This window comes from Tympanuchus pallidicinctus, unplaced genomic scaffold (assembly GCF_026119805.1).
Source record: "Tympanuchus pallidicinctus isolate F22 unplaced genomic scaffold, pur_lepc_1.0 scaffold6, whole genome shotgun sequence".
Taxonomy (NCBI): Eukaryota; Metazoa; Chordata; class Aves; order Galliformes; family Phasianidae; genus Tympanuchus; species Tympanuchus pallidicinctus.
The window spans coordinates 28902807-28963754 of NW_026294780.1; the positions used below are offsets into that span (position 1 = coordinate 28902807).

Genomic DNA, 60948 nt, shown 5'->3' on the forward strand with positions numbered 1-60948 from the left:
TGCAAACACAAAGTGAAGATTATGTGCTAATGTTGGCAGGATTTGAGACCTTACAGCTTGTGAAACTATCTGAATTTGGTCTCTTTGGCTGGGCAGGGCAAGTGTATTCTGTAACACACCTTCCTTTCATAATTGTTCAGATCCAGGGATATTTTCAGAGCTCTCTGCAACCCCCTTCCTTTGTACGGAAACCAGCGCACCAGAAGATGGGATACAGAGCAGAATTAGGAGCTGGGAGGCACTCTTAAATCTTGCAGGATGGAAATTAAATATTAACATACATCTCCTGCTACCTGCCTGGAATTCACACAGTTACAGCATTTTAACTTATCAAGCAGTAAAGAAGGCAGGTTTGAGATTCTGAGTAGTGGCAGACTCTCCTGTTCCCTAGTGCCTGCAACTAAATACTCCAAGTCCTTCTGGTTATTGCACTGCATTTTGAATCACTTCTCATTTCATAAGAGACTGAGACATTCAGACAACCCCTATATTCTGCTTAAGTTGCAGCAGTATGAAACAGTTCACCAGAGCTGAAAGAACCTACGCAATTCCTTCAAGAGTATAGAGGCTTGTTCCAAATTTATCTGATGGAGCTCACAGCTAAGTAACTTTGCATCATAATGGATATAGGTTTTAAGGTTACATCCACATTGCTAAATGAGAATTGAACACTGAATGCAAGCAATGGGGCCCTGATCTTCTGCACTGTTGAGCTATTAGATCATTTTCTGGCGCTACTTTGGACTGCTGTAACTAGGCTCTCTCCCCATGACCGAACTTGGATGCAGTTCTGTCAAGAAACTGTATTCCAGAAGCAGTTCCCAAAAGGCAGCATGGCTAAGACTGCACCAGGTTTGACTCTCTTTCCTCTCCTACTCTGTAAGTCCTTGGAAAATAATACTCCTGACTTAAGACCCAACAACAGCCAAGGCCAAGTATTGTGGATGTATGCAGCATGGATGCAGCCAACAGACTTGGAGCAGGCAAAGTTGCAAATGTGTAGATGGACGCCAGTCCACACAATTGGCCTGGGGACCAAGGAGTATCTTCTGCTCTGGTAGAGATGTTGGTATTTTTGTGAGGAGGATTCAAGAGTCAAGCAAGACCACAGGGCTCAGAGTGCTTGGATGAACACTTGATATCTCAAAATCCATCCCAAGTAGCAATTAATCTAGAAATAATAAAGACCATTCATAAGGTAAGTAAACATGCTGGGAACATGACAAATTTTGACTAGCAACTCATTGTCTGTCACTCTTAACACCTCGCCAGCTTTACTGTAAAAACATACAGCCCCAGAAACCATACCAAAAAGGTGTATAGCAATGGGAAGTTATTTCTCTGGTCTTTGTAAAGAACGTAGTCACTCTCGTCACCACAATACTGGGGAAAGGAGTCCCACAGCTAAATGGCATGTTTAGTGAAAAAATTCAACATCTCTGCATACTTGCTTCATATTATGTTCCCTCAGTTCTTGGATGAGAAGAGAGCAAACAGCTGATCCTTATTTGTTTGTGAAACAAAGTCAGTAGGAAAACAGGATTTCATAAAGCCCAAACCATTTCATTAAGAACACCACAGATTGAAGCTTACTGCCAAATATGAGGCAGGATCCTGGAGGAACCTAGAGAATTGGTGACTCTGGAAGTTATGGTATCCTCAGACACAGGACAGATGTGCCTGAAGGGCAGGAACACTGGGAGCTGGAGTAAAATTGCTTAACAGAATTCCAAAGACAAAAAGTCAGTTTCCTATAAATGAGAAACTATTCAACAAGTTTCATTGTGACCAAAAGCTATTGTTTTCTTATGAATGTGCTGGGCTCATTTTTTCTAAAAGGTATCAAAAGGTACAGTTTGCAGTTCGAGTACTTTTCAACACTGATTCAGTTGACCCCATTTGGGACATGCATCTTTCGCATCATTTTGAGATGATGACACTCTTTAGATGACTACAAAGTAATCCCTGGTGGTCTAGCTTAGACTAGATGATTGAATATTTAGGTAAATGAAATTAGAAGTTCTGAATCCCACTCCAAGCAATTTAGATACCTCAACTTGGAGTTATTCTACAGTAGGACTCACAGATTACCTAATGTCATGTATGGAGGAAGAGGCCTCCTGGAAGTGACAGTCTTAAAAATTTACAGCATCCAGTGCTCTGAGGATCAAGATCCTTGAAGAAGCCAACAGTGGAAATAGAGGAAGAAGGCCTGTCATCCCTTATTCAGTGTTGGAAATGTCAGCAATTCATTAGAGACCGGATGCTCTTCTTCCCTCTCAACACTTGACAGCTGAGCAGTCTGCATGACTGCATAGGCACTAAGACATCGCTCTTCAAGCCTCAAAGGATTTGCCTGTCAGGAAATCACTCAGGGCTTCGGGTACTATGGAAGGAGCCACTGATTGTCTCTTTCATAGAAACTAGGTCAATGATGATCATGAGTGAGGATAACAAAGCACTAGAACAAGCTCTCCAAAGATCATGTGGAATCGTTGCTCTCTGGGGTTTTCAAAATCCTAAGCAATATGGTCCAAATTCAGCACTAGCCCAGCTTTGAATGAGAGCTTGTACTAGGATACCTCCCGTGCTTCCCTCCAACAACGACTGACCCTGAAGTGAGTGTGGAAACTTGGTCCCAAAGGAAAGCAAATAAGAGAACATCTAACTCTTTAATGTGCTGAGTTGTTACACTCAGAAAGGAGCTGGGATAGTCAGGGAATTCGATTTTCCATTACACAAAGAATAGACATGATCCTGAGAGCAATAACTCAGCTCCTACCCATCAAACACCTGAGCAATACACCAGAAAACACATTAATAAAGGAACTTGTTACAGGTATCAGCTTGATATGCACTTCGCAGTACTATGAAAAGAAGGTCTAGTTAACATAGATAAGATGTGCTAAAGAGCACCATGGTGATGCTCAGAGTGGCAAAAAAGGTCTAAGCCTGAGCTTGATCAAATAAGGATCAGGCTGGCTTCAAAGTGAAATTTCTGCAGCACTTCCCACTAGTCCAGGTACCAAACATACAGCACAGGAAATCTAACACGGCTCTGAATGCAGCCAGCTCAACTTCAGAGGATATATCTGCTCGGGGTTTGTGACACATAATGGCAGCAATAACACTTCTAAACTCAAACCTAAATCAGGACTCACAAGCAGTATTGTTGCCGTGACTAAACTGATGAGTGCAGAGCTGGCAGCCAAACAAAACCACTGCAGGTGTCGGTCAATGGCATTCATCGATTCATAATGCAGATAAACTACCTCTGGATAATTGAGACTTAGCTGTATGGCATTTTTCATTTGAAGGCAAAACAATTCTGTACTAATTAGGAGCACAAATACTATGGATTGCATTTTATGCATTTCACAAGCCCAAAATCTGGAATAAATCATACACACTGGCTGTTTAATCACTTTTATAACACAAATGATGTATAATGAGAAGCTCTAAAAAGATGTGGAGCAGGACTGTGCTCAGCACTCCACAACAATTAGGCTTCAAAAAACAGAACAGAGAAAGTCCAAGAAAATTGAGATGCAGAAATCACCATTTTCTCTGCACTAAGGGCAGAAATGAAGGAGTAGAAAACTGAAAATCCCAAAGCAAACCTCACCACATTTATTTTATTCTTTAAACACACACTATCTTGTTTCTTAACATCATCACAGATTAAATGCATACTACTGTATGTCTATAAAATGCAATAAGTCACCCTGGGTATAGACCACAGATATAGATCAAATTCTACATATAATGTATATGTGGTCCAGTTACCATCATGAGAAAGATTTATAAAAGCTACAGGGAAATAAGCACACAAAAAAATGTCTTGCAATAACATTTACTGACAGCAGACTAATAAGGAATTACTTCTAAGTTCACTGATTTTGAAAGCAACAACATATCTTCTCATATTCTAAAATTATTAATTTGGTACTAAAGACAATAAAACTGAAGGACCGTGTTGAATTATGTATCTTCACGAGAACTGATGGAGGCAAGAACTATGCATCTTGCACCACACACTTGTCAAGAGTTCCCCAGTTACTTCACACTATTCCTATCAAGAGCATGATCATGAAAAACAGGTGGTGAAAAGACATTTCTAAGTGGACAAATTTCAAGATAGATATCTCTCGTGATTTACAAAATGTGGTGTTTGTTTTTTCTGGGGGGTTTTTATATAATGGAATCATGAATTATATTAGATCTTATTAGTAGAGCAACAACTGTTCTAGGTAATGTTCCTCCTACAGCTGTTGCTGTAACTGGATCGACAATATTTCTAGTAAGCAGTAGTTTGTCTTACAAAATGAACATTTTGAGTAAAATGGTAATTCCTAAGAAGTCAGTCATGAATCACAGTACTCTCTTTGTATCAGGCAATTACAGAAAGTTCCACTCAAGATGAGGAGCAAACTTTCAGGTATATTGCACCAACCTAGAAAATCATCAAAAATATGTTGGAAAGAGACCTTTTTCTACTGTCTCAACAGAACCTTGTGTTACTACCACACTCAGTGTGACAGAAGAAAGCTGCACATCATCCCAAGATTTGTGCCAAAATATAAAAGTTGACAACACTAATTTCTTTGTTAACGTAAATCTCAATACTGCAAGAGATGAGAAAGCTGCATATGCCATGCAGATTATACAATCAAAACTAAGGCTGAAGATTACATTCTTACTGCCAAGGCAGGTAGACAATCTGCCAACTGTAGAAGTATTGCACATGGGGCAGCTAACACAACTGTTGTCCAAGTGTCTTCAAGGACAGTGAGCTGGGACTCTCCATCTGCCCAAGTGCAGGATTGCTATTCCAGTTGTCTCCAGGAAGATAAGAAAACTTAAGGACTACTTTCACAAATTACATACGTACGCAAAGTGGCCTAGGAACTGGTCAAGTGGGAAAGAAAGAGGGCAATGATTGCAAACAAATATATTCACATCACATTGTCAGAAACACCAGCTAAATTAGGTACTGCAAATATATAGTTGAAGGTCTGCACACTCCCTTGTCAGTAAATGTGCTTAATGAGCAAGAAGAGAGTAATTAGCAACCTCAATTTGAAAACACAGCATATCTAGAGCATGCTGCAGAGCAATACTTGCACCTGATGAGGAGAGATCAGGCACAGACCTGAGCCAAGCCACATGTAATCCACTGAGTCCAATGCAAACGTCAGTTTACAGTCACAATTCAAAAACATTTAAATCTTTTGAATATGTACACTTTTTTATTTAACCAGGAGATTATGCTTTATTTCTTGCATTCAACACACATCTATCTTACAGTGGTATCAGCAAATCCAGAATGAGTGTTATGACTTTCCCACTTTTTTTTTTTTTTTTTTCCTTTTACCAAGAGAGTGGTGAGGCCGGAACAGGCTGCCCAGAGAGGTTGTGGATGCCCCATGGTTGGTGTTCAAGGCCAGGTTGAATGGAGACCTGGACAGCCTGGTCTAGTATTAAATGTTGAGCTTGGTGGCCATGCCTGCGGCAGGGGGGAGTTGGAGCTTGGTGGTCCTTGAGGTCCCTTCCAACTGAAGCCACTCTATGATCCTACAATTCTATTATTCTACTTAAAAAAAAAAAAAACCACCCACAAAGTACGATGCCTCACTGACTCCTCATCAGAAAATTAGCAATATTTCAGAAATCAAAATAACACCTGAACAACTGTAACAACTGAATGCTGATAATTATTTACAATACAAATCACTGCCTTCATAAAGTGTCAGACTATCCTCAAAGTAATAGATTTTATGTTGGATTTGATTTCCATTTCTGGTAAAAATAGTAGGGTTTGTCTCATCAGTTTCTTCTGCAAAAGTGATCCTCATGGAACAAAGACTTTCTATTAAAGTTACAAGGAAAGCTGTTTAATTAGTTGAGTAGAGATCACTTACAGATGCGAGGAAGAACAGACTTCATACTACAGTTATAGATCTATTAGCATCAGCTTTAATCTATATAGGTTGCTCCAAAAGTAATGTCTCTTATTTCCATAGAAACTACAATAGACACAAAGTGCAAAATAACACTATTTGATAGAGCAAATGCTCAGCTACAAAATGCTATTTTTCAACAAAGCCACCATCACCAGCTATGCGTTTTCACCCGCAATCAATGAGAGTCTGCATGCTGTGCTCATAAAGATCTGCACCAGTAGAGATGACCTCTTTTGCTGTTGCTATTGCTTAAGTGTACCACCTATCACCTCATTGTGCTTACATCCACTGTTTGGTCTCTATAAACATTCAGCAAACATCAGTGAATGTCAGTAGGTGTCATTTTTTTCTTCAAGGAGGAATTCAATGATGCACTTTTGCTTCATATGCACTTCCATGTCAGATGTCATTTTGTCAGATTGCCCCTCTGCTGCCTTCTCTTGCACAGCAACAAAACAATGAAATATTGGTGGGAAGGTTCAGTGTCTACTGCCATACCATCTCCATCCACCTCAGACATCATGGGTCAACATCACAAAACAGGAGGCATTATTTTCGGAGTAGCCTTCATAGTAACACTTTCCACAAGACCAGCAGACTTTATTGGAACAACTGGCCACTACTAATGGGAAAATACACTTAAAACTTCACAGTGCAGGAGTAATCATCACAGTGCTCATCAGCTACGTACAGTAGAAGTGGATGGATATTGTTCCTCAAAGAAGTAGAGGATCTACGGAAACCGGCAATGCTACTGCAATACTAATTTAATGAACATGTGCAAGTGAGGCATGCTTTACTGTTAAATTATACCAGGAGGCATCTGTTCCACACAGCTGGGCATTTGGAAGTCAGGGTACTACAGCAATCTAGAAAATTAAGGTTAGACATTTGTGTAAGATGTGCATAATGATGAAACAATGAAACATTTCCTGCATTACACTGAGGGTACCTTCACACACACACATAGTTTTTCTTTCATCACAAGAAAATTTAAGAGTGAAGATGCAAAAACATAAGTATAACTGCAACAACATGCCAAGTGGAGAAGATGCAGACAGTAAAAGTATCCTTGGAACAGAGGAAAATCATGCTAAGGGTCTTGGGATAATGGGAAAAAAAAGCAACATACATCAAACTGGATAGCAGTGTGTACATGCTAATCCAGTTTTAGGATGATTAGAAACATTTTCCTTACTGAGAGATATCTATCTTCATATCAGATGTTAGTCACTTTTCAGAAGTCCAGAAAGCAGTGGTAACTTCACAAGTTGAATATTTTGTTCAAGTGAGCAAAGAAAACAAACACAGAAGAAGGATTGATGCAGAGTATTTAGTGAAGAACATTCTCAAAAATGAGATTAAAGAAAATAAATTAAAAGCTTTGTGATGATACAATATGTTAATAAAATCTCTTTTCCTCACCTGTTGCCATCATTCAAAGAGAAGCAGACTCAGAAGGAGTAGGGCACAATATATTCCTTCCAGGATACACTGGAGCTGAGACAGCAAAGTGAAAGCTTAAAGGTAACCTTCATCCTCCCTCCCCAAAACTATAATTTCAGAGTCATCTGCTTTGGAAGCGTTAGTGATGGATCATTTCCCAAGCGTGAGCTGCAAGCTACTTGAATAACATTCATGATATCCATCTCCCTGTGGTGTTCACATCAATAAAAGTAGATGATAAAAACTAAATGCATTACATTCAGACAGTTGAATAAAATGAAATTTTCTCTTCTCCACACCAACTGGTTTTGCCCCAAACTTTCAAAGCCTTATTTACATTCATACAAAATCTGTTTACAGTCAACTTCACTGTTGAGTTCGTGATATTTTTTTTCATAACCAACTTAGACACAAAGCAAAGCTAGCCAGGTGTCTCTAAACCACAGAGCCAGCTGTTCCTAACCAAGCTCACAGGAAATAGCAAGGAAAATATGCAGTATTTAAAACATCTGGAATAGATTGCAGAGTCTTTGAAAATTGTGCTCCAATTCCCTTCCTCCTGCTGATGAGATTTCAGGCTACCAAACTGCTGCATCAACTATAGAGGATTAGATAACCCTATGTAACATTTGTCTGAAAGAGAACTTTTCTGAGCTAATGCAGTAAAAAACAAACAAACAAACAACAAAATACATGAAAAGCCAACAAGAATCTGTAGGAAACCTTCTGTAGAATGCATTGTAGCAAACCAAAATAAATCTGTCAGATGACTGCTATTTAATTGAAGGAAATTGACACAGATGGAAAACTGTACTAGTTAACAGCGGCAAACACAGAAAAAAGAAATCAATACTGCATGCTTTGCACAGTTACATTAACTCATTACAAAGAAATGCTGCTACAGTATGTTGCCATAAAACATGAGAAAAGTAAGAGACGATAGACTGATCTCTTCTGTCAACTAACTTCCTTGTAATTCCACAAATACTGGAGTGTGCGGTTTTCAATATATAAAATAAAAATAAAATTAAAAAAACAAGCCTAAGTCTTAATTAGCAAAACAAAGCACTGTTTTATTATCTGTTTCTTATTTCATAAGGACAATGGATGCAAAAGAACAGAGAAACCAACAGCTAAGTTTAGAAGGAACTTCTACTTAATTTTACTTTCCATAAAAAGCGGGGAAGTGAAGGTGCCCCTAAGGTTTTAATCACTTTCAGTATCTCTGAAAGATTAAGAAAACTAATAATGTAACCAGTTTACATATGCATATTTTAAACATTCATTACAGATACAAAATTGAATACAGCACTAACTCAAAACATAAATCTCATTTTTAATGTTAGTAATAAAAAGGCAGAATCCTAATATAAAAACTGGAGGAAAGTATTTGTAATTTTTTTCCCCAAAGGTGCAACCAACAACCAATGTATTTTGCAACTGAGATTCCAGTTGTACAAAGGACTGAGAGATGCATTCTCCTTCTTAGGTAGAAGTATAAATGATAAACATTAAAGGAAATCAAATGTGCATTAACACTTAGAGTAACCCCCAAAGAGATGATATTTAATAGCAAAGTAATGGTATAACTTAAATGAACACTGAGAGAAGTGCAACACACTTTTTCCAATTTCAGAGCTTTAAAAGTAAGATTTCTTTTCCTTCATAGATTATTTCCAAAGTTATCTTGCATTTAGTTTATTCTTATGAAATGGCAGATAATTTTTTTCCTCTTTTTCTTGAGAATATCCTAAATAGATGTTGAGTTTATATCAAACTCAAGAATTTTTAAACAGAGTCAGTGTTATAAATCAGGGAATACATTTGCAATACACTGTTTCAGGAACAAAGGTGCATACACAAGGATCCAACTGCACAATCCAGGACTACAGGTGCAAGGCTGTCCATCCCTGCTAACATGAGCTCCATCAAGTAATGGGATCATTCTCACATACATAAGAATGAGGGCTTTTCGACTCAAGCCCTTTCCTGCTAAAATCCATGTGAGGAAAGCTGTGATAACCAATTCAATGCCTTTACCTCAAAAATTACATCTAATAGTAATTATACCCAAATAGTCAAATTAACAAAAAAATGCATATAGCTCTTATGAAGATTAAACAATTTGGAGAATATACTGTTACAAAATATATTTTGACACAGTTCCTAAGAAGCAATTTAAATAGTAATCTAAGCAGAATTATTTACAGGGGACTCAACGTGGGTATCATCCGTAAGTAAACCAGTATTCTGGTGTGAATTCAATAAAATATTGATGAATGCAAGTTTGTGACACCAAGGAAATTTTGAGTTTTAGTAAATAGCAAAGTTGTTCTACATAATCATTAGATGAATCTAAATTATAGAAAAAATCGTCTGAACTGGTTAATCTAAATCATTTAATGCATTTCATTTTACTCAAACTTCAGATCAACAAGTCAGTGGTACAGACATTTTGTGAAACAAGTTACCACTTACACGTGTCAGGTAAAACAAGCACAGATTAACCAAATCTGACTGTACCTAATCAATACTAATAGATGGTTTGTTCTTACTTCAGCACTACCGTTTTTTTAGTAAGCATGTATGCAGATGTGCTGAAACAAAAGGCAGCAATTATAAATATTTATTAGAATGACTACAACTGGCACTTGAGCGTAAGCCATCCTGTCATTCTATTTTGAAGCAGTATCTTCACTTATTTGTCTTCTGTTTTTAGTAGTCTTCTATCCTATTAACTTGCAGGATTAGGGATCATCTGGAAATTTCACACTGGTACAAGAAAGGAATGTCTGTTTGATGCAGTCTGGAGATAAAGAAAGAATTGCATTTCAGTTCACTGGAGAGACTACATGGAAGCAACACTGCTAAATGACATGAAATGCAGCAGCAGCAAAGAACAGCCTTCCCTCCACCCATGTCTGGATGGTACAAATTATTGACAACTTACTATTCTGTAAAAGCAATGTTTTTTACTAAAGGTTACAAAGCTATATTTTATCAAAGGCTACATTATTTCTTAATTAAAACTAATAGCCATTATACATGAAGTTACCTGTCTACAGAAGAATAAGGCTGTTTGAAGTGTGATAGCAATTAATTTGAACTTCTTGTTTCAATACTTACAACACTTAAACAAATAGCATCTAGGTGTTCATTTCTCTACGGAAATTTCAAACCCCTTATCAACTCATACATCCCAGTGGTTGAATATGCTTATAGCTAAAGGAAGCCACCAAAGTCAAACAGGACAACTCATTAACATCACTCAATGCTGAGTAAGGTATCAGTCTTTTGTCCAAATGCAGAATTTTAGGCAGGGATAACAAAGAATCACAGACCACATTATCCTACACTCTTATTCTCTTCAAGGTATTTTCAAATACCGTTTAGTCCTAGTGATAATTTTTAAAACAGTATTTTTATACTTCATTACAATGAAAACCAATAGGTACAGGTTTTCACAGTCTCCTTTGTATGAATTTTAATATTCTAAAAACTTAAGAAAGTGAGAAACATGCTACTCTTGTAAAAAGGTAATTCTGCCATGCAGATGCCACTTCAGATCAATAAATAATGATATACAACATTTTAGTAAATTTTAATTTACTGCAGTTTCACAAAATGTCAGAGCAAAGCTTACACATCATAGATGTTAAGAGGTTCATTTCATGATCAAGAACTGTATATCACATGGCACAATTATTTATTAGTGTTATTAACCATATATCACTGTTTCGCATAAAAGGAATAATCTTTTCCAGGCAATTCCATTTTTTCCCCCCCTTCAGATTTCAAAAATATGTGTTGTTATTTTCTCCATAGTAATACTGCTGCCAATTTCAAAAAAAAGTTAGTCTGCTTTATCACATCAAAAGCTGCTACACGGTTAAAATGCTTAAACACCGTGCTTTGACTCAAGTAAACTGCAGAGTAAAGGAGATGCCACAGTACTTATTTCTGGATTTAGATTTATCTCATCATGCAGTTCAGGTAAAAAGTTAAAGCAAAAATCTCCATTTGTGTTTAATTTACATAATGAAGTCCAATAGGTCCACCTAATGGATAAAAAGCATTAAGAGTGGATATGTGGCAGACTGTGTGTCAGCTACCTGAAGGATACACAGAACATATTGTTGCATACACAATCATCATCCTTGTATGTCACTGTCTTAGGCCAGTCATGTAAAGAGGAGCAACACTTACCTATTTCTATTTTCTGAACATGCATGTCACTCATGTCAATCAGATTTATTATGCAGGCAGCTTAGTGCTTCCTAGCTTGCTAACACAAGGTTGACAACTAAAGCCAGTTTTCCTACACAAAGGACAGTATCTCGATGGGCAGCAAATACTACATCTAGCACATAATAAACTACTAGTTCTATTTAGTTTTTGTTTTTGTTGCTGAATATTGGTTCCAGGGAGGACTGGGGGTAGCAATGAGTATACATTGTTTATTTTCAAATTTAATAATTTCAAGAGACTTAAAATATTCCCAAGTACATGTAGAATAGAGGCAACATTCATGACAGATGTTCAAAAATCATGCAACAGCAAGATGTTCTTGCTGTGTGACTGAAGGTTGTTTGTTTTTAAATGCAAATATTTCATCCATCTCATCTCAACCTATAAACTGCTTACCTTTAATACAAGAAAAAGAATCTTGTTCTGTGAGCAGCTGCCATGCTTTCAGACATGTTTCTGACTTTAAGATAATTGACAAAGCCTCGAAAGAACAGGAGGAGTCCTGAAGGTGTAGAAAATGAACAAAATGAAGTATATCAACCTGAAATATCCCACTTAAGATTATTCTTAAAAATTCATGGTATACAAAAAAAAGAGGCCTTTATGCATCATTTACAAATTTAACAAGCAAGTCCTCTACTTTTACTTTGTATTACATAAGAATATATCATTATGGAATGTTTTTTTACACTTATTCTGAGTTAATTTATCATCTGCTAAGAGACTACATGAAAAGCACTAAAAAGAGAATACGTATTCCACATGTATTCAGATAAAACTCTCTAAAGAGCTTACAAGTACAAAATTTACTTTGGATGTATTTAAGGAGTCAAAATAAAGAGAACACAGTACAAATTGTTCTTAGAAGACAATAATAAACATAAATAAATAAATATATAATAATATATTAATATATATTATTTATATATTAATATTATATATATAATAAATATTAATAAATAATAAAAAGGACATTATGGCTCAAGATTAAACCTTCTAGAAACCTAGGAAAATGCACTAGCCAAAGATGAAGGAAAATATGAAAAGCAGTCAGTTCAAAGTAAGCTACTCATTGTGTGTAACAATTTAATTTGAATCGTGGAGTTGACAAAAAGTATTTAATTTTTTTAAAATTCAGACACCCAGAAAAGCACTACTGTACAGTGAAAATCCACAAAGATGTAGAGCTCTTAAGTGCATTTTCCTCTGATACATTAACTTCAACTGATTTTTTTAGCTCTGTTGGATTCTCCTTGACTCAACAGATCAATTCACCCCCAAAGACTTGGAGTTTGAAATCTGACAGACAGCAGAGAGAAGCAGAAATTCAGAGCAATTCATTGCACAACAGGATGTACTATCTAAGTAGATCTGTGTTCTTTTTTCCCCACTCATAGGCAAGAAAAAACCCCACTTGCCTGCGGTTCAGACACAGAAAACCAAATTGTAAATAATCAAGGAAGAGCAGAAATGCCATGTTATCCATTTGGGAGCTCATTTATCATTTTGACAAGCATCAACAAAATACAGCAAGTATTAGTAAATATTTTCAAAGTCTATGGAGACAACACAAACCCCTAACGCTACAAACCCCTAACACTTGATTTTTTTTTTTTACTTCATCTAAGACTGATATGTCGGCACATTTAATCTTTGTATTCCTATGCTGTATCTGCTACTTGCCAGAGCAGCAAAATACACACTCAGCAAGATCAATCTGAGTAGGATCCTAAGTTTAGATTAAATATACATGTTAGCATTTAAAAGGCAAGATGACCACAGTCAGAAAATTAAGTTTACCATATATACTTTAGGTAGACAACTGAATTCTAAGGGTAGCTCTCAGTATACAGGGATTGGGTTCATTTTGTGTTTTTCAAGAACATGTAGAAACCTTGAAAATATATACCTGTGTTTATATATTCGCATAAACACATTCCAAAGATTCAAATAAAAATTCAAACAAAGATTAACAAATTCAGCAAAGGATTTCATTCTGTTCTCTTATATCTTAATAATGATCTACAGTTACACAGATGTTTTGATATTTGATGCACTTTTTCTTTTTGCTCTCCCTGTTGAAATATTGTTTTGTATGCTCATTTCTATTGTAAAAGTTTGTTTTCCAATTTTTATTTTACTTCTCTTTTGCATCTTCAAATTCAACTTCCTTAAGACATACACAGACCAATAACAAAGAAAGGAAAGAAAAGAAAACAACCCTAGAGAATAATATACTGACTACTGGAACCTTGACCTAAGGTTATTTCTATGATTAAGGTGAATTCTGGATGGAAAATCCAGAGTAGTAAGAGCAGTAAGATCTAGATCAAAAATCAGTCTATTAGAAAAGCTGCTACACAGTGCAGACTACACGTTACACTAGACTTACTACACTCTGTGTCTAGTGTAGACTTACTACACTAGACACAGAGCTGCTACACGTCACCAGAGATAGTCCCATACTCAGCTCAAATCAGCTAAAACAGCAAAAGGTGGTTAAGGAAGATTTTAAGGTGTCTGAAAACATGTCTCCTGCATTACAAGCTGGAAAAACAGTCCATGTTCAACTGATATTTTATATTTCTATTTTTAGAGAAGAAAGAAAAAGCAAGATAATACAGCTTCCATTGTGTTCCTTAGAAAGACACCTTGGCTAACATTTAAATTTAAATATAAAAATTGTCTCTCTCCCCCAGTTTGTTAGCAACGCATGAGAAGTCTTTGGAAACAGACCATTTCACTTTTCCAAGATTTTTCCAGTCTTTAGAAGAAGTGAGGGGAGTATGAACAGATGGGTGAACACTAGAAGAGAAAGGCAGCAAAATGTGGGCTTCAAAAAAAAAAAAAAAAAGAAAAAAAGAAAAAAAAACAGAATGGAAGAGTCAGATTCTATTTACTCACTTTTAAAGAGAAACAGGATATACTACTTAGCACATTCTGATTGGAAAGTTACCTGAAACCATGACAGACAGACCTAGCTGGCAGAATCTCCATAATTTGATAATACTCCTTCATTTGCTATTAAGAAGGTATATAGGAGTAAATCCATGTATAGTATTCTAGTAATTTCAGTTTAAGCCATCTTATCAGTTTAAACACACTGTTGGCTTATGTCATGTAAAACATTTATAAGACAAAGGAATGCTAATGCTGGATGTAAACTGCATGGATCACAGTGCCTTGGAATAAAAGGTGAGTAAAGCTCAGGCTGAAAATAAGGCTTTCGAAAATCAAAGTGGGCTGACTTCTGAATAGGACAAGTAATATAAAAGAACAGAAAAAAAAAATAAAAGCACCACAAAGGTTTGCTTTAGAAGTTTATCTGGAGATATTTGAACATGGAAATAATTGTTCCACTTGCTACTTAAACACAATCACCTAAAACAAAATATGGAAGTATTGTGGAATGTTACATCTGCAGTTTCTGTATGTCTCTAGTAACAAAGAGGTACATAGAGCACAACAGTAGAGGAAGCTATTAAGAAGCCTAGTGAACATCCTCAAACTTTATTAAGAGGAAGATATATAAAATACAGAAAAAAATAACTTAATGTTTTAGGCTTTTCTTCTGTGTGATAAATAAATCAAAAGCAATAAGGTCTCTCACTCTCAAAAAAAAATTATTTAACATTTTACTAAGATGTGCTGTTAGACTCAAAGGGAAGAGTGCCACCTACTGAACCAGCAGTTTACCATGCTTCCAGAGCTAGAAAATAAAATGGATAGTAGCACTCATCCTGTAAAAGCAAATCACTCCAAATTTCACATTCAAATCACAAAATCCACATTAGGAAAAGGGGTAAAATGCTTGAGGTTTGGTATATCATCACTAAAACTGTACTCATCAAGCTTGGTCTTCTGCCTAAAACTTTGAGAACAAGCAGACAGACTTCAGAAAAAGCTGATGTCACGGAAGCACTGTGATCAGAAAGCATGAAGCCATTCTCTTGTTCGACTGAGTAACTACTGAGGCAGTATGCATTTCAAAAGACTAGAAACGGACATTTTATAACATATGTGCAAGGTACCTGACTCCACCTTCCTAAGGTCAGTCATATTTCTTAAAATGCTAAGGCTTGACATACAAATCGTATATAAGTACTTGCTATCACTCACTTTCACTACATTCTCTGCATAAAACCTAGAAACATTATGCAATTCTGCACCCTTACATCAGCATGAGCAAATTAAAAAGCACGAGTTACAAGTCTCAGGTACATACACAATTACACTTGTAGAACAGAATTTTCACATGAATGTAAATTAAATAGTCTGCAGTTCACTCAGTAACATAACGTGGTAGCAACCTAGGGAACACTACAGAAATAAGAACAGCATATGAAACTATCAACAGAAAAATAGAAGTATACAGATGAGCATGTTTTAAAACGCTACTCACAAGGGCATGATGTATTTCAACAAAACAGAAATATTTGCCTTTGTCACTTACCAAGTACCAGAAATATCCACCAAAGCCAGTACTGTCCATTGAAATATCCAGTAAAGTAATCTGAAAACTGCAATTTATACACAAGGCTTAGTAAGACAAATGACTAAGACACATTTAATGCTTCAGGCAAATACTGGGAACAGAGAAAAAAGTAAATTCGAGTTAAAATAATGTATTCTCCTAAAATGCAAAACCACTATTTGTGCAGTAGTTTAATATGCAAGAAAAGCTGTCAAAGTCAACATGATACTGGTAAAGTTACTTCAAATCTTTAAAGAGATATTATATGTGTGTGTGTGTGTGTGTGTGTGTGTGTGTAGCATGCATATATATATATATATGGCAAGTAATACTTGCTAAAATCATCTGACATTTTCTATCAGGATGAATCACCACTGACAATTTTTTTTCCTGCCATCCCAAACACATTACTGCAGCCTGCTGCTTCAGATATTAACACCAAAAGCCACATTAGTTTAATCTTATCAGATGGGGATGTTCTGCTGACCCCTCAAAAGAAGAGCTTTTGACCTTCTGTATACCCCCTACTGTTAATCGCTGCCAAGAATACCAGCCCCATAAAGACCTCCAACTCATTAAAGTCTTTTCATTTTCAAACTAGCATTCAGTTCCCAGCAGTGAGCTGAACGCAACTAAATGAACCTTGAAGAGGCATTTCAACTGTTCCTGTTAGTGACCATGGTAGACAGTTTTGTCCTCTCTGATGTGGGAGGCAGCTGGAGGGCAGGGTGTGATGATGTTGGAGACAGGTATCTTTGCCTTTAGCAGACTCCAGACTGCATGCTTCACTGATAAAAAAAAAAGTCTAATCAAATGTCTCCAAAGCATACATAAGAAATAGAACAAGGAGATGTGTGAAAAGTTGCTTAAAGGAACTAAAAAACCTTTTTAGTAGCTTTGCATATTTCTCATACACCTCCATTCCTTCATTCAGTACATTTATTGTATCCTGTCCCAGTAGACCACATTTTCATTTCTAGGGCACTTCAGTAGTTATCAACCAAGAAATCATGCAACTCAGGCATCATTTACTCTATAAAAAAAAAAGATGCTGAAAGAACTGTAGATATAGCTGTTGGGTTTTGTTCCCCACAAGTGACTGCAGTGAAATTGAAATGTTTTCTTCAAAATATAGCCACCTCCTCTGAAATCTTTAAAGGCTTAATACTGTACTGTATTCATTTCTAATGATAATCCAAGAAAAAAAATAATCTAGAAATAGAATTGCTGAGCTGAATTAAAAGAACAAGTACATAATTTACATACATAATATAAGTACATAATATATAATAAGTACATAATATAAATACTACAGTTTCTATTATTCAGCAGTAAGCATGATGCTTTTCGTAAGTTCATTAAAATATCAAATGAATACCCAATTTCCAGAAGGACTACAGCATTATTAACCCAGCTTTACCTGTTTCTCTAAGCACATATCCTTTAAAAAAAGAAACAAAACTTACAAAATATCTTAAAATCACTGATCAGTCAAGTACTGGCCTATATGCACTACTCCTGCTATTTTTCAAGCAAAAGAAATCATTGTTGCAGAACTTACTGAACAATAAAACCAATTCTATTTGTTTTCTATATATATATTTTTTTTAAGTTAGACATGTAAAATAGGACTAGTTAGGCAATTTTTTTTTTCTTACTACTGAATGAAGAAGTGCAACACAAACCATTTGAGGAGATTGAAATAATGTAATATTTTTGTGCATATGTACACATGTGCATCACCATTAAAACAAAATTGTCAGCATATATCCTATTTGCTTCTGTTATTTTCTCTAGAAAGGGATACAGCACAGGAAGATAACCTCCTCTGTAAAAAAGAAGCCTTGAGGTCCTGGAACTGATCAGATCTAGTGTTTCCAAATTAGTAACAGATTATACAAAAGATTTAAAATACAGGCTACAACTTAGTAATTATTTAAAGAAGTTTAGCATGTGTTCATTTTAGTGTTATGAGCATATTTTCAAGTAGACAAGAACAATAAAACCTGCAACAATCAAGTTCTGCCTTCTGTTTTGTATACCTGAACTAAAGTTTAAAGGAGCTACAATGGATACATAGTTAAAAAATTCACATCTTGTCCATTAAGACAAATTCCATTCCAAACCTGAATCCACTTAAATATACCAGAATCCCATCTAGTCTGGTAGCATTCCTCTGTCTTGGGGAAGAAAATACCTTTCAGATGTAAGAAGGATGAAGGACATGTGCCACCCAAGGCCCCATGTAATCTCTCCTCACTACAAGCCTTGCACTATTGTGCAAAGAGTAAATGAAGTTATATTAGTTGCATGTACAGGAGAAAAAAAAATAATAATCAGTGTTGGCAGCACATAAAAGACTACTATTAATCCAAGATCTTCTCCTTCAATAGGCAGGATGAGATTTTAACGGTGTACCAGAGACACATGTAATTCAAGTTCAGAATTATTAAGTTTCATCTAGTATTTTCTCAGAGAAATTGCCTCCGTTTAGTTAGCATAACTTTCTGAAAGTATTTAAGCTGGTAAAAACATGACTAACTTCAAACTTGATTTTGACTCAACACTGTATGTATGTACCTGGTTTTCTTTTCCCTGTGAGATATAAGAAAGCAGTGTTTTTTTGTTTTGTTTTCCTTTGGTAGCCTGACACACCACTTGTAAATTTTTCTTTTAGGAAACTTTCTGAATAATAAAAATGATATTTTTATATTTGCTCCACTTATGCATGCCTTTAAATATTTGTTCAAAGAATGAGTCAATCTACATTTATTTTAAAGGAAACGCCACGTAAATGGTAAATCAGATAAAAATAGATTAAGTTTCATTGTTACTAAGTACGTATGAACATATAGCAAGTAAATTCCCTACTAAAGTGCAAGTTAGAAAAAGTTCTAGGCACTAAGTGCTGGAAATACTTGTTTATAATGCCAATACTGTATGCTTGGATTAAGTATTATGGGTTGGTTCTACAAGTAGAATCAAAAAACATACCCGTACAATGAGAATCCATTTGATCAGAGACAGACCAAATCCACAGATTGCACCATACCTTCCAGCTATGGTATTGGTTATACAGAAGGATAAACAAAATCCAATCCAGTTGAAAATAAATGCCACTATAAAATAAAAGAAATAGTAGCTTATGTTAATCTGTATAGCTAAGTAAACAGACTTCACATTAATTTCACTTAATAACTAAAAAGGACATGCTTACAGAGTCTGCAGTTCCCTTTTGGTAATTCAAGCTGTCAGATTACTTTGAATCCAGACATTCTCAATGGTATATAGTCACTTAATAATAAAGTAAATGGTAAACAGGATCTGACCTAATACTTTAAACAAGAGAACGTTCCAACATGAAAAAAAGTAATACTTTGCTACAGAAATCTGAGCAGACAACAGTAGACAAGTAGGGTGAATGCAAATAAAGGACTTGAGCATACAATATTTGGATTCAAACAGAAAATAAACTAGTTACAATTTTGTGATCTAGTTATACGCACACGTGTGCGCAGCAAGGTTGCATATTCAGCTTTATTCAGTTTGAATAGAACACAGCAAAATCATCTGATCTTGCTCTGTAAACACAGTGTATGAAGTTGAAAAGTTGGTTTCTCTTCTAGGTCTATATCCAAGCATCCTTTACATAGAAACTTAAAAAAATGAAGCAACAAAAACAACATTGAGCATGAGTACTATTGCTACTTCTGTTAATTTGATACAGCTCTCAGTAGAAACACAATTACATGTTTCATGTCTACTGCTCATCCAGTTGACACACAACAATGTCATACGTACAGACTTCAGTCTGAGTGCATTGGGTCAAAGTGGGGTAATCCCAATTAGGCAGTATACCAGCCTTGGGAATGAGGGAGCTAAAGAAAAGGCATAGATCAGAACAGCTGAGAGCACTAAAGGAAGATGACAACTCCCAGAAAGGACCAGACAATGTACATGAAGGAAATTAAGCCCACAGTAAACCCAGAAGACATCATAGAGGCAGGGAAGAATGGATGTAGGACAGAGGAGAGAACTCCTGCACACAAATTCTGAATGGTCTAAGACCCAATACTTGGGGGCAGAGCATTACATCATACAGGAAACGTCTGTCTTGGCAGTAAAAATCTGAACACACAGTAAAACTTTAGGAACAGAAAAACTGTTTCTAGGTAACCCTTTCAAGAGATTTCTTATTTATTTCTTTGCAATTTAAAACCCCGCTACAACTCCTCCAATAACCATATTGAGTCGTGATGATTTTTCCTCAAAAGCAGAAATGGAATGGTTTGTAACACTGAATTTCCATTCACTTAAAGAACTGAAGTTTCAAGAGAAATTTTGAAAGACTTCGCATCATCATCACAGTCATTTTGTACAAGTGAGAAAACATCTTGCCTCTGATGATGATGAGAAAGTTTACTTTTATGTTAATTACTAATAAAAAACCCTCAAAACTTTAAATACACACTGATCCAACCCAGTATATGCAGAAAAGAAATAAACAAATAGTATTTTATTACATATCAGTTGCAGAACAACATGTTAGCAATCCTGACATTTACATAGCTTTCCAAAACAAATAGCATTTACATTTGAGAAAGCTTGGACAAATTGCTCTAGAAGCAGGAATTCCCATTTTTAAGCATGCTTTTCAAATTCACCATACTTTCAACAGTAACATTTGCAGAAGTTAGTTCTTCAGCATGTCTGTTCCTGCCCCATACACAACTACAGGCTGGGCTTGTTCAGCCTGGAGAAAAGAAGGCTGCAGGGTGACCTCATTGCAGCCTTTCAGCACAAACAGGAGGGGAATCAACTCTCTGAAAGGATAGATAACAGCAGGACAAGGGAAAGATTTTAAGTTGAGGGAGGAAAGATTTAGGTTGGATGTCAGGGGGAAGTTCTTACAGAGGGAGTGGTGAGGTGCTGGAACAGGCTGCCCAGAGAGGTTGTGGATGCCAGGTTGGATGGGGCCCTGGGCAGCCTGGTCTGGTATTAAATGGGGAGGCTGTTGGCCCTGCATGTGGCAGGGGGGTTGGGGATCCTTGATGTCCCTTCCAACCCTGGCCATTCTGTGATAACTAGTTACTGCTCTTCCCCTTCTCCTCATGCTACTGATTGTGACTGACTTGTGGCTCTGACAGGCAAGCCATTAAGGAGAAAGACAACAGACAAGTATATAATGGACTAAGCATAGTACTTACCACTTTTAATGGTTATATATAAAGGCAAGGATTTATAGCACCTACATTTCGTATATATTGTAAAAAGAATAATTTACCCAAGTATACTAAGGGAATTAAGTTCTTAGAGTCAAATTTTTAAACACCACTGTATTTTCTTTTCAAATTATCCTAAGCAAAAAATTCGAAATAAGATCCTCAGTCACTGAGTATCAGGAAGATATTTAACACTGAGTTATTTGCATAACTCCTGAAAGACAAGGCATCAATGTTTTCCAGTATTGCTCAAACTTTATTCCCTTTGCTTTACTCAGTGTGTTGTTCCACCAAGTTAGCATCAGATAACAAAAATGGGAAAGAAAAACCATAGACTTTCTAGCAGCTGTAAATTATGCAAGTTTAGTTTTATTAGGATGCATGAACTAAGTAGTGAGATTTGCCTTCTGCATACGCTTCTACTTATTTCAAAGTCAGAGAGAGATTGACAAAACAAAGCATCTCTGTCTACAGCTCAGAAATCACTGAATTGTGCAAACTTCTTGCTGCAACAAATGCAACCCTCTGCATTATGCAACAAGAACTGTTTCCCATTCCAAGGATCATATTCATATCTTAGCCTAACTCTCAGCTACTGTCCTCTTCTCTTTAATAAATTTAAGATATTTAGATTAAACTTTCACTGTCTACACTAAAGCCATGACTTCAGTCTCTCTTTTTACTACTCTAACAACACACAAGAAGTAGGACTGTTAAATGTTTAGGTTTTTATTTTTAATACACTCTTGAAGTGACAACAAGAAGAGTAAGCATATATGAATATATTTCAAATTACATTTTAAAAAAATCAGCCATTAGAGTTATTTCGTGACAACAGAACTCATACTGAGCAACAGGTAAGAAGCTGCTTTCCAAAAACTGCAATAGGTTAAAATTTCTGTGTTTTTTGTTGGCCTTCAGAGCTGCAAGAACACACTGCAGCTTCACGTCCAGGCTATTCATTCATCAGGCCCTCCCATCCCCTTCCCAAGTCTTTCTCCACAGGTCAGCTCTCAATGAATTCTTCTTCTAGTACATACCTGGGATTACTTTACTCCAATCCAAGTGCAACATCTTGCACTTGACCTTGTTGATCCTCATTAGGTTCATGTTGGCCCACTTCTCAAGTTTGTCCAGGTCTCTTTGAATGGCATCTCTTACGTTCTATCAACTGCACCACTCAGCTTAGTACTACCTGTGAACGTGCTGAGGATGCCCGTGATCCCACTGTCTCTGTCAGTGATTAACATGTTACAGGACCAATGCCAATACTGACACATATTTTATTCCCACAATTTACAGTCAATGCAGAAAATGTAGTTTTTCCATTTCTAATCTTATTACATTAAAAAATCCAACAATAGCAACAAGCATAGTAGAACATATCTATTTCTTCCTCCTCACGTTCTTTCACTCCACTTGCTGATCTTTTCACCTTAGCTTTCTACACCTTCATATTAATTACTCATCTTAAGTTTACTAGCATCTTTTCCATGACACTAAATATAAAACTGGTCTGAAGATATACTTTGGTTCCAAATTTAACCCACAGCTTAAGTCTGTAATGAGATTGTAATGGCAACTACATATACAAAATGCAGCCATACACAACTATTTCCTTTATTCCCTGAGTTGTCTGTACAATGAATTTGTTATGGTCTTTTTTTGTTGGTGGCTAAGCCAACCTAATCTTTACAATACCTCTCAATTCATGCCTGCTTGCAACCTCCACAGGTAGATTTCCTAGCTCGTGTGCAGTTTATTGACTGAAGCATTTACTAGCTTTAAAAATTCAACATTAGCTTATGAAGGAATGGGTATTAATTGTTCCAACATAGCACCTGGAACAAAATTTAAATTTCTCTGTATTGAGACTTCTCTGATGTTGAGTTGTAGATGCGTTTAAATTGCCCAGAAATTATTCAAATACAAATCACATGTCATCAAGATAAGAACTTGAAATTCAGCTGTTTGATCCATTTGCCACGGAGACTAGCTTCTGAGCAGATAAGTCTGCATTGGCAAGGGATCTGGAGTAAAAAGGCCAACCAAAAAGCTCTTTCTAAGGCTTTTTTGAGGCTAGCATCAGCACCACGCTTGTGCTAGGAGCTGGCAGCTTATGGGTGGGCTCCTGAGTCACCAGGGGTAGAGCTGGCACATTAGCAGCACAGTTTAAACACCCATCCTTAACCTTCACACCTGATAATAAGCTTTAAATAGCTTCCATTACACAAAACCCATCAGGTGAGAAACCATTGTTTCTGCTCACTGAGAAAGGGGAGGTTCAGTAAGTGAGCACAGCCTTCATTTCCCATAGGGTGCTACATCTGTGCATGTGGGAGGTGGGTCTAGTGGTGAGAATTGTAAACTTTGGTCCCTCCTTGCTCAAGAGACCAGCTTTTCTTGGCAGTCCCTTGGCAGGCCGAAACACAGTCTCCATTACACAGCAGGCTTGTTCTAAGAAGACCATGGCAACCCAGATAGAGAAATGTCACTGTTCAGGTCTATGGCTGCAGGGAGTGCCTGAGCCTGTTGTTGCCTAGGGAGAGTAGCAGGGACTCCACCTGTGTGAGGTGTGAGCAGGTGGATGAGCTACTTAGTTAGGTGGAACTTAAAGATGAGGTGCAGAGACTTAGGGCCATCAGGGAGTGTGAGTGGGAGATCGACTGGTGGAGTGACTCGCTGGCTTACCAGAGGGAAAGGTTCTGGGAAAATACCCCCAGAAAGGTGGTGGACCCTACAACCCTGCCCTGTCACAGCTGAATAGACCTGACTGATGAGGAAGGCTGGAAGAGAGTCCCAACTCGGTGTCACAGGACACCCCCACCTGCCTAGCCCAGTTCCCCAGCTCCCTCTAAGCAACAGGTTCCAGTTGCTGGAAGTTGAAGGAGAGGTGAGTGAAGAGGTGATGGACGATCTGCCTAGGAGAAAGCCTAGGGCGAGGCGGTCACCCCCATGCCTTGAGACTGCCTCCAACAGGAAAGAAAGAAGGGTGGTTGTAGTGGGTGACTCCCTTCTCAGAAGAACAGAGGGCCCCATATGCAGACCTGACCTGGGCTACCAGGAAGTGTGCTGCCTTCCTGGGGCTCGGGTCAGAGACATAATGAGGAAACTCACTAAGCTGGTTAGGTCATCTGACTACTTTCCATTACTTGTAGTTCAGGTGGGCAGTGATGAAATTGCTCAGATAAGCCTACAAACTATGAGAAAAGATTTCAGGGGTTTAAAGCGTTTAGTTCAAGAATCAGGAGCTCAAGTGATCTTCTGCCCTATACCTTCAGGGCCAGTAAGGGACACTGAGTGGGATTGGAAAGCACAGGCAATGAATAATTGGCTTGGAGGCTGGTGTCGAGCAAGAAATTTGGGGTTCTTTGATCGTGGGAAAGTTTAGTCAGCCCCTGGCCTATTGTCTGTCCGTGGAACCCACCTATCTCAAATGGGGCAACGAATACTAGCGCAGGAGCTAGCAGGGCTTATTGAAAGAGCTTTAAACTATCTACAAAGGGGGAAGGGGACAAAACAGGCCTCACAAGAGATGAACCTAGGGGAACGATGCTTACGCTGGGAGTGAGGCAGTCTACTCGACTGAAGTGCATTCATACCAGTGCACGCAGCATGAGCAACAAGCAGGAAGAGTTGGAAGCGATTGTGAGTCAGGCTAATTACGACCTTGTTGCTATTACCAAAACATGGTGGGACCACTCCCATGACTGGAGTGCTGTGATAGATGGCTACAAGCTCTTCAGAAGGGATAGACGAGGTGGTGGTGTGGCCCTTTATATTAAAGACTGTTTTGATATTGAAGAGCTCAGGATTGGGAATGACAGAGTTGAATGTCTATGGGTAAGGATCAGGGGGAAGGCCTGTAATGGTGACATCTTGTTGGGGGTCTGTTATAGACCACCTAATCAGGATGAAGAGATGGATGAGGTGTTCTATGAGCAGCTTGCGGAAGTCGCGCGATCGCCAGTGCTTGTTCTCATGGGAGACTTCAACTTTCCTGATATATATTGGAAATATAACACAGGACAGAGGAAGCAGTCCAGGAGGTTTCTAGACTGCTTGAAAGATAGCTTCCTTATGCAACTGACAGGAGAGCCTACCAGGGGTGGTGCCCTGCTAGACCTGGCCTTTGCTAACAGAGAAAGGCTGGTGGGAGAAGTGAAGGATGGGGACTATCTTGGGCAGAGCGACCATGGAATTGTAGAATTCTCCATTCTTGGAGATGTCAAAAGAGTGACCAGAAAACTACCTTCTTGAACTTCCAGAGGGCAGACTTTGATATGTTCAAGGTTCTTGTTGCACGAGTCCCTTGGGAGTCGCTTCTCAAGGGCAAAGGGGCCCAGGAAGCCTGGATGCTCCTCAAGACGGAAATCTTAAAGGCACAAGAACAGGCTGTCCCTGAGTGCTGTAAGGCGAGCCGTACAGGCAGATGACTGGTGTGGATGAGCTGGGAACTACTGTTGAGACTCAGGGAGAAAAAGAGAGTCTACATCCTCTGGAAGAAGGGACAGGCTGCTTGGGGAGATTACAAAGAAGTAGCTAAGTATGCAGGGAGGAAGTTAGGAAGGTGAGAGCCCAACCTGAACTCAGATTGACCACTGCAATAAAAGAGAATAAAAATTCCATTTACAAATATATATCAACGGCAAAAGAAGAACCAAAGATAGTTTTCATCCTATACTTGATGCAGCAGGGAACGTGGCCACTGAGGACAAGGAAAGTGATGAGGTCCTCAATGCCTTCTTTACATCTGCCTCTAGTAGCCAGACCAGTTATCCTCTAGGCATTCTATGCCCTGATCTGAAAGTCTGGGATGCTGCTCAGAATATACCCCCAGCGATTCAGGTGGAGGCAGTCAGAGAGCTCCTCCTCCATCTGGACTGTCACAAGTCCACAGGACTGGATGAGCTGCACCCTAGGGTGCTGAGGGAGCTGGCAGGGGTGATTGCCGAGCTCCTCTCGGCCATCTATCAGCGCTCCTGATTAACGGGAGAGGTCCCAGAGGATTGGAGACTTGCTGATGCAACTCCCATCTTCAAGAAGGGCCATAAGGAGGATCCAGGGAACTACAGGCCTGTCAGCATGACCTCAGTACCAGTGAAAGTAATGGAGCAAATCATTTTGGGAGAGATCAAATGGCACATGCATGGTGTCCAGGGGATCAGGCCCTGCCAGCATGAGTTTGTCAAAGGCAGGTCGTGCCTGACCAACCTCATCTCCTTCTATGACTGGGTGACCAGCCTAGTAGATGAGGGAAGGGCTGTTGATATAGTCTACCTAGACTTCAGCAAAGCCTTTGACACGGTCTCTCACAGGTTTCTTCTGCGGAAACTGGCTGCCCGTGGTCTGGACAGGTATACGTTCCTTTGGGTAAGGAACTGACTAGAGGGCCATGCCCAATGGGTAGTGGTTAATGGAATCAAGTCCAGCTGGTGACCCATTTCAAGTGGTGCCCCCCAGGGGTCAGTACTGGAGCCCATCTTGTTTAATATCCTTATTGATGACCTAGATGACAGGATTGAGTGCACCCTCACCTCAATATGTTTGCAGATGACATCAAGCTGGGAGGTAGAGTTGATCTGCCTAAGAGTAGGGAGGCCCTTCAGAGGGATCTGGATAAGCTGGATCTCTGGGCTGAGGTTCAACAAGGCTAACTGTCAGGTCCTGCACTTTGGCCACAACAACCCCATGCAGTGCTACAGGCTTGGGGATGAGTGGCTGGATAAGTGTGAAGAAGAGAAGGACCTGGGGGTGTTGGTTGATGCTTGGCTGAACATGAGAGGTGGCCAAGAGGGCCAACAGCGTCCTGGCCTGCAGTAGAAACAGTGTGGCCAGCAGGAACAGGGAGGTGATCATCCCCCTCTACTCAGCACTGGTAAGGCTGCACCTTGAGTACTGTGTTCAGTTTTAACCCCTCACTATAGGAAGGACACTGAGGCCCTGGAGCATGTCCAAAGAAAGGCAATGAAACTGGTGAGGGGTCTGGAGCACAAGTCTTATGAGGAGCAGCTGAGGGAGCCGGGATTGTTTCTCCTGGAGAAGAGAGGCTCAGAGGAGACCTCATTGCACACTACAACTTCCTGAAGGGAGGTTAAGAGGAGTTTGGCCTCTTCACCCAGGCAATGAGCAGGACAAGGAGAAATGGCCGCAAGTTGTATCTGAGGAGGTTTAGGTTAGACATGAAGAAAAACTTTTTCTTTCAGAGAGTGGTCAGGCACTGGAATAGCCTGTCCAAGGAGGTGGTGGAGTCACCATCCCTGGCACTGGTTAAGTGGTGTTTGGATGAGGAGCTGCAAGATATGATTTCGTAGCTTGTGGCAGCAATGGTAATGAGAAGACGGTTGGACTAGATGATCTTATAGGTAGTTTCCAACCTTGTGATTCTATGATTCTATGATCTTTCTTCTTTCCTTTCTTTATCAACTCATCTATGGGCTCTAATTCATATTTTTTTTTTTTTCCCCCTAGGGTTCAAGGACACCTGCGGAGAAGAACTTGGGAGGCTCTGATGGACAAAAAAGATGAACAGGAACCAGCAGTGTGCTCTTGCAGCTCAGAAGGCCAACAGTACCCTGCACTGCATCAAGAGAGGGACAACCAGCACAGAGAGGGAGGTGATTGTCCCTCTCTACTCTGACCTTGTGAGTCTCTCCATCTGGAGTACTGTGTTCGAGCCTGGGGCCCTCAGTAGAAAACGAGAGCAGAGCTGTTGAAGTGGGTCCAGCAGAGGGCCACAAAGATTATTAAAGGGCTGGAGTCTCTCTCCCATGAACAAAGGTTGAGGGAGTTGAGCTTGTTCAGCTTGGAGAAGAGAAGGCACCAGCAAGACCTCATCATACTCTCCCAGTACTTACTTACAAGCACTAGGGAGATTGACTTTCTACGTTCTGATGATCATAGGACAAGGAATGGCTTTAAATTAAAACAGGGGAGATTTAAGTTTGATATCAGGAAAATTTATTCTTCTCAGAGGGTGGTAAGGTGCTGGAACAGGTTGCCCAGAGAAGTTATGGACGGATCTTTGGAGGTGTTCAAGGGCCAGGCTGGACTGGATCCTGGGCAACTTGATCTAGTGGATGGCAACTCTGCCCATGGCAGGGAGGTTGGATCTAGATGATCTTTAAGATCCCCTCCAACCTAAACCATTCTATGACAGAAACTGATAGAAATCCAGCCCTGATCACTAGAGAGCACATTTTTTGCTCACCACCATAATCACAAGCTCCAAAAGTTTCTTAAACCATATGATTTTATTCCTTAAAGATAAAATAGGTTGGTTTCCAAATTTTTCCCCCTAAGTTTCTGAAACAAGTGCTAAATCAAAAGAAAAAAACAAAAAACAAACAAAAAAAAAAAAAAACAAAAAAAAACACCACAAAACCTTAAGTCATTTTGAAAACAAAGCAACATGTTGATGTAAAAGACTTAGACTATATTGTCTCCTTTTCTTTCGTTAAGCAAAACACAACAGTATTTTTCAAGTTAGATGACAAAGAGGTTTTTAACTTGTACATACCAAGCTGCCACAAAAGAAATATCTGACCACTAGATGGCCTGAAGACAAATATTTTTGCAGGTTCTGCAACTACCACTAGATGGTACCTACACATCACTGGTAGATGTCAATCATCAGGCAGGAACATTAAAAAAAGAACAAAAAATATGCATTTGATTATGCTTCATTGAATAAAATGAAGTAACAAAAGCTAATTTCTGTTTTACACTTAAAATTAAGGCAACCATCTCCCAAGATCTTCGTACAAGTGCTGTACGTAACAGTCACAGAAAGAATCTGAATGAGCTCATCAAGAACAAGTTGTTCTTTCTGTGATCCTCTCACTGTAACAAAGTTCCTGATACCGTTTTCCTGCATTTTAACTACATGAGGAAACTTATTCCAGGTTCTCACTGATCTGCCACCTCTGCTTCCAGGATTTAAACATAACCCATGTAGGAAAAAAAAAAAAAAAAAAAATAGAGCTGTTCTGGAAATTTTAACTCCTGCACCCCTGAGTTTACTGTGGAACATCAATAACCAAAAATCATAAAACCATGGCATGTCATACATCAAATTTATGGTCCTTAAAAGAAGAGGAATACATCCCACACACTGTTTGAGATCTATTCCCTCTGAGTTATTTAGTTCCTTTTTCATCTAATTCTTCAATTCCCCACTCCCACAAAAAAAAAACCCACACTGAAAATGAGATCTATGTATTCAGTGAGTTGTTAACTCCTCATATAATGAACATAAATACCAAATAAACTACATAAATTCTCATACGTGAATACCACATATAATAGTCAAAATTATTTGCTTCTAGTGCAGCTTCTGCACAGCGTGATTTTAACTACCACACTCCTAGGTGCAAACTAATGTGCTTTCACTAATGATATAATAGACTTAAAACATTTTGGAGCCATCAATTCATCCACTTGACTTCCAATCGCAGTGCTAATGAGGGCCTGAATCAGGACTTGAAAGCAAGAGCAAGTTCATACAATACACAGAACCTAAACAGGTTAAATACAAATGGTTACAGAACACAGGGCAGGTGAAGAAAGGGAAAAAGAAATTGAAGATATCCCTTCACCCCTCAAGATTGGACCCTTTTTATGGTCCAATTACAGAAACCGATTAGGATACAAAAGTCATTTTGTCACCAAACAAATATCTGTATATTTGCTATGTGAGATAGACCAATTATTCTCCTTCGAAGACACAATCCCCAAGCTGTGCATTATATATGAGCAAGAACAAATTTTGAAGTTCTATAACCTGCATCTCCAGTCATGAAATCGGTAACTAAGATAGACATAAAAGGGACGTGAACTAAAATGAAATTCAGGTTGAAAGGCACGAAGAGGATTTTAATGAATGATCAGCTTTCATCCTGATGACTGCTAGGAAGAATGGCTGCATCCCCCACCCCAAACTTTTACACAGGTTCATTTCAGAACAGGGAAATAGCCTTAAAATTAGAAATAATCATGTAATTAGTGAAACTGAAGCAACTTTCTTCTGCAATTAACTTCCAGTGGCTAAATCTAAATTTACTCAACACAGCAGGTAAAGTACAAGGCAAAGAATGCACAGCATACAGAGACAGTGCCTGAATAACTGGTGAAGTAGTGCTGGCTGTAACCAGAGACTATCTGAAAACTCTACATATTTATGCACTAGCAGGTAGTTCAATCTGAAGTTAAGCATAGCTGCAATTGTTCCACAAGGCCACATGCAGCTACTTAATTCACTCTACTAATACAGGCAACTTTTATACAGCACACTCTTTCTCAAATTTCTTCTACCTTAAAGTTGCCAGGTCTCTGTGATTCAGCCTTTAGAGCTGGTTGTCCAACTGGAAGACAACAGAACTACTCAACTTATAATAAAACAGTACAGTCTTTATGTACCTCAGAACAGTGATTATTTTTGTCCCCTAATATGCAAAAGGTGTCACAAGAAAAAAAGCAAAACACTGGCTACATCTAAAACAGGATGTACTTATATCTGCATACAGGTAAAAAAAAATAAATACAGTACATTAACGCAGTTTTATCACAGTTACTTTTTATATTCCATAGAAATAAGGTACAATTAAGAGATACCTCTATAGGTCTGGGATACAAGATAACTTACTGAAAAATGCCAACATGAAGATGCCATCATTGCCCACTCTAAGCTGATCTGCATCACTGAAATCATCCCGTGGTGGATACTCTTCTTCCTGGATTTACAGGTTAGTGATAATTTAGTGAAAAGTTTATTTTAGAATAACTAACTGTAGGATTACAGTATTAATCATGTTTCTAAATCTAGAAAAGAACTGACATTTCTGTAACACGTCCACATCAAGGAACTTGAAAGAAAAATATCTGTAAACAAGGCTTATGTTACTTATGTTGACAGAGCACGGATTTAACAGTTTCTGTAGAAGATACTGTCTATACATCTTAACTACAAATTGTTTCCAGTGACTACTTTGACAATCTAGACCAATAAAATCCTCTCTTATTATATTTATTTTAATACGCAGCCAAGTTGTTACTAATAATTTTTTTCCAAAAGTTTGTGTTTTATTTTTTTCTCTAACAGAATAATCTTTGAATGCTTTGAGTTAAAGAAAAAGGATTTAGAATAAGGTTAGACTCTTAAAAATGCTGATGCAAAAGCACAGCACTAATCCATTTACACATTATCCTACAAACCACTTTAAAATATATGCAAAGGGAACAACACCTGTAGAGACACTAGAGGGCGTGAGCACATTAAAATTGCTTAAATATCTGAACTCAGAAAATACCTAAGTTAAACAGAAGTAAATGGATGACAGTCAAAACAGTGCAGAAATTTATCTGATCATGTCAAAATACTAAATCTTAACACACTGAAAGTATATGTCTGTACTGTTTCTCAATATCTTCAACAGGACTTGGAAGATCTAATTCACGTACAGCTGTGTGGGCTAGGAAACCTAAGTTTCCATCGCAACAGATTTTTAAAGAGTCTAATGAAAACTGCAGAAAACAGCTAAACATTATGTCAAATGAACAACAGCAAAACAAAGCAGTGTAATAAGTTAAATAACGGCTGTCAGTAACAGTAGCAATGCAGTCTGGGCAGAAACATGAGAAACTTCTATTTACTTTTCCTCCACTTTTTCAACAACTGGTCATAATGACTTAGACTTGAAGTAAGAAATACCATATTAAAAATAATGAAAAATAAATTGAGCTTAAAATGAGATTTAGCTGTTTTACCCAGAGCAAACAATTGCTAATGAAATAATGTACTTCTTACTCTCGTGATTATGATTTTAACATATTATCCACTCACTGTATCAGTGGCTACTTTGCATGTATCTCTACACATACATCTATTCATAAGTAAAAGATAATTAAAAATACCAATGATCTGTCATGCAATTGTCATATACACTTTTGTGAACAGTGCAAAAAAATCTACCACAGTGTAGTGATTCCAGTTAAGTTTGCTAGAACAAACTGTACCAACTCCAGACAGCCACTATTAACCTTTATTAACACGGTCATGAAGTTCCAGTTGCTATCTTCCATTTCAGTTCATTTATCACGTCTTTGTATCTCAAAAAAATATTAACACACTATTGTTTGTAAGGACAATTGCAATTAAATCACAGAGTTGAACAGCAACCTTAAGAGAGTATAATTCAGCTCCAGGTAATTTCAAATGTCTTTAAGTGGTCACCTTATGCAGCCATGAAAGCGTTAGTTTATTTAGCATGACTTTGCTGCAGCTGTAAGACTAGTAGGGGAAGGGAAGGAAAGGGAAAGACTGAAAACACATTAAACAAGAGGTTACATGTGAAATGCTTATATTTAAAATTCATATGCCTCAGAAGCTTTTTTCCAAGTTTTAGCAACAAAAGCTTTTGATTTTAATTTCATAAGGTCTGTAAAACCCCATTTTTTCCCCTTAAGTTGTTTGCTAGCTGCTCCATCTCACACTGGCTTTTACAAATCAGTTCACCAACTCAGTCTTACCCTTCGCGAAATGATCTTGCTTAGTTACAGTAAAAAGTTTAACATATTCATCTATACACACATTACTAAGGCTTGTATATGGAAGAAACGTGCATCAGTATATGGTCTAGGGACATGAAAACAGGCACTTGCACTAAGTATGAGCAACTTATTCATCGTACTCCATGCCAAAATGGAATCACGGTGGGCTATGTTCTATTTACTGTCTTCAAGAACCAGCCTTTTAAAGTGATCGGAATCTTCAATGAAATGAAATAGTGTTCTACCTTTAAACCATATTCAGCACATATCTATTCACATAATACTTGGTTTTATCACTGGTCCCAGAGACTGAATACATTAACTGTCCTCTGCTCAAGCCTCACAAATATAGGTTGCCCTTCATAAACCAGTGTTCTCATTATACTTAGTGTCAAAACTATCACTTTCTTCAGAGTACAATTGCTTGCCACCTGTTTGGTTCCAATTTTTGGAAATGAAAAGGGACAACGCAAAATGACTGTCCTCTCAAGTGATGATTAGAAACTCAATAGTTTCATAATAATACTTTTATTAGATACTGATATTTTACTCGATAAGAATAACGTTATGCTTATGTTTATATTCTTAATGTGAATGTCACTGATATCCTAGTGCTATATATGTACACACACACACAAACATAAATATGCACACAGATTGCTAAAAAAAAAAAAAAATCAAAAAATCCTTTCTTCAATATCTTTCATTGATTTTTGACAAAATAGTTCTATTAACGATCATGGATAAATTCATTTTGATTGCTGGACATGCTGCAATTTGTATAAACAGAAAATTTAATATTCCTGTGACCAGGAAAATGGTTAAACAGCAAAATATATCATCAAGATGAATGATATATCACACAGAGGAATTTCTATAAGCTAAATCTATAAGCTGAAGAACATCAAAAGGTACACAGCATCTAATTAAGTCAAATCTATTTGCTCCTCCAGAACCACAGTGCTCTCTGTAGCTATTTATGGAAGAGAAGGCTGCTTGTTTGTTTACACCAACCCCCAATGACTTTGTAACATCTTTTTAACTGAAACCTGGCATGGCATACAGTGAGACAGCCATCTTTAATCAAGGAAGGAATTGGAGTTTTCAGGAACCTGTTGGATAACTGAACTGATAAAAAACTGTTCCCAATGCAGAAGGCTTACAGAGAAAAACTAAAAAGAAAAAATGATTAAATAACTTGGAAAAACACATAAATTGTATTTTCAGCATACAAAACAAAAAGGAAAACTTAATGACGAGAGGGGGAAAAAGGGCATGATGAAACCCAGGAGCATTTGTATGCCGGTAGGAAAATTCACAAGTAGAGTCTAAACTAGAGAGAACTAATACCATACCTCGGGACGACTGTGGAATATTTCATCAAACAGACTCCTAGACTCCCTAAACTGGGCGTGCTAAGCATGTAAAAACAGAAAAACATAAGACAAACGCAACTAAAGAGCATTAAATAAAAGCAATGCATTGCAACGTACAAGTCATTTACCTGTGAGCAGTATGTTTGCATGTTTAAACTAACCTTTGAAAACTGACATCGAGAATAAAAAAAGGCAAACATGAAAAGTCAGTTTATATATATATATAATTACTGCTATCACAAGTGATGACAAAGGATTCCTACAATTTCTTTGATATGTTGAGCACATAACTAGGAGCATATGAAAGAAATGAATGTTTACACAATCTATACCCCCCCATAATGTCCCTATCTCATTCAGGAAAAAAAAAGTATGAAATCTAGTTCATTAAACATTTTTTTATGCAGTTTTCCTCTCTTCTGGAAAATTAATAGGCTTGTAGCCTTCTTTGCTGTACATTTTAGAGTATATCATGAAGGGATTATCAGCTTCATGTATTGCTCAAGGTAACATAAGCTCATCTAACATTTTAAACTGTTTGTGTTATTGTGGCGAAGCTGCAAAATATCCTCATTCAACAAGCAAGAAGTTACAAGCAGAGCTCTTAGCACAGTGCACTATCTTAAGAGCTCTGATTCCATAAACCTGAAAATTAGAAATCGAAAAGCAATATTTTTTGTGTATGTTTTTCAAAGCATGTAATAAGTAACTTAAACATTGCATGCAGATGCCATTGACTGTAATCTCAAAGTAAAAGCAATAACTAATTACAGACCACTAGTGCAAAGTTCAAGTGACTTAATTGTTCTTCTGCAAGTACTCAGAGCTCAGAATCAATATCTTTAATATCTTTCCCCTCAGGATGGCAAATCATCACACTAACCATTATGTGACATTTTCCATAGCCTTAATATTATTTCATTAATACAGCTTCTGCGTGCACTTAAAGGAAAATAAGGAAAAGAATAAGTGAAATGATCAGAAACCACCAAACTTGAGATCCTTAGCAGTCAGCAGGACTTAACACTTTTAGGTAAACTGAGAAAGTTTCTGATATTAACAGTACTGACTTAATCTACAAATCATTTAGCAAGTTTCTGCTTTCGGGAAATGATGGTATGTTCCTACTGATTTTTCCTGAGTAGGTGAAATTTTTATGAATTTCATTAAGCATCAGCACTTATTTCCCAAGTTATTCTGTGTGCTTTGGAAAACAACATATACTGTCAGATTTTATGCAAAAGTTCATTTATTAATTCATCACCATATCTTACAATCCTATCTCTGAAATCTAGATTCCTGCCCCTTGCCTCCATTTTACCTGTTTTCCTGTCTTGACAATTCGTTCCTGACTGTTCAACTAAGTTTTACTAATGCATTTGATTTTTTACTATTCTCATATTGCATAATTTCCAAATAGAGTTATTTCCCTTCCTCAGCTCCAAAAAGTGTCTGCTCACAAAGCAACACAAACCTCCTAAGCTCAGTTTATTCTGTTCCTTCTCACTTCTCCTTAAGACCACTCTGTACTTTTTACACATTTGGACTTACATTCAACCTTGTTTTTTCTCATTTCAACTCAGACTCATCCTCTCTCATCCTGCCTGTGTTCATTTTGTTAGCAAAGCCAGATCTAGACTTCTCTTCCCACAACATGCAAGCTTCAGAGTCTCAAGATCTTTGTCCTGCTTTGTTCTACCTACTGCTGACATCCTTGTGATTGAGTCAAATTGCCTTTCTCTTCTCTACTGATCAAAGGCCAAGAATAATAAAACTATCCATGGCACACCAGAAACTCACAGTTTCAGTACTGAAAGTATTTAAGGGCAGTTGTATGACCTATCTTTTTTTGTTTGATAATCCTGTTCTGATATAGGACATCTGCAAACACTCTTTGGAGACAACACATCTGCAGCCCCATTTCCTGCAGTCTGAACTTGTTCATGGGAGACTCTCTCCACAAATTTAGTAATTCTAAAGCTCTATGTATCAAGTGTGGAAACTCATTTTTCAGTAACTTATGTTGGCCAAAGCCGTCAGATTTTCTGAGGCATGGTAAAAGATGTTTCCAACACAAAAAAAATAAATCTAAATCTGTGACAATTAGAGCACTTCAAAATAAAAGGCTTAAAAACAGAAGAAGAAAACCAGTTTTACTTAGATCTATTCTTAAGTAGGCTATACCTCAGCTTCAGGCTTCCCTCCCACCCCCATTTAAATCCAGGTCAGAGACAATTGCATCTATGCCTAAAGCTTCCGCTTCATAGGGTCCCAGATCTACAAAGTTAGAAGCAAAAAGAGTATTGCAAGAGTTGCACATGCCCCATCAGAAGTATTATAAGACTGGTAACAGTACCCATAAAATTAATGTTTCAGTTGCTAACATCTCAAATAAATTTAAAGTTCACTGACTGAAATCAAGGGCTACATTCAGACCAAAGACAACTTCTACTTAAGTTGCAAGCACTAACAGACTAGATATAATCCATGCTTCTGTTAAAAGGTTACAAAATCATTGCCTCCTAGCAGGAGCTTGGCAAGAAACCATGCAAATATTTTGCATTCACAGCTACATTTAGTAAAACAGACTTGTGTAGCACCTCCAATGGTGATGTCACATAGACCTATTTTAACTATAGCTGCGTCTACCTCTAATTGCTGTGCACTGTGATTACTGCATGGCAATCAAGGAAGAAACCAATTCCAGCTGCACAAGCTGAAGTTTTCCATTCAAAAACATGCTGTACTTGACTTGTACAACCCAGTTAGGAAGATTTTAAATGCATCTCAAACTCAATCACCTTAAACTCAAGGTGTAGATCTATAGAGAAAGCTCTGGAAGCCCAATTTAATTATGGCATATTACAATCAATCCTACCAAAAAAAAAAAAAAAAAAAGCAGCAGAATTTCAAAGAAAAAAATAATGTCATTGACTGTTTATAAAACTAACTTAATAATTGGAAATGTGAATTGAGAGGGATTTTGTTTGTTTTTCAGTTTTTTTGTTTAGCTTCTGCTTTTATTTTGAAGACTGCATTCATTATGACATTAATTCTTACAAAACTCTACGTACTGAAAGCACACCTATTAATTTACAGTTTACCATACTTGTAGCATGTGACTTTTTTCTTTAAGTACTTGGAACATTTCTTCCAACTTGTCATGGTTTTCCAGTATTTAAGTTCTTCAAGAAACAAATAGCAAGGACTTATCTTTTACAAAGATCTACTGTTGGGTGTTTCAACTCTTCCAGACAATGAGAATTTCATTCCTTTCTGAAGTTCTGCTTATTTTACTAACTTTTTTTTTTTTTTTTTTTAAGCATATGAAACACTCAATATCAGCACTAGTTCTAGAAATTGACATTATCAGTGGATGTTTAATTAAAAGATGACAAGATACTGAATAAACTACCAAAACAGGGCAATGGATGGTATTTCAGAAATATTTAACCACCTACTAAGCCTCAAGAGCGCAAACACTGTACAACTTCTCTAGTAGTAACTTACACTACCTATAAAAAAATGAATGTATAAAAAAATTAAAGCCACCTGCCCATCATTATTTTTTAGTGAACAGGCCATGAGATGGTCCTTATTATTATAAATCATTAGATTAGTCTTACAAGTTCTATAAAGTTGAAACAAAGAACTGCTTTACTTACACGTTGGGTAACTTCTGCTGCAGCAGCTGCCATCGCTGCAGCTTTGGCCTTCTCTGCTTCATCGTAAGTAGGAAGAGAGGTAGCTACACTGTATGGAGGTGGTACAGGATAAAATTCATTGTGTGTTTCTGTTCAAAATAAAGAGGTCATTACGCATTTTTAAACTAGAAAGACATTAAAAAAATAAGATTTAAGAGCACAAACTACTGAACTTTAAAGTGCATTCTTTCAAGAGGCTGAAATTCAAATTTGTAGCTCAATTTCTTAGAATTTTTGAGAAAAAAATGTATTTTTATAGAATTAAAGTGAACAAGTTAGTTTAATTGCTTTTTAATCTTGATGCTACAAAGATCAAACAAGTTAGGAAAAGAATTCATGAGCCTAGTTGTATGTTCAGGTATTCCAATCAAGTCATTTTATCATACAAGAGACATGCGAAGAAATATATTAAAAAAAATTGTTTAATCAACATTAAAGACCTAGGTCAGAGTAATTCTGAAACATTTACTTGGTGAATGTGAAATGCAAATTTAGGCAACTATGCTTAAACAAGGACTTTGATGTTGTCTGCTGTTAAGCCTCCTATACCCTAAAGGAAAGTCACAACCTCATCAGAAATGGAGTAGTGAATAAAAAGCTCTACATTTTTTATTCTAATTTTCTTCAGGAACATTTAAAGCAAAACCCATCTTTTCATGGCAGTATTTTCCACCACGCATGGCACATCCTTTGGCTTTCAGGGCAGGGTGGAGGTGGCAGTTAAAAGAGTAATAAAAATTGCTAATGAGGTCTCATAATGAGCAGTGAAGTACATAGATTAAATGTAGAACTGAACTACACACAGACTTAAATAAAAGCTAACCATTACACTAATTAATGAACAACCCTTTAGTCAAGTAATTTGGAACAATCAGCATAATTTAGAAGCATGCTTCTTCTGAACAAATTTAACAAAGGGCTGTGCATGAAAGCCTCACTTCTTGCTGCAATTGCGTGCGCAGAAAAAATACTGCAGCACGTACCAGGTTGATCAAGTGCTGATTCATACACACGCCTCTCTGACAAGCTGTTGTATGTAAGAAAAATACCTGAGGTTGCAGCTGCTTCTACGCCTATGCTACAGTAAGGTGGTGGGGAGGTATCTGCTTCAGATAAGGCTGCTGTCTGAGGAGTCTGTGTCGTCTCTGTAGAAGTAGAAGGCTGCTCAGCCACTGAAGATTCAGGAGGGTCATCCTCATTGTGAAGCTTAAAAGAAAAACACACAAGAGTCATGGAGATAATTGCCTGATAACTTTGAACTTGCAGACCTATCAAGAAAGAAAAACACTCTTCAACAAAGCCAAAAATTATTTACAAACGCAGCCTGCGATCACTAAGGAACCCAGTGAAATACTTCTTAAGCAAACAGTCAAAAGCAGCCTTAAATGACTCTTTCTTTTCCCTTCTTCCAGAAACGGGTAACTTCTGCTCAATGTGATGTTCACATAAATTTAGAAAATTGCATTTTTAATGTTATCTCTATAGGAAAGTGAATGTTTAAAATATTAGGAAGATAGAAAGTAGTTTAAAGTTTATTTTTTCTTGCATTCGTTCGTAAGAATATTTTACTCCATTTTAAAATACAAAAAATGAGCAACGCTATTTTTTGATTGCTTCTCCATTGCTACAGTAAAAATAACACTACTTGCATAAGTGTGACCTTTCTATTCTTGTATTTCATCAAATAACTTCATCCAAATTCTTTCTAAAACATTCTGCATTTTCTACACTCTGGAAAGAATCCTTCTATAGAACTTGAACTTGCTTGGACTTTTGCTTCTTTAAATATAGCTAAAAAAGGATCTATACAGTTAAGCTTATGGGAAAATGAGAATTAGAATAAGCAAGAACAGTAATTAAAACCATCAAATTTAGATCCATCAACTTACAGATCTTTTCTTTATGACAGAATGTCTGATTATTTTTAGCTAAATTTATACCATTTAGAATATTACGAGTAGTACACACTTGGAACAAAATAAGTACTAGTATATACTAATGTTCATGCTAGCATGAACACCACAATGCCTAGAGAACTACTACTGAAGCACCCATATTTAAAACTCAAGTCAGATGAACACACTGAAGAGATCTAAGACTGAAGAGGTTCTGTTTTCAGGAACTAAAAACCATCTTACAGAATATAGTTGTTCTAGCAAAAATAATAATAATAATTATTATTATTATTAAGAGTATGGGTCATTTTTCCATTAAATGAAGTGCAATCAAATTATTGGAAAAGATTACTTTCAGAAGAGCGCTCAAAAAGCTTTGCTAAGTAGTGCCATACTCTTACCAATAATTTCTTTATATCAACAGTTCAAAGTTCTGGAGGTTATAAATTCTGTGCTATTCTTTCTAGACTAGTGATAACAGAAATTAGAAGCAAATACGACATTCTACAAAAGGCACGTAAATTAAAAAGATAGTTCAAAGGAAATAAAAAAATACTTCAGAAGAATTTAATGAAGTAGTTTATTGCAATTTTCATTTGACTTCTGGTACAAATACTCTCTCCAAACGTGTCAAAAGTCAAAAGGGATAGTTATTTGTTATAGCCTTCTTCCATGAACTCCCTCAAAAACTGTACTCTGAGAATAACAACTTAAATAGAGAAGGCTTTACCTAAACATGAAGTACAAGATTAAGCTATGCAAGCATAAGCAAGCTTATGTAAGTTTCCACATACATCAGCATATGCATAAGTACATACACACATACACACACTAATCACAAGCACAGACTAATAAAGAAAGGTCACTTTCAAAAGAACTGATAGAGGTTATTGCATGTTTTTGGGTACTGAGCAATTAGGTCATTTAACATCTAATCAGCGATCCAGAAAAAGCAGTAAACTGAGAAATATGCAAAGCTATTCATAGTAGTTAAGGTCAGAGAAAAGAAAACCATTTCAAAATAACCTAATATATTTAGGGATACAGAAAGCACGTGAGAAGACAAAACACTTGATTCTAAAAAAGATAAAACAGGTCAGGAAAAAAATAGAAACATGGTTCTAAATTAAGTACAATCATTCACAAGAAAAATCCAGTGCTGAAACAGATACAGTCAACAAAATCACTTTAAAATAAAGTTGTAATTAAATTAGTAATGAGACAAAGAAAATTACTACCCTTTTTTGTTAACATCTGGTACATGAAATATCAAAAGGTATTTGGGATACATGTTACTGGTGTACAGACAAGCAAGCAAAAAAAAAAAAAAAAAAAAAAAGGGCAAGCAAAAAAGCCTGGGTAATAGGCTTCTGTTGGTTATCTTCATTCCTCCTCTCCTCTCCTCTCCTCTCGCCCTCCATTTCAGTAAGTGTTCTGGTATTTTATTTCCCTCCCCGTCAATGCACAGTTTGTGCTCTGACCACACTACAGATGCACAAAGATCCACAACACCCACTGGGCAAGGAGCACATCACTGCTCAGTACTCATTTTGCCTTCACCAGGAAAAAACTAATTTTATCTCTTCCGCCTTATTTCTTGGAAGCTACTTTTTTCCAAACTTGAGATTCAGAAGCACTTACAAATGACAGAGGCAACATTATAGTGGGAGAATATGCAACTAATATTTCTTTCCTTCATAGATAGCATTAACAATGCATTCTGTTGTAATAGGAAGATTAACTAATAAGCAGAGGAACTCCATACTAAAGGCTCTATTCAAAAGAGTCCTGTTATGACCTGTAGTGCACAGAAAGGGCACAGTTCTGGTCTTTATTCTGTATGACTCATAAACAGGGACTAAACATTTCAATTTATCCTGTAATCTACTCTACAGATCTGTCAGACATTCTGTAGTGTATCAAGTTTGTTGTAATGCAACAGCTGTATGCCATAGACAGCATATATTTTTAAGTAAGATTCCTATAATACCTACAATAATGTGCTGTTGAAATTAAATACATATTACAGATCATTTTACAAAATGGGAAACGGTATCTTTTAAATGATGTATAAAATCTATTAGTAAAGTCTGCCATTGGTATTTTAAGCAAGCTAGAGTAAACATGCTCTACTTGAATTCACTTCATCAGAAAACATAACTCTAATGGTGTCAGTGTTTTGCACAGGGCATTACCTGTTGTTATATTATATTCCAGTGCTTTTTAAAAAAAATCTGAAACATCATTCTGTCAGCAAAAGAACAACTTAAGCAGAGAGAAAGGCTGTCTTCTCAGGCTTTGTTTGGTGGGACTTTTCCTTTTTTTTTTTTTTTTTTTTATAAAAAAAAAAAGGCTTATGGATAGAAGCACACGTCAATTTCCTCAGTAAAGGGCTCTTAACCAAACACCATCTTCTGGCTCATAATCTCTTTAAAGTGTCAGTGGATTTCAGGTATTGCAGGTATCTGATTACTTTGGAAACAACTACACAAGAAAAAAAAAAAAAAAAAAAGAGGATTTAAGGAAAGGAAGAGAAGGAGTACTTGCTTAAAGAAGTGATTTATGATGAGAATGAAATGCTAAAATGAAGATAACCATATTTCCCACAATATTTAGATACAGAACCTCTGGTAGTCTCCAGACATTTTGAGCTGCTGTCATCAGAAGAGCCATTGCTTTTGTATCTAGCACTGAATTTTAACTGTGCTAAGATAAATACAGCTTGAAAAACGCATGCATTATGACTCCTCAGCCTTCAGTGTGCTGTAGTTCAAGGGCTGTGAAAGCAGGGGTTGAAACACTTTGCATATAGATTTAATTTCTCTCAAGCTATAAAATATTCCTTTTTAATCGTAAAGCTCATGTTGTCAGCCAGATACAATGTATACAAACTAAGATGTAAAGCACCTTCATCATGGCAAAAGCAGCTGTAATGCTTACAACTCCACAATTTTTTTTAGCAGATGAGCTGTAACTTCTCCGTACTCTTAATTAAAATAGCAGGAAAAGTAATCTTACTACTGGAAAAGTTTCCAGGCCTCTCTCTCTTTTTTTTTTTTTTTTTTTAAACTTGTAATGCTAAATGCTGAAAAGGTACATAGCTTAAGTAATACCTCAAACAGACATTTTCTGTTTCCTTCTGAATATATTTTAGCTTGGTTTCTATGGAAATGAAACCTATGCGGCATGTTAGGCCCCTTCTTCCCCTGCCTCCAGAAATAACTTCTAAATTTATCAGCCAGCATAAGCCAAAATTAAACAAGAAGGGAGAGGCTCAAGGAAAGTTGGGTTCCTACAGATTTCAAGTGAATTGGTGACACGCTAGAGGAGGATCAGCGCCCCGTGAGCGAGGCAGGTAAAAGTATTGATGCTGTCTTCTCACAAGTGCCTACCCTGTTGGCATAAGCAGAACTTCTGGCCTACCCAGAGCAGGTTCTGCTTTTTGTTTTTGTTTGTCTTCCTCTGGAGTATAACAAGAAGAGAAAAGCTGAAGTTACTGCCTTGAGGAGAGAGCAGGAAACAGCACTTGATTCCCCACTAACAAAAGCTAGGTTCTGCTCTTGGAATGACTAGTGTTTATCACTCTAGCTGTAAATACTTACAATTCTTAAGCTACTTCTCACTTCAATTTTACGTTGGAGTATTCTGTAAGGAGCCATCAAACAAGCCTGTTTTTTCTGTTTTCTTTTATACCTTTATTATCAATGCATTTGAGCGAAGCCTGAGTTTTAGGTAAGCTTACTGCATAAGTTTTAGGAGTAATTGTTCTGCCTGGGCCATCAGAGATCTTCAACAGCATTCTCACCTGCATGATATTATTACTACATTCTTCAGTAAGCTTGGCTTCCAGTTTGACCTCACGCTGATCAACTCACGAGTTCTTTCCAATGGTGTTCAAACAAATACAAAACATAAAAGCTCCATAACACTAAGTCTTACATCATGCTTCAAATGGATATAAGATCACGTGAGTTCAAATTCTGTATGCTAAGCCAGTCAATTGGTACACTTGCTCTACAAAAAACACTCACAGCAACGGAGGTTCATCGTTTTCCCTGAGCAGAAGTTAACACCTCTACATTTATCATTTCCTAAAGTTTCAGATGGCAAAAGGTCAACCAGAACTATCCACTTACCACAGCTTCTAGTGCTGCAGAGGACTTATCTTAACACTGCCTCTGCAGTGCACGACAACTATTTCAACACTTCTGCATTAGTTTCAGGGTCTCTTCCATACTGCTACACAAGCATTTGTTCCGCAAGAATTTGAACATATTAAATATTAAGAGATGGAACCAACAGTAGGTTCAGAATAAAAACTCTGTCATCTCTCTCCCATCACGTTTGAGGAAGCTTCTCCCCTTTTTCTATAAATTTTTGAGGTGTATTACATCTAATTTATTACTATCATTATTTATTCTTATTATATATAATATATATTTATATATATTTTTATTCATTTATATATAATATATTATTAATTATAATATTGTTAATTATTAACAATATTATTAATAATATTGTATATTATTTATATATTTATATTATAAATTAATTATTATTAATTTATATAACTATTATATATGTTATATATATATTTATTATATCATTACTGGTAATGATTTGCTAATCTATACTAAAAACTCTTCCCTACAAGCAAGGTACTACTCACAAGAAATTTTGGCTTTGAATTAGAATGTTACATCTACATACAAACAATCTCATTAGGCTACATATGAGTTGTGTATTAAATGCTAGTCTTGTAACTGCACCTTGCATTGCTCGTTTGTTTTTTTTTCCTGTTTCAGTAGCATAAAAATAAGTTTACTTATTTGCCAATAGTGAAGTGATAGCCTTTGGACTCTTGAGTGGTGAAAAAGCAAAGGAAATAACACAGTGGTCAACAGTTCACACTATAGGCTACTGCTGTCTCATTATTAGAAGCATAAGCATAAAACCCACACCAATACCCTACAAACGCCATTTAAGTGTTAAGATCAATGAACTCCAATAAGATCCATGTAATTCATCATCAAATGCATTCTCCTGAAACACACATCACCAGCCACAGAACTCCAGGAAAAAAAAAAGTGAATCTCTGAAGACAATAAAATATTCTAATAAATAATAAAACACTACACAGTGAAGATTATAGGGCACTTCAGTACGTTCTAGAAGTCCAGCAACCTTTTGCTTTTAATTACTTTGTTCTTAGCTACAACTCAAAAACTGTAATCAGCAACCTGAAGTGCACAGAGCAGATCCAAGCAATTATATCCCCAACATCAAATCCCTTGCAAGTCTCAACTACTGCATACTGAAATTTATTGACAGTTTTTTGTTTGGTTAGGTTTTAATTTGTCTTTAAAATGACACATCTCTGTACAAAGCTTTCAACAGCAATCACTATGATATAAGGTCAAATATGTAAAATCTGCAGTAGAAGCAGAAAAGCAGAACAGAAGACCATTGCTGCCATTCCACAGCTGTGTAGAAATACCAAATGTGTCTGCTAAATAAGGATTAGGTACCATGGAAACCCACAACCTCTGGAGGCAAATTTCTACCAAAAAGAATCTGAAGAGATTTATAATGAATGTTGTTGAAAAATATGTTGCAACAAGATGGCTCTTCCACCAAAGTTAGACGTCCCATGCAAAAATGAACAGAGCCATAGCCACTGAAAATGCTTTATAGGCACCTAACTTAGGAAATAATTAAATCATTTTAGCGAGTTCTGTTTAACTAGAAATCTAGACTACTGGATTTTTGAAGGTATTCTTCTAAGAAACATATTAGCATGTGGGGGAAGGACAGGAATTAGAAATAGTGATCAGGGCTTTCTGGACCAAAAATGTGCATCTGCACAGTTGCTGTTCTACATATTTAAATTTACTTGTTAGTTTTTTAATGGATTATAATCCAAATTTAAACTATTACACATTTGACAGCACAACATGCACATCTGCATTTGTATCCTACATCTTTTCCCATGAGATTTTTCCCATCTCCCCATTAGCAGTGCCATGTTAATAAATGACAGTAGATGACAGCATTATGCATCAATATCAGAATATATACTGTTAGAAGAGTTCTAAGACTTCATTCAAGGCCAGGCTGGATGTGGCTCTGGGCAGCCTGATCTAGTGGTTGGCAACCCTGTCCACAGCAGAGGGGTTGAAACTGGATGACCTTTGAGATCCTTTTCAACCCAGGCCATTATATGACTCTATGACTTAAATCACTTTACTTACCTCTTACTGAAGTTCCTTTTCTATTACTCAGAATTGCAAACACTGCAATTTTGGTATGATTCAAACAGATATATATTTCATATTTGTTGCAAAATTTCAAGTCAGGCAGTCTCCAAGAGTTTTTCCTATTGTATGATTATAGGAATTAACTTAAAGTCTGCCAACAAAGAACCAGTGTCTTCAGTACTAATGAAGAGAGTTCCTTTGAAAATTTTAAGCATGAGTGTAAAAATATTTCTAGAATGATACCTAAGGCTTATTCCAAAGCCTGTACACAGTAACAAATTGCAACTCTGTCCTAATGTAGCATTTTGAAGTTACTAAAAAGATCACCAAGAACCATGTAGCCTTCCATGTAGTCAAATGCTAACTCAAGAACAGCTTGAAGAAGCTGTCTGAATTCTACTTTAAAAAACAACAACAAAAAAAGAACAGACTTCTTTCCTCCTTGAATTCTTCCTAGCTAGAAATAAAAATGTAAAATATGAACCTATTAGGATAAAAAAAAAAGCATGTTACCTTTTTTCAGTTTAAGGAAGTGTTCCATTTCCAGTACAACCATCAACAGACACACGGAGAGTACACAAACCTTAGTCACGTACTTGCCATCCACTTCACTCAAACTTCCATAATACTCACAGCTGTTATATCATGATTGGTAAAGGGCCCATCTCTGCCTATTCCATTTAGCATGTCATGGATTCTATATGCATGAATTTGCATTTCTGAATCTAATGCTTTGTGCCTCGTTTGTGAAATAACAGTTCTGCAATTGTTTTTTCTGCTGCTTTGATGACTTTGCAAGCACTAGTCACTTCCAACTCCCACCACTCATTTTAGACTGTGCCTTCAAGACAGTTGCTTCCCTTTACATTCTGTACCTTAACTAGGCAGTTCTTGTGAGAGACGAAAACTTCATAAAGTTCCAACATTAAAGCAGTTCCCAGCTTTCATATGATGATGCTTCTTTCTCCTCAGTATTTTTCCTGATAAGGGGCAATGCTTTGTAGGATGTGGTGGCAGCTACCACTAACGAACAGCTTTGGCAAATCAGCAACAAGTGATTAACTGGGAAATCCAAGTGTGACATCCTGACTTACAAGCCACTTCACAGAATCAGTTCATTAAGTAAATTCTCACCACTCTAAATACACAAAAAACCCGTGAACTGTAAACAGGAACAGGAAAGCCTGTAGAATGGGGCAACAGACAGGGCTGCCACCAATAGCAATCTCAATGTTCAAAAGTTATATCCAGTCTCTATGTTAGCCTACATCCATCTAAGCCAAGAAATTCAAGGTTCATTCAAAATCCTGAGCATTTCTGTAAATGTTATGCTGCATGTTTCACTTGAAGTCCAAGTGCGTGTGAGCCATTCTACTGCATCTTCCTCAGTGGTGATGGAGGGAAGAATAAGAAAAAGAATAACTTACTGGTTGGGTTTCCCTACTTCCACCCCCATTCTGGAGAAGCATTGTGGTAACTGCACTGCAGAAAGCATAAAGTTTCACCTCAAGTGCCTGACTGAAAAGTGTCTGGAAAAATAAGACTCCAGTCTTTGTCTCCTACATTACAGTAAGTAAGCATCCGTAAAAAGTATAGAGTAAAATATTAAGAAAAGCATCCCAAGTCCCAACTTTAGTAATAACACTGCGGCTTTATCTCTTCTGTACTTGAAGAAGCTAGTAAAGCAGGAGCTTTCTACTCAGCACTACAGAACAGTCCCAAAATGAAAAGACTAATAAAATATATAAGTCAGAAAATCAGAGTGTCCAAAGGAGGGCTACAAAGACAGCGAAGGGTCTAGAGGTCAAGACATATGAGGAGCAGCTGAGGTCCCTCGGTTTGCTCAGCCCAGAGCACTGCAGGCTGAAGGGAGGCCTGATGGCGGCTGCAGCTCCTCACAGGAAGCAGAGGGGCAGCACTGAGCTCTGCTTTGTGTGACAGCGACAGGGCCCGAGGGAACGGCATGGAGCTGCGTCAGGGGAGGGGCAGGATGGGTGTCAGGGAAAAGTTCTACACCAGAGCTGTGTCAGGCACCGACCAGGCACTCCAAGGCAGTGGTCACAGCACAAAGCTGTCAGAGTTCAAGAAGCATCAGACATAGGGTTTGAATTTTGGGTGGTACTTTGCGGAGACAGGAGTAAGACTCGATGATTTTTACAGGTCCATTCCAACTTGGGATTTTTCTATGATTCCGTAAATTATTATACTGGTAAAGAACACACTATTCTTATTAACGGGTCAATCATACCTGACTTTTTGAGCACAGTTCATTGTTTTTGTAATGTGGACTACTCAAGCTCCTCAATTGAAGATATCAGTATTACATGCAGAGATCTTAACATTCTCCATCCACCAGAGGACTCACAGCTTCAATAAGACAAGCACAGCACAAATGAACATCAGGCCCTTTCTTTAAAGAATGCATTATTTTATGTCTCAATAAAGAGCACCGAGTTTTTTCATCCCTACTGTGAGATAGATTTAGAGTACTGACTAAAGGTTTCAAAGCAAGTCCGCAAAAAACGTGGCCTGAAAGGACAAGTCTCCAGACTTCTGATACTGACGTGATACAGACATCTAGAAGCAGGTAGATCACGTTTTTTACTAGTTGAACTAGTCAAACTAAGCAAATGAGCTTAGCATTCTAAGAGGAAGCTGAACTGTTCAGAAGGGAGCAGCAGGTGACCAAACTAGTGCTACCTCTAAACCACAGGAAGTACATAAAAGTAACAGACACTGAGGAAGGAACGCAGGCCGCTGTTTGACAGATGTAGCCGAACAACGCAGGGCTTCGATAACCTACTCACTTATTTTATGTTTTTTTTCATTGTAGAATTTGGTATAGTTTTCTTAATATTAACAGTTTACATCAGTCTTGTTTCTAACTGTTTATACTACTCACTTAGTGCAAGCCTTCCCCCCCTCCCCCCCAATCTCAGCTCTGGACTTTAAAAAAGAAAGTCTTTATAGAGTCATACAATGGCTTAGGTTGGAAGGGATCTCAGGTACCATCAAGCTCCAACCCCCCTCTTTTCCCCTCCCCATGCTGCAGGCATGGCCACCAACCTCCCCATTTAATAGTAGACCAGGCTGCCCAGGGCCCCATCCAACCTCGCCTTGAGCACCTTCAGGGACAGGGCATCCACAACTTCTCTAGGCAGCCTGTTCCAGCACCTCACCACTCCCTCTGTATAGAACTTCTCCCTGACATCCAACCTAAATCTTCCCTCCCTCAACTTAAGACCATTTCCCCACATCCTTCCACTACCTACTCTTTCAAAGAGCTCTCCTGTTTATAGGCTCCCTTTAGGTACTGTAAGGCTGCAATGAGGTCGCCCCACAGCCTTCTCTAGGCTGAAGAAGCCCAGTTGCCTCAGTCTCGTTAGGGGAGGTGCTCCAGCTCCTTAATCATCTTAATAGCACTCCTCCAGACCCTCACCAACAGCTTCTTCTCTTTCTTGTATTGGGGGTCCCAGGCCTGGATGCAGTACTCCAAATGGGGCCTCATGAGGGCAGAGCATAGGGAGACAATCACCTCCTTGTCCCTGCTGGTCACTCCTCTTCTGATGAAGCCCAGGATATCATCTTAATGCTTCGGTACATTCAAAATATCTTAGGTACCGTTTCTCTTAAATTCCAAAACAGCAATTAATTCAAAACACCATGATCATATGTACAACAGGCCTCAGGAACACCCAGCACGCTTATACTAACTGTCTTATGCTTTGTCTGAGGCATTCCTCACTTCTTGGTGAAGTGTCAACCATGCTAAGCACTACAAGAGCAATGCTTCAGTGTGAACTTGTGCTACTTTGGGAAAAAAAAAAAATACATATATAGCTGTTTTTTTTTTTCCCCCTGCAATAAAGAGATAATTGATAATATAAACATCCTCTGATCTGTTCTACATAATCGTTTCAGATTAAGCAAGGAAAAGCAAAAACAACTTCAACAATTCAGGTTACACATACAGCTTTGTCAAGGACATGATCCTGACCTCTCTTACTATCAGTCAACATAAACAGTTACTACCAAAAGGCAAAACAGTCATCAAAGCTGAGATGGACAAACTATTTTCATGAATGTGTTAACACAAAGAAGTTAGAGACGCAGATCTCTGCTCTATTTTTTTTTTTTTCCTGAAAGGCTGCTTTATACAAGAAGGAACGTAACAAGTCTCTGCCAAGCACCTCAAACTGTAACTGAAGAAAAATGGGATTACAAACAAATGAAGTAGTGCACAGGATATGACCAGATTTTTATTTTGATTTTTTTGTGTGTGTGTGTCTACGTTACAGATTAAAAGCTAAATCATTGTGCCTGTTCCAAACCCCGCTGGATGAAGTACAGTCAGAGAAAGGGTTGGAGGGTGACTCGGTATCTAATTGGAGTTGGATTTGATCCATCATGGGTCCAATTCCAACTCAGGATATGCTATGATGGTTTGGTTATGGAGTGATTGGAAAGTTAGACTGTATCAGTTATAGGCTAATCAGTCTAAGATGATGGAAATGCTTAAGTGGAATAAACAGCTAAATGTTAAACTGGAAAATTATTTTCCACTTTCATTACAAATCCGCAAGCCATGAGGCATCCACATCCTGACATGTGCTCTGAGCCCTGGCTGAGGAGGTTTGAAATGACTTCAGCACAAAACAGAAGATATTAGTCATTTTCATTAAGAATACAGCTGGCAAAGGGGACGCCCATTTTACTAAATTATGCGAACTGTTACAGTGCTTGCCCAGGAAGTGGGAGAACCAAGCCTGAGGCAGCTCAAACCCACAGTCTTGGCTGTATAATAGCTCAGCTCGAGTAGGAAGCATTGGCAGTGCCTCTCTAGCCTAACAAGTTGCCAACTTTTTCATTCCTTTTTGCTCATCTCCTCTTCGTTTTACTTTCCTTCTGAGTTCAAAACTATTTGCTCATGGTGGGTGTGTTGGTACAGGCCCATTTGCTCATTTCTCCCTTCTACATCAGCTTAATCATCATAAGTCTAGGAGGTTTGGAGACTATGAAACTCAACACTGTGATCAAATCAACAATAAACTGAAGATGAGGTCACAAGAAGTTAGGTATGATGACATGACCAGTTGTATAGAATCACAGAATCACAAGGTTGGAAACAATCTGTAGGATCATTTAGCGCAACCGTCCTCCCATTACCATTGCTACCACAAGCTTCTAAATCATATCTCATAGCTCTTCATCCAGATGCCTCTCGAACACTTATAGGGACGGTGACTCCACCACCTCCACAGGCAGGCCATTCCAGGCCATTCTCACTTTCTGAAAGAAAACATTTTTCCTCATGTCTAACCTAAACCTCCTCTGGTACAACTTGCGGCCATTTCCCTGCTTGTTTGTTGCCTGCGAGAAGAGGCCAAATACTTCTTCACCACAACTTCCCTTCAGTTGCAGAGTGCAGTGAGGTCTCCTCTGAGCCTCTCTTCTCCAGGAGAGACAATGCCAGCTCCCTCAGCTGCTCCTCATAAGACTTGTGCTCCAGACCCCTCACCAGTTTCATTGCCTTTCTCTGGACACGTTCCAGGGCCTCAGTGTCCTTTTTGTAGTGAGGGGCCCAAAACTGAACACAGTACTCGAGGTGCAGCCTCACCAGAGCTGAGTACAGGGGGATGATCACCTCCCTGCTCCTGCTGGCCACACTATTTCTAATGCAGGCCAGGATGCCACTGGCCCTCTTGGCCACCTGGGCACACTGTCAGCTCATGTTCAGCCAAGCATCAACCAACACCCCCAGATCCCTTGCCTCTTCACAGTCATCCAGCCACTCTGCCCCAAGCCTATAATGCTGCATGGGGCTGTTGTGGCCAAAATACAGGACCTGACACTTGGCCTTGCTGAACCTCAGTCAAGAGATCCAGCTTATCTAGACCCCTCTAAAGGGCCTGCCTAAGGGTAGGAAGACCAACACTACCTCCCGACTTGGTGTCATCTGCAAACTTACTGAGGGTACACTCAGTCCCTTCATCTAGGTCATCAATAAGGATATTAAACAAGATGGGCCCCAGTACTGACCCCTGGAGGACACCAGCTGTAATGGGTCACCAGCTGAACTTGCTCCATTAACCACTACCCATTGGGCATGGCCCTCTAGTCAGTTTCTTACCCAAAGGAGTGTATACCTGTCCAGACCACAGGCAGCCAGTTTCCCCAGGAGAATACTGTGAGAGACCATATCAAAGGCTTTGCTGAAATCTAGATAAGACTACATCAACAGCCTTTCCCTCATCTACCAGGCTGGTCACCCAGTCACAGAAGGAGATGAGGTTGGTCAAGCACAACTTGCCTGCATGGTCCCATGCTGGCTGGGCCCAATTCCCTGGACACCATGCACCTGCCATTTGATCTCTCCCAAGATGATTTGCTCCATAACTCTCCCTCGTACTGAGGTCAGGCTGACAGGCCTGTAGCTCCCCAGATCCTCCTTACAGTCCTTCTTGTAGATCACATCAGCAAGCCTCCAATCCTCTGAGACCCCTCCAGATAACTCGTAGTGCTGATAGATGGCCGAGAGCAATGTTGTCATTTGTTCCTTTTCCTGTCAACACTCATTAGGAAGAATGTTTCAAAAATAGTATAGAATTAGGCATTCTTCCTAAGTACCTCATCTCCCATCTGAAAGAGGGCTGCTAACATAATTTGGGTTGGGGCAATCCCAGGTATTTATACAAACCGGGAGGGGAGATCTCCTTGAGAGCAGCCCTGCAGAGAAGGACTTGGGGATCCTGGTGGACAAGAAGCTGGACTTGAGCCAGCAGTATGCACTTGCGGCCCACAAGGCCAACTGTGTTCTGGACTACATTAAAAAAGGAGTGGACAGCAGGGAAAGGGAGATGATTGTCCCCCCTCTACTCAGCTCTTGTGAGGCCCCATCTGGAGTACTGCGTCCAGGCCTGGGGCCCCCAGTACAGGAAGGACATGGAGCTCTTGGAGAGGGTCCAGAGGAGGGCCACTAAGATGATCAGAGGGCTGGAGCACCTCTCCTATGTGGGAAGGTTGAGGGAACTGTGCTTGTTTAGGTTGGAGAAGAGAAGGCTCCAGCCTTCTCACTGAGACCTCACTGCAGCCTTCCAGTACTTGAAGAGAGTGTATAAACAAGAAGGGGAACAGCTGTTTACAAGGGTAGACAGTGACAGAACAAGTGCGAATGGTTTTAAACTGAGACAGGAGAGGCTTAGGTTAAATATTAGGAGGAAGTTTTTCCACAGGTGGTGGATGATGCACTGGAACAGGTTGCCCAAGGAGGTTGTGGACGTCCCATCCCTGGAAGCATTCAAGGCCAGGCTGGATGTGGCTCTGGGCAGCCTGGTCTAGATGGTGGCAACCCTGCACATAGCAAGGGGGTTGGAACTAGGTGGTCATTGTCGTCCTTTTCAACCCAGGCCATTCTATAATATGATTCTGTATTACCACAGCACTTTTTAAGTACAAGTTTTCTGAAGCTCTCCTTATGTAGTTTCTACCTCATTTTTCAGAGGAGCTGACAGAGGACTTAAAGTTCCTCATTTTTAATGTAGCATGATCAGAGCAGACATGATTGGTTGGTTTACAGCTATCTTCTGCTGAGAACCCTGTTACTTGAAAGCATGCTGTTCCTGTTACCGAACTTCTGCCTTTTAAAGGAATTACAGGACTTACAAGATGTGACATTTACACAACATGGCCTTTACTCTTTATATTTACTTTAGCTTTACTCTTACATTTCACAGTTCTGTGTCACTGCTCAGAGCAGGTACATCTTTCTTTCATGAAACCTAAGAAAAACCCCAGATTCACAAAATAGGCTCATCCAAACCAACAGCTTGCTACCACCGGAAAGGACAATGCTGTTCCCATCTCTTCCTCTTATTTCCCTTGTGCAGACACAACCTTAAATTCAGGCCTAAGAAGTCCTTTGGAAACAAGTGTGAGTAAACCCAGGTACATTTTTATCATTTTTTACTACTCAGCTTTTTTTCAGTTCACTAACACTGGTGTCCTACATAACTCATCTGTTTTAAACACAGGGCTGATGAAAACCACCTTACTTCCCTTTGCCTCCCCGCCAAAGAGATGGGGACAGCCCACATGCCACAGTCTGCACCCACAAAGCAGCAGCAAGCTTCTGTGTCTGCAACTGCTCCTGCTGGGTCACTGAAACAGCATCTCTCCCTGTAAAACAGACGCAGAGCTGGGTATTACATCTGCCACCCTCCCAAAAACACCATCAGGGCAACAAACCAAGTTAGACTACCCTGCTTAAAATTTGTAACCGATGTACAGGATTGTACCTCAGTATTGTATCTCAGCTCCTTAACGAGAGAGGAGCTAGCTTAGGGAGGACCTGAACATTATTTCCTTGCTTCTTATGAAACACAAACATGTTCAAAAACTTAATTGGAAAAATAAAGCTGAATTTCCTTACTTTTTAAATTTTCACTGCATCATTGCTGCATTGGAAAACACACTAATATCTGCAATTTTTTGTCTTCTTTTGCAGCAAGATTATTCACAAAAATAGCGTAAGTGTTCATAAAGGCATTAAGACAACCTCAAGAAAGAAACACTATGCTCCTCTTATTACACAATTTTGTCACAAGTAAAAGTGCGATAGAAAAAAAACAAAATTTAAGTTATTTTTTTACAGTTTAATAATAAACAAGATGCAAGGACAGTCTATTTTTATTTTAAAAAAATCTACTTCATTTCATAGGATATGTTTTAGCCCTCCTAAACTTCAAGTACAAAATGCACTGAAAGGACTTTATCGTCAATGGATAAGAAGTCTGAATACTAAAAGTGTCAGCTTAACCACTGTAGACAAGCAACAGTAAAACTTATCACTTAATACATCTTTACTCAATATTCTTCAGTACCATAAACTGAGTCTCCTAAATGTAGCATCTTATCTTCCAGTTACAACTTCACCATCAGATATGAGGAAAGCAACAGAATTTCCCTCACGTTAGCTAGCTCAGTCTGTTCTATAACACCAACTAGGTAAGAGTTTTCCAAAGAGAATAAATGCTACATAAAATATACTACCTTTAGGATAGAGATCTTAAGTTAAAGACATAGAATAATGAGTATTTGGTTTTATTTATTTGCCAACCACAGCTAACCTTAGTCTTATGACAAGAAAGGAAAGTTTTCTTTGTGCACATTTCCTGTATAGGTTGATTTTCACGCCTGAGACGGAAAGACTTGACTTTAACTAAGGATAAACCAGGTAACACTGTAAGAGAAAAGAATCAGTAACAATGGATTTAAGATTTACAGGGTTTACACACCAAGTTTTTGGTAGTGCAGAAGTGCAGGAGGGTTTTCTCTGAGACTGGGAGCAGCCCCCCTCCCCAACCCCAATTCCAGACTTAGGCAGCTCCAGCTGGATGCAAAAGACAAGTGTCATTGGCCAAAGCTGAGACACAAGCAACATTAACACAGATTGTGCCTCCAAGACAGCAGATTTATGAAAGGATAACAAACGCTGCACAGCAAATGTGAAAAAGGAGAAAACGTAGGGAAACCATCACACAGACAGCCAGGTCAGTGCAGAGAGCAGGTAAAAGATGCTCCAAGCATTCCCCACAGCCCAGGAGAGGCCCATAGTAGAGCAGGCTGTCTCCCTGAAACTCACAGGCACCACCACACGGAGCAGATCTCCACACGCAGCCATGGAGGAGCCCACAGGGCAGCAGTGGATGAGACCTGAAGGAGGCACAGCCCATGCTGAGCCCAGTCAGGAGCTGGTTCAGAGAAAAGCCACAATGGGGAAGGAAGGCTGTGGAAGCTGCTGCCCATGGGGACCCATGCTGGAGCAGTTCCTGAAGGATAGATCCCATAGTATGGAGCCATGTTGGAGCTGCAACCCGAGGGAAGCCTGTGCAGGATCAGTTTGGGAAGGATGGCATCTTGTGGGAGGGATCCCATACGGGAGCACGAGCAAAGCATGTTGAGGAAGGAGCAGCAGAGAAATTCCTAGAAACTGTCTGCAAGCCTCATTCACTGTCCTGCTGTGCCACTCAGGGTTGAGAGAGGAGGTAGAAGAACCAAAACTGAAGTTGAGCCTGAGAAGAATGGATGGGGAAAGCATGTGCTTTTAGTTTGATTTCTCACTACTACTCTTTCTACTCTTATTCATTAACAGTGAATTTGTCTTCCCCAGGTCAGGTCTGTTTTGCCTGTGATGGTAATTGCTGAGCCATCTCCCTCTCCTAATATTGGCCCATGAGGTTTCTCATCTTATTTTCTTGCTGAGAAAGGGGAGTAAAGGAGCAGCACGGCTAGCAACTGGCTGCCAGCCAAGGTCATCCCACCACACAAGAGATGCAGGACGTTAAACATCAGCTAAGATAATTGCAAAGCTATTCATATCATGTATCACTATACAGGCAAATTAATCAGAATAAATTGTTTATGGTATCAACTTTGATCTCGTCATCCTGTTTCTAAAAAGCACATACAACTTCACAGTCATAAGACTGGCATCTCTGCAAAAAAAAACAAAACAAAACAACACAACCGAGTGTCTTTAATCCTTACAGTGCTGTACAATAGCAGGCTGTGGTTTTGGAAGCCTTGCCCCCCCCCCTTCCCCCACAATAAGTCAAAGATTCATGGCTATCTGATCCCAGAACAACCCAAAGCTTTAATCAAAAAGGACTTGGGGGAAGTTTATTACACTTCTTAAACATTTCAACATACAAATTCTTTACCTTATAATGGGATTTATGCACCTAAATCACTGACATGCAGTTGAAGTCCTCCCTCATGACTCATTTACCTGAAAAATCCTTTCACAGGAAAAGGCCATCCCAAGCTTTAGTACTTAGTTGCTCACTCATTTTTACACACTGCAGGGGGAAAAAAAAAAAGCATTTCTTTTGCTTTGCTTGAGTATGGATTCACAAAGCAGCATTCGCATCACTTTTTCTGCAAACAAGCTGCAGTAGGAGCAGACATCTCAAACAGTAAGATAGCAATGCACAAATTAAGGTCAGATGACAAAGAACAAGTAGGTAAAAAGAATCACAACGATCACTCAGTGAATAAATTTCATTATAATCTCCTAATGATGTCTCAGTCCTTCTATTCAACAAGGAGCAGAAAACAGAAAGGGAAAAAAAAAAGAAAACAAGAAAGGGAAACAGCTGAAAACGTCAAAAAATAATTTAAAATTTAAGATGTATTGAAGGGATTGTTGTATGTAAGTAAGAAAAAGAAAAAAAAAGTATAGTAAAGTAAGAAAACCAAGATTGGCTAACTAATTTCTGATGTCATATATTCCTGCAGGGAGACATGACAAATTCTTCCCATCAATTAGTTGTCTTTCTGCCCTATGAAGAAGGGACAAAAAGGAGGGGGCAGAAAGCAATACAAGTCACACACGCCTGCGGCAGAGAGTTAGGTAATGCTGATTTACTGACTGCTCTGCGTTTACAACACTTTGCTACAATTCCAAATAGCAGCTTTCTCTGTATCGTTGGAAGGTTCTTAAACTGTTGTGGGTTTTTTTGTGTTTTTTTGTTTGTTTGTTTTTCAATGTAACACAGAAGGAAAAGAAAGAATAAGAATTTAGCACTGGTATTTTGATGTAAATCAATGAAGATAAACCAAATGCTGACTTTATATGAAACAAAGTCTTAAGAGTGGCTTGTGGTCTAAAGCTTAAAATTAAAGCACCCACCTTTAAGCCTTTCAGTTTAAGGTATTTAGAGAAAGCACCAGCAGAAAGAGGCAGCAGAAATACAGCTCCTTTAACTTCACTAAAAGTCCTGCTGTCACTGACACAGAGATGTAAACCAGTAATTCTGTTATGATGTAGAAGAGAACTCGCACTAAATAGACCAAAGAAAGATCAGTTAGAAGCAAAGGCGGATTGGCAAAAATGGGGGTGGGAGGATGAAGTGCATGGAGTGCTTATTTTTCATGAAGCAAAACAAATAAAGATATACAATGAATACATCAGAACTGATCAGTTTTCCAAAACTTAACACTAGAGAACAGTACGCCTACAAAAATACTGCAGTGTTAGCACATTAAGTAGTATCCACCTCAGTATTTTGTCCTTAAAGATGAGTAAATAGCCATAAAATCTACAGTAATCTATCGCCTACTACCTGTCACAGATGTTACACAAGGAAATACCTCCTAACAAAATCACAGGCTGGAATAAACAGGTGATTAAGTACATTTGCAGCTGTCAGGTCCTACCATTCTCTGACTCAATACAATAAATAAATAGCATTACCAAAATCTCAATGTCTGGCAGTCAGATATTCTGAAGAGAAGATAAAACAGCATGGTCTTACAGAATAGCAATGAGTAAGGTATTTTAAACCTTTTTTAAAACTACTTTTTAAAAATTACAGTTTAAAACTACAGTTTCATTATGACTCACAATAAATTCAAAGGAACTAAAGAGTGTTGTCACTATGAAGGCTTCAGAGAACACTTCCATAACAAAATAGTGACTTAAACCAACCACAAAGCTTGCTGCACATGGAAAACCAAATGGGCCAACTAACATTAGGATCAGCCCTTTTGGAAGGCCACACCAGGAAGCATTTATCCAAAGCTGGGCATCAGCACCATGGCTGGAAGTTCCAGTCAAGTAGAACAAAAATATTAAGAGGCAAGTTATCTCTGTTTCATTCTCCAATGCTTTTTTCTACTCCTCTGAGTAAGAGAACTACAATTTCTAAGGGGTTTTAAAACAGACCCAGGTTACTTCAAGCCTCGGGGAGGGCATAGCATTTGACAGCTTTTAAGAAATGGCTCTGCCAGCATTTTCTTTCTCCTTTTCAAAGAGCAAGAAATGACTCCAAGACTTCTGCTGACTCCAAATTACAGTCATGTGGCATGGGAAAAAGTATGCATGGACTCGGAAAGCACTTCAGGACCCACTGTTGCTCTGAAGGCATGCATTGCCCCTCTGAGGTCACAGGCTGCTACGTTTGCCACTATGTATCATCACACAAGGACAGAAGCCCCACACAGTCCCTAGGGCTCCCAATGGAAACACTCTGAACCCACACAAGGGATTTCCTTTTATGACTCTCAGCATTATAGCCTAGAAACAATGTGATAAATAAATACTGACTTACGTTATATAAAAAGTAACACGAGTTTATGGCCTGGACCCAAAGGCAACATTGATGTCCAGGGAAATGGGTAAATCAGACCCAGACACGCAGAGAGTCACAAAACACAGTAGATGTAATTACTTCTGCTTCCTCCATTCAAGGTGCCAAAAACAGCATCATAGCCAGGATTTAGGCAAAAGTCTGTTATCAAAAATCCAAACCACAGCTAGTAACGCAAGCTTCAGGGTTCTGTAGCACACCTTCAGCAAAGCCACGAAGTACAGGAACCAAAGGATCAAACACAGACTTCTAAGCAAACTGGCTGCACCCACACCATTTCAAAAGCCTTTACTCCCAAATCGAGCGCGCTTTAGGAGGAACGAAGGAGCATTTACACGGGGCTGCAGGCTAACCACGGTAAGCCCCGGCTGCCGTGTGCCCGCACACACGGACCGCCGCAGCCCCGCGGCCCATCCCCACGAACCGCTCGCGAAGCGGAGGGCTGTAAAGCGCCGCCCGGCTCCCCGCGCCCCGCCGGATCCCCGCGACAGCCCCCGGCCTTCCCGCAGGAACTGCGCCGTGCGGAGGACAGACGGCACCCGCAGCCCCTCCGGGCGACCCGAGGACGAGGCCCCGCCGGAAGGAGGGGAGGGGGCGGGCGACGGCGGCTTTCCGCCCAGGCGGGCCGTGCTGGCCGCCCCCGAGGGCCTCAGCCACGCACCGCCGACAAAACGGGGGAAGAAAAAACCCAACGGTTGGGGAGCACCGCGCGAGCCCCGGCGCTTACCACTTGGTAGCGGCTGGCGGGCTGATGGTGCTCCATCCCTGCCGCCGAAGCTCCACCGCTCGCCCTTCCCCCACCCGCTCCACCAGAGCCGCCCCCGCCTCGGCCCTTCCCCCCGCGGCGGAGCCTCCTCCGCTCCGCCTCCACCCCCGCCCCGGTGGGGCCCCGCAGCCCCGCCCCATCCCGCCCGCTTCCGTGACGCGCGGTCCCCACCCCCCAGAGCCCGGCGGGCGCGCATGCGAGGTGAATCGATGCCGAACTGCTACACGTCAGTGGCGTCTGTGTGCTCTGAGGGCACAACTTCTATCTGCAGCGATGGAGATATTTTTGCAATCGTGGGGCACAACCCATTTGGGGTGAGGTCTCAAGACAAAGCTGCACACCACTGCAGAGGCTGCAAGGAGCTTTAAGTCATAGAATCATAGAATAGAATCGTTAAGGCTGGAAAAGACCAGTGAGATCATCTAGTCCAACCATCAGCCCACCACCACCATGCTCACTATGTCCCTCAGTGCCACATCTACATGTTTATTGTATACCTACAGGCATGGTGAGTCCTCCACCTCCCTGAGCAACCCATTCCAGCGCCTGACCACTCTTTCAGAGAAATTTTTGCTATATCCAACCTAAACCTCCTCAGATACAACTTGAGGCCATTCCTCCTAATCCTACCACTGGTTATGAGGGAGGAGAGGCCAACCCCCACATTGCCACGGCCTCCTTTCAGGGATTTGTAGGGAGAGGTGGTCCTCTGAGCCACCTCTTCTCCATAATGAACAATACCAGCTCCCTCAGCCATTCTCCGTAAGACCTGTGATCCAGACCCCTCACCAGCTTTGTTGCCCTTTTCTGGACACACTCCAGGGCTTTTTGTAGTGAGAGACCCAAAACTGAACACAGCACTCAAAGTGCAGACTCGCCAGTGCTGAGTAGAAGCGGAC

At 38.9% G+C, this 60948-nt stretch overlaps 1 protein-coding gene across 3 annotated transcripts; it reads right to left on the minus strand.

Moving 5' to 3' along the window:
• Window positions 1-8461: 8461 nt before the first annotated feature.
• Window positions 8462-60147, minus strand: NDFIP2 (Nedd4 family interacting protein 2). 3 transcript variants are annotated; one of them, XM_052664476.1, is made up of 10 exons: window positions 60011-60085; window positions 56922-56991; window positions 39030-39186; window positions 37942-38069; window positions 34256-34315; window positions 30997-31084; window positions 19126-19250; window positions 16111-16177; window positions 12054-12159; window positions 8462-10215 (listed from the first exon to the last, which is right to left on the minus strand). In XM_052664476.1, the coding sequence occupies exons 2-9, from the start codon at window positions 56949-56951 to the stop codon at window positions 12056-12058; spliced, it is 759 nt and encodes a 252-aa protein (XP_052520436.1). In that variant the 5' UTR covers window positions 56952-56991; window positions 60011-60085; the 3' UTR covers window positions 8462-10215; window positions 12054-12055. The 3 variants fall into 3 exon arrangements, with proteins under 3 accessions (XP_052520436.1, XP_052520435.1, XP_052520437.1); XM_052664475.1 differs by lacking the exon at window positions 56922-56991 and having other exon boundaries at window positions 60011-60147; XM_052664477.1 differs by lacking the exons at window positions 34256-34315; window positions 56922-56991 and having other exon boundaries at window positions 60011-60147.
• Between the last annotated feature and the right edge of the window lie 801 nt (window positions 60148-60948).

What these genes read in the sequence shown, in the direction of transcription:
- NDFIP2 (XM_052664475.1), bottom strand. Translation starts at nt 60,046, where the DNA reads ATGGAGCACCATCAGCCCGCCAGCCGCTACCAAGTG. An exon ending in TATTCCACAGTCGTCCCGAG is followed by an intron (nt 31,085 to 34,255) that starts GTATGGTATTAG and finishes CTGTAAATCCAG; the next exon opens with GAAGAAGAGTATCCACCACG. An exon ending in GTGGATATTTCTGGTACTTG is followed by an intron (nt 12,160 to 16,110) that starts GTAAGTGACAAA and finishes CTACACCTTCAG; the next exon opens with GACTCCTCCTGTTCTTTCGA.